Genomic DNA, 72,089 nt, shown 5'->3' on the forward strand with positions numbered 1-72,089 from the left:
ACGATTTATATGCAAGACTTGACAGAGTGTACTTTATAATTTCCCGATGACAGGTGGGAGGGCACATGAAAGGAGAATATTTGGATTCTGCAACATTGCATAGATACTTGCTGAGTGGGCAAAAACTTGGTGAACAGGGTTTAAAGTTGGAAGCTGCATAGAGCGAAATAACTCCTGAACCACACCCACACCCCACTTCCCCAATACCTTTCTACAAAGCACAATTCAGAAGTGCATTAGGAAAATATATGTAATACAAAGTACAGGGATGAAGCAAAGGTTTAGAACAGGGGCTCCCAACCATGTTTATGCCATGGACCCCTACCATTAACTGAGGGGTCTGTAGATACGAAGTTAGGAACTTCTGGTTTAGAGGGACATGGGCGTTGAGACTAACTAAGGTTGGTCAACATGGATGTGATAGACTGAATGGCCTAATTTCATGCTATATTATTCTATGGCCATGACTCTAATACTCAACGCTGCCTGAATGCATGCAGTTCCAACCTCTCTCAAGAAGCTGAACACCATTCTAGGACAATCCTGAAAGTCCTGTCCGACAGCACAATGGAGCACCTTCACCATAAGGCTGCAGCGGTTCAAGTTGATCTTATAGAAACATAAAATTCTGAAAGGAATGGATAAGATAGAGGCAGGCTCACAGGTAAGTGAAACTAAAACTTGGGAGCATTACCTTACGATTCCAGTGAATAGATTTAGGGTGGAGATGAGGTAACACTTTTTTTCCCAGGGAGTAGTGAATCTGTGGAATTCTCTGCCCAGCGGGTTACTTCAATAAATATATTTAAGACACAGTAAATATTTTTTGCATGGGTGGGGAATTAAAGTTATGGGGAAAAGGCAGATATGTGGAGCTGATTCTACAGAATCAGCCTTGATCTTATTGAACGGCCTGCTGCTCTTGTCCTTTGCTGTCTTCGTCAACAGTACCCAGGTCTGAAAAATGAACTTAAAATAACTTTAAACTTTGTTGTCAGGTTTACATTCACTCCTCGCCCACACACTCTCTTGTCGACGTTAAAAGGCGGTCTGCCTGTCACTGACAACGAGGGAGGGAAAATTAAAAGTGCCAGCCCTGGCAGGGATATAATCAGAAGATCGGGAACCTGGGCTGGAAAGTTCAGAAGGAACGCCGGGCGCACAGAGATACCGAGCCCTGAACCCAGCCAGGGGTGAGCAAAGATCGAGGCGAATCGGGGACGGAGCGACCCAAAGACCAGCCGGGGGCCAAGGGAAGTAGAGACCGAGGCCGATTCGGGGAAACGGGGACAGTGAGACTGGGGACCGGGACCAAATCGCAGTGCGACGGAGGTAGAGCCCGGGACCCGACCGGGGGACCGGGAGTAGAGCGACCCGGGGACACAGACACGCAGAGCCCGGGGCCCACGCGCCGGTCGGTGCCGCACATGTGCCGCTATTCGGAGAGCCTCTCTGAGCCGCTGCCCCAGAGCGAGGTCTGCAGCAGGAAGCGGGTGCAGCTGAAGCTGAAGCCCCGCTACCAGCCGGGCAGGAGCCGGCGGCCGCGCCGGGTGCTCTATCCGGCCACGTCCAGGCGGTATCTGCCCCCGCCGGAACGGGACTGCCCGCGGCTCTGGTTCTTCGCACTCTGCGTGGTGGTCGCGCTGCAAGTTTGCGCCGAGCAGCCGGATGACGGTGGCGAGGGATCGGGTGCGGATCTCCCGCGGGGCCCACTGGAGCCAGGGCCAGACGACAGCTGTAGCTGTGGGGCGCCCGGAGCGTGGGAGCGGTTCCCGAGCCCAGGACCGTGCCCGGCCGAAGTTTCACCAAGAGGCGGCTTCCTTGTGACAGGGGCCCCGGCGGAACAGGGCCCGCATCGTCTCGCAGCCCCGGGGACACAAGCTACGCAGGGGCCCGAGACTCCATGCGCTGCGGGGGCGTTGTCACGGTGCTGGCCACCGACGGAAGAAAGGAGCAGCATGTCGAGCAGCAGCTGAAGGAGGGAGACGGACCCTGTGAACTGTCAGTTCCATTATTTAATGTTTATTTATCGCTGAACGGATTGTGCGCGGGATTTACCGAATAAACAGTCAAAAAGGCGGCGTCCGTCATTGAGGACCCCGTGACACCGGCAGGACATGCCCCGTTCTCGTCAGGAGGGAGGTACAGAAGCCTGAAGGCACAGTCAGTGATTCAGGAGCAGCTTCATCCCCTCTGCCATCCGGTTTCTGAAGGGACTTGAACCCATGAACACTACCTCACTATTTTTTTATTTTCTATTTCTGCACTACTTATTTAATTTAATTATTTAATATATATTTACTGTATTTCACTTTTTACCCTCTATTATTATGTATTGCTGCCGCTAAGTCGATAAATGCCGGTGATATTAAATCTGATTCTCATTCAGTCGGGCGTGTGAGTGTTGGGAGGGTGGGGAGTGGAGAGGGAGCTGGGGACGAGGGTGGTGGGATCGGGAACTAGGGACGTTGGAGGGGTGGGATCTGCGGGAGCCGGAGCTACAGACGGGATGAGTGAAACAGACGCTGGAGTTGAGGACGGGGTGGGGGGCGTGATGGGGAAGCGAAAGCTGGAGACAGGGTGGCTGCGGGGCGGGGGGGGGACGGGGGCAGAAGATGGGGATTGCGGAGAGGGGGACAGAAATTGGAGATGGCTGCGGGAGCGGGGCAGAAAATGGAGATGGGGACGGGGATGGTTGCGGGAGGGGGAAGAGGGGACTGAGGGGGACAGGGTTGGCTGCGGAAGGGGACAGAAAATGGAGATGGGGACGGGGATGGCTGCGGGAGGGGGAAGCGGGGACTGAGGGGGACGGGGTTGGATGCGGGAGGAGGCCCAAAATGGAGATGGGGACGGGGATGGCTGCGGCAGGGGGAAGCGGGGACTGAGGGGGACGGGTTTGGCTGCGGGACGGGGAAGCGGAGACTGGGCGGGGAAGGTGTGGAGCCAACATGCGCTGGTATTCTATTCCACTGAACTCTGCCGCTCTGATTTGCCCCTGGCCGCTTGTCTCTATCCACCCGAAACAGATTATTAGGGAGGGTCCAGGGTTGCTTATCGAGAACCTCAACAAGCTGCGGTTCCTTCAGGGGCAGACGTCTCCAGCTTTCTGATAAAATGCCAGGTGTAAACACAAAAAAAATCAGCAGATGCTGGAAATTCAAGCAACACACACACACATGCTGAAGCAACCGGGCAGCAGCTACCGAAAAGGGTCAACAGTGGACGTTTCGGGCCGAGTCTCTTCGTTAGGACTGTTAAAAAAAGATGAGGTCAGAGCAAGAAGGTAGTTGCGGGGGTGGGTGGTGGGGTGTTTGCCTGGAACACCGGATGCAGTAGATGACCTCAAAGGTGAAGTGTCGCCTCACCTGGAAGGATCGTTTGGGGCCATAAACCTCCCAGCTCTTTACTTCATCCCTCCCCTGGCTTCACCCATCACCTACCACCTTGTAATTCTTCCTCCTCCCCTCCCCCCCACCTTCTTGCTCTGACCTCTCATCTTTCTTTCCCAGTCCTGATGAAGGGTCTCGCTCCGAAACGTCAAACGTTTACTCATTTCCGTAGCTGCTGCCCGACCTGCTGAGCTCCTCCAGCATTTTGTGTGCGTCGCTTTAATGTAAGTGTCGGTGCTGGGTTCGGAATCAGATTTACTTTCATTGTCTTATATGGCGTGATCGTTGTTGTTTTGCGCAGGGTAGTTGACAGGAAGTTGTGCAAAGTTATTAAAATCAATAAATAGTGCTGGATAAAGTAATGACGAGGGGGTTCAATTATGTTCAGAGCAGGGACTCCATAATAATTTACAGGATCAAAGAATCACGGCGTGAAGCAGCCCCTTCGGCCTGTCATCTCCATGCAGACCATCAAGTACCATATCTATACTAATCCTATTGACCAGCACTTGGACCATATGCTTATTCGAGTGCTCGTCTCAATGGTAAGCAGTCTTGTGTATTCACAGTGTGAGGTTTATCTTAAGCACAGGTACGGTTGCCAGGTGTGGTTTTCCGGCAAGATTTACAGATAATACGAAGATAGGCAGAGGGGTAGGTATTGCTGAGGAAGCAATACGATTGAAAATTGGAAGAATGGGCAAAATAGTGGCAGATTGAATACAGTGTTGGGAAATGTATGATAGTGCATTTTGGTAAAAGCAACAATAGTGCGGATTATTATCGAAATTGGGAGAAGTTTCAAACATCAGAGGTACAGAGGGACTTGTCCTCGTGCATGACTCCCAGAATGTTAATTTACAGGTTGAGTCTGTGGGAAAGAAAGCAAATGTAATGTTGGCATTTATTTCAAGGGGAATGGAATTTAATATTAAGGAGGTAACGCTGAGCCTTTATAAGACACTAGTCAGGTTGCAGTTGGAGTATTGTCAACAGATTTGGGCCCCATATCTCAGAAAGGATGTGTTGTCATTGGAGAGAGTCCAGAGGAGGTTCACAAGGGTGATTTCGGGATGAAGGGGTTAACATAGGAGGAGCATTTGGCAGATTTGGACCTGTACTCACTGGAATTTAGAAGAATGTGTGGGGTGGGGATCTCATTGAAACCTACCAAAAGTTGAAAGGACTAGATCGGGTATAGGGTGGGTGTGGAGAGGATGATTCCACTCGTGGGGATATCCAGAACTAAAGGGCATAGCCTCAAAATTGAGGGGCGACCTTCTAGAACAGAGGTAAGGAGGAATTCTTTTAGCCAAAGAGTAATACATCTGTGGAATGCTCTGTCACAGACTGCAGTGGAGGCGGAAGTTGATCGTTTCCTGATCGGTCAGGGCATCAAAGGGTATAGCGAGAAGGCAGGTGTATGGGGTTGAATGGGATCCGGGATCAGCCATGATGGAATGGCAGAGCAGATTCGATGGGCTGAATGGCCTAATTCTGCTCCTATGTTTTGTGGTCTTATGGTCTTATAAACAAATACTCACGGAATCCAGACTATTTCCATTACTCTGACCTATTTGGTAGTTTAGGATTTGAACCCATTTAAAAAAACGAATCTGCACTTTTTGAAAAATTCAAATGCTTTCTTTTTAAAGCACAGAATTGTTCAACCAATAGCTGAAATTTAAGGGGTAGTAACTGGTGCGTGGTGCCTTTTGCAGAACTCCGGTACGAGATGAATGATTCCAATTTCCTCCTCCCCGCTGCACTCTAGCCAAGCCTGCGCTAAGATGCCGCCATCTAGTGGGCTTCTTAGTTCTTGCGGGACAGCGGCTGTTCGTTACTTAGGATCAAAGCCCATCTCCGTTCTCCCCGTGCGAGACTTTGTGGATTATTTTCTACATTTTCAGTCATTCAGGCTGTACAGGTATTTTATAAGAGCAATTGCTGTCAATTGTTAAAACCAGGAACGGATTTAATGCTGAAGCTTTGTTAGACTCTAGTCAGACCGCACTTGGGGAAGCGTCAATAGTTTTGGGCCCCTTACCTTAGAAAGGATGTATTGTCATTGGAGAGAGGAGGTTCGTGAGGATGATTCCGGGAATAAAGGGGTTAACGTATATGGACCGTATGGTCCTGTACAGGAATTTAGGAGGGATCTCATTGAAACCTACCGAGTGTTGAAGGGAGTAGATAGGGTGGATCTGGAGAGCATGTTTCCTCCTGTGGTGATGTCCAGAACTAGAGGACACAGCCTCAAAATTGAGGGGTAACCTTTTAGACCAGAGGTAAGGAGGAATCCTTGTAGATTATGAGAACACTCAGTCCTCTTTTATTGCCATTTAGAAATGCATACATGCATTAAGAAATGATACAACGTTTCTCCAGAGTGATATCACAGAAAACAGGACAAACCAAAGACTAACACTGACAGAACCACATAATTATAACATATAGTTACAGCAGTGCAAAGCAATACCATAATTTGATGAAGAACAGACCATGGGCACGGTAAATAAAGTCTCAAAAGTCCCCAAGTGGATCGACTCGCGAGTCCCCAATAGCAGGCAGCAAGAGGGAGAAACTCCCTGCCATAAACCTCCAGGCACTGTGAACTTGCCAATGCCTTGGAAGCAGCCAACCACAGCTGACACTGAATCCATCCGTCCGAAAATTTCGAGCTTCCGACCAGCCTCTCCGATACAGCCTCCCGAGCGCCATCCTCTGGCAAGCGCCTTCGACCTCACCACAGCCACAGAAACACGCAAAGCCGAGGATTTCGGGGCCTTCTGCTCCGGAGATTCTGGTAACCACACAGTAGCAGCGGCAGCAAAGCGGGCATTTCAGAAGTTTTCCAGATATTCCTCCGTACTATCACGTCCATCTCCATCAAATCAGAATTGTGCATGGCCCCCTACTTGACAGATAACAAACATCACCACCGAAGTGGCCATGCACCAGTGAGTAGTAAATCTGTGGAATGCTCTGCCACAGACTGCGGTGGAGGTCAAGTCCATGCATGTATTTAAGGCGGAAGTTGATCTTTTCCTGATCGGTCAGGGCATCAAAGGATATGGCAAGAAGGCAGGTGTCTGGGGTTGAGTGGGATCTGGGATCAGCCATGATGGAATGGCAGAACAGACTCGATGGGCTGAATAGCCTACTTCTGCTCCTACGTTTTATGGTCTTAATGCAGATTCACTTTCCCCTGCTATCAGATTTCTGAACACTTGTTCATCTTTTGCACTATTTATTTTTTTAAAGGGTCAGCTTTATTTACCATATACTGTATATTTGTATGTATTAGAGATTTGCTGTGTTGTGTTGTGTTGGTGTTAAATGCACCAAAAGCAGCAGTCAATTACAGAGAATAAAGAATTCTGTAAAGTAAAAGTAGAAGCAGGGATATGGAATAAACTGTGAATAATTACACAGATACTAGCATGCTTTTGCAATGTAATCAGTGTTATAAAAAATGGTTTTAAGTGCTTGCAATGCTGTGACTGAGGTAATAAGTAGAATGGGAGGGTGTAACTAGAAAAGTTGATCAGATTAACCGTATGGGAAAAAACCTCTACGATGGCGTGAAGTTTTTCTTTTAATAACCCGATCGCACTTCTGACAAGGCATGTAATGATGATGATAGCACTTCCCAGAAGGGAGCTTTTGAAAAAGGCTAAGTGGGTAGTGTCTGCAATGACCTTTTCCTGCCTAATTCTTGGTCCCGGACACATACAAGTTCTGCAGTGATGGAAGACCGCAGTCAATGCTCTCCTGACAGTTCGCTATGGTTTTTTAAAAAATATATTATGAGAGGACGCTGCATCAAACCAGACAGTAATGGCTCATGTGAGGATGCTGTCTACAATGGCAGTGCAGAATTGCACCAGTACGGTCTGGGGAAGTTGTAATTTTACCAACTGCCACAAGAAGTACATCCTCTGCCGAGCCTTTAAGTTAAGGAAGGAGATATGGTTCTCCCTCGTGAGGTCCTGTGAGATGCTCAGGAAGCTGAATGATGAAACGGTGCTGACCGCAGAGTTACTGATGATGAGTGAGTGGAGAGGAAACCCATTTCTCCTGAAGTTGATATGCATCTCCACCGTTTCTGAGTGCGTTCAGCTCCAAACTGTTGTGATCACACTGAGGAAACCAGGATGCGGTTCTGAGGTACTTGGAGGTCTGTACGTGGTAAAGTAGGCTGAAGTCAGCATGGTTTCCTTAAGGGGAAATCTTGCCTGACAAATCGGCTGGAATTCTTTGAGGAAATAACAGAGAGGAGAGACAAAGGAGAGTTAGTGGATGTTGTTTATTTGGATTTTCAGAAGGCCTTTGCTTATGAGGAGGCTTAACGAGAGCCCACAGTATTATGGAAATATACGAGGCTGGATAGAAGATTGGTTGACTAGCAGGAGGTAAAGAGTGGGAATAAAGAGGCCTTTTCTGGTTTGCTGCCTGTGAAGAGTGGTGTTCTGCAAGGCTAGGTGTTGAGACTGATTTTTTTCACGTTATATCTCAATGATTTGGATGACAGACAATCTGAAGATAGGTGGAGGGACAGGTAGTGTTGAAGAGCAAGGAGTCTGCAGGAGGACTGAGACCAATATGGAGAATCACTTTCAGTTTATTGTCATTCAACCGTACACATGTATACCAGCAAACAAAGCAGCGTTTCTCCAGACCAAGGTGCACAACACAGTACATTTAAATCACAAACATAATGCATAAATTAATATTACTGCAAATAAGTTCACAAATGATAAGGTGCATTTACAACACAAGTTATAAAAGAAACATGATAACCCTGCTGGTGCTTCATGCATGATGAGACCTGGGTGGTGGCAGGGAGTTCAGTCGTCTTATGGCCTGGGGGGAGAAGCTGTTTCTCATTCCAACAGTTCTTGTCCTAATTGCTATGTTACCTCCTGCCTGATGGTGGTGGGGGGCGGGAGTTCAGAGAGATTGTTGGACGGATTGGTGCGAAGGGTCCTGCGTATCCAGTGCTCCTGATAAATATCTCTGATGGGTGGAAGAGGGTCTCTGATCAGCAGAACTTCACAATCCTTTGTAGGGACTTTCAGTCAGATGCCTTGTGATTCCTGTACCAGAGGGTGAGGCAGCTGGTCAGGACACTTTCGACAGTGCTGCTGTAAAAATTTGCTAAAATGTTGGGGGTGGGGTGTGCTTCACTCACCTCAATCTTCTCAGGAAGTGGAGACGCTGCTGTGCTTTCTTGACCAGAGAGGTGCTGTTGAGGGACCAGGGGTGAGATTATCTGTTATGTTCACTTCTGGAAACATGGTGCTCCTCAGTCTCTCCATGGAGTTGCTGTGCTAGTGCGGTGAGGAGTGGTCAGCCTACACCTTCCTAAAGTCCGCAATCACATACTTGGTCTTGTTCGTGCTGAGACTCAAGTTGTGCTCACACCATTATACCAACCGCTCTGCCTTCTGTCTATGCCATCTCACCGTCATTGTTGATGAGGCCAGCCAGCGTTGTGTCATCAGCGAACTTGACATCTGCATTCGAACTGGTATCTAGCGATGCAGTCATGTGTCAGCAGCGGGCTGACCACGCTGCCCAGGGGAGCGGCGGTACTCAGTGTGATGGAGCTAGAGATGTTTCTGCCAACACGAACTCTCTGTGGCTTCTCTGTCAAGAAGTCCGGGCTCCAGTTCGAGAGAGAGGTGTTGAGACCCAACGAGGACAGTTTACCCACCAGCTTCTGGGGGATGAGCATATTAAACCATGAGCTGATGTCAACGAACAACATCCTGGCGTATGAGGCACCATTTTACAGGTGGGACAGGACGGAGTGGAGCGCAGAGGCTATGACATCATCAGTGGACAGATTTGAGTGACAAGTGAACTGGAAAGGGTCCAATGTAGCAGGAAGATGGGACTTAATGCGATCCATAACCAGCCGCTCAAAGCATTTCACTATTGTTGAGATCAGTGCCACTGGGCGGTCGTCATTGAGGCACAAATGGGCAAAAATATGGCAGATAAAATAGTGCAGGGAAATATATGGTCATTCACTTTGATAGAAGGAATAAAGACACAGGCTGTTTTCTAAACAGCGAGAAAATTCAGAAAACAGAGATGCAAAGGGACTTAGGAGTTCTCGTGCAGGATTCCCTAAAGGTTAACTTGCAGTTTGAGTCTGTGGTAAGGAAGGCAAATGCAATGTTAGCATTCATTTCAAGAGGTCGAGAATATAAAAGCAAGGTTGTAATGCTGAGGCTTTATAAGGCACTGGTTGGACTGCACTTTTGAAGTATCGTGAGCAGCTTTGGGCCCCTTATCGAAGAAAGGATATGCTGGCATTGGAGAGAGTCCAGAGGAGGTTCACAAGAATGATATTGGGAATGAAAGGGTTAACGTATGTTGAGAGTTTGATGGCTCTAGGCTGGTTTAGAAGAATGAGGAGGGATCTCATTAAAACTGATCGAACATTGAAAAGCTTGGACAGAGTGAATGTGGAGAGGGTCCCTTCAGAACAGAGATGAGGAGGAATTCATTTAACCAAAGGAAGGTGAGTCTATGGAATTCATTGCCATATGTGGCTATGGAGGCCAAGCGCTGTGTATAGTTGATTGGTTCTTGATTAGGGAAGTGCATCAAAGGAGGGAGAGAGAAACCGGGGAATTATAGACCGGTTAGCCTAACGTCGGTGGTGGGGAAACTGCTGGAGTCAGTTATCAAAGATGTGATAACAGCACATTTGGAAAGCGGTGAAATCATCGGACAAAGTCAGCGTGGATTTGTGAAAGGAAAATCATGTCTGACGAATCTCATAGAATTTTTTGAGGATGTAACTAGTGGAGTGGATAGGGGAGAACCAGTGGATGTGGTATATTTGGATTTTCAAAAGGCTTTTGTCAAGGTCCCACACAGGAGATTAGTGTGCAAACTTAAAGCACACGGTATTGGGGGTAAGGTATTGATGTGGATAGAGAATTGGTTAGCAGACAGGAAGCAAAGAGTGGGAATAAATGGGACCTTTTCAGAATGGCAGGCAGTGACTAGTGGGGTACCGCAAGGCTCAGTGCTGGGACCCCAGTTGTTTACAATATACATTAATGACTTGGATGAGGGAATTAAATACAGCATCTCCAAGTTTGCGGATGACACGAAGCTGGGCGGCAGTGTCAGCTGTGAGGAGGATGCTAAGAGGATGCAGGGTGACTTGGATAGGTTGGGTGAGTGGGCAAATCCATGGCAGATGCAATTTAATGTGGATAAATGTGAAGTTATCCACTTTGGTGGCAAAAATAGGAAAACAGATTATTATCTGAATGGTGGCCGATTAGGAAAAGGGGAGGTGCAACGAGACCTGGGTGTCATTATACACCAGTCATTGAAAGTGGGCATGCAGGTACAGCAGGTGGTGAAAAAGGCGAATGGTATGCTGGCATTTATAACGAGAGGATTCGAGTACAGGAGCAGGGAGGTACTACTGCAGTTGTACAAGGCCTTGATGAGACCACACCTGGAGCATTGGGTGCAGTTTTGGTCCCCTAATCTGAGGAAAGACATCCTTGCCATAGAGGGAGTACAAAGAAGGTTCACCAGATTGATTCCTGGGATGGCAGGACTTTCATCTGAAGAAAGACTGGATGAACTGGGCCTGTACTTGTTGGAATTTAGAAGATTGAGGGGGGATCTGATTGAAACGTATAAAATCCTAAAGGGATTGGACAGGCTAGATGCAGGAAGATTGTTCCCGATGTTGGGGAAGTCCAGAACGAGGGGTCACAGTTTGAGGATAAAGGGGAAGCCTTTTAGGACCGAGATTAGGAAAAACTTCTTCACACAGAGAGTGGTGAATGTGTGGAATTCTCTGCCACAGGAAACAGTTGAGGCCAGTTCATTGGCTATATTTAAGAGGGAGTTAGATATGGCCCTTGTGGCTACGGGGGTCAGGGGGTATGGAAGGAAGGCTGGGGCAGGGTTCTGAGTTGGATGATCAGCCATGATCATAATAAATGGCGGTGCAGGCTCGAAGGGCCGAATGACCTACTCCTGCACCTATTTTCTATGTTTCTATGTTTCTATATTACAGAGAGAAGCATGAGAACGTGTGTGAAAGGGGTAATAAGTCAGCCATGATGGAATAGCAGAGTAGACTTGATGGGCCAAATGGCCTACTTCTGTTCCTGTGTCTTATGGTCTTATGACACTAGCTTGTTTACTTCGTGGTGGTGCTTGGATATGTGGCCTCCACTGATTATTGCAATGACTGTGGTGTCATCCGCAAACTTCCTCAGTTTAATTAATAGATCACTGGAGACATAGTCACTGGTGTATAGAGGAAATAAGAGAGCATCCCCGTGGTGCATCAGTGCTGACTGAGCAGGATGTGGAGGTGTGTTAGCCTAGTCTCACATACTGCCTCCTGACAGGGAGGAGAGTGGAGAGAACACAGCCCTGTGGTGTAACTGTGCTGAGTCTGGTAATATGTACTGTATGTCTTACACTGTACTGCTGCTGCAAAACAACAAAATTCCCGACATATATCAGTGGTAATAAACTGCACTCTGATTTGATATTAAATCACTGTATAACATATTAAGAAAAATGAATCAAAAGTGTGTTGGGCTATCAGAGAAGTCAGACCCAGCAGACAGGAAAACCTGCCATCCGGCAGCACCAAAGTCACAAATGTACGGATTAATGGAGTTTATTGTATTAGTTGTTTCAAAGTTAGTCATTTCTTGCTTATTGTCTAACCTTTTATTGTAGTTTCCCAATCTACAGTGACTCTCCTACATCTCTCATCTCTGTAGTTCGGAACATAATTTCTGTTATGTTTTGTAACTCCAAAACATAAAACTAATTGAAAGAAAAAGACTGAGCCAGGGATAGCTTGTATATGTTTTACTTTTAGTGAGGCGCGCCCATATGACGTGTTGGTGTGATAACGTATGCCATTCACATACTTTTACATATAATCCGTAATGAACCATACAAAAAAAGGGCCAATCAAACAAGATATTTACAATATTACTGAAATATTAAATATACAACACCACTCCCTGCTTAGTTATACACTCCCTCAATAGAGAATGCATCTCAACTCAAATATAGAAGGCATTGCTCTCTAGTCATCTTATATATACACATCTTTCTGCTAAGCCTTTTGTAATATGTCTTACTTCATTCACCTTCAGGAATGACTGAAACCGTTCTGCAACAAACTGTGCTCCATTGTTACTGACTAAGTGTTCTGAAACATCAGTCTTTGAGAAGAAGCTTCTCAACACACCCAACAGGTGTGAGGCTGCGGGGGGGGGGGGGGCGATTGGGAACACTTCTGGCCACTTTTCAGCTCCATTCGCTGCTACAAAGAAACTTGTGCCCACGAATGGTTTGGTAAAATCCTCATGAATCCTCTGCCAGGGCAATGCAGGGCATTCCCTGGGGGGTGGAGATCTTTTTGGCATATTGGCATCCTGTACAATGAGTGGCAAGCTGCTCAATCTGCTGAACTATCCCAGGCCACTGGACAACACTTCAAGCCAATGCTCTCATTTTCACCATGCTCACACAGATGACCAGATGTAGCTCCTCCAACACTTTAGCTCTCAGCTTGGAGAGTAAAACAACTCTCAAGCCCCATCAAGGGCAAGTTCATCCCGGCACAGGGAAAGATGAGGGAACTGGAGTTTCTGCTGCACGTTCCAGCCATTTTGGGTGGCCATGTAGACCAGAGACAGTGTGGGGTCTTTTCTGATTTCCTTTTGGATCATCTCTACCCTAAAAGGAACACTTTCAATTTGCATTAAGGAGTATATGATAAGAGAAATGTCCTCTTCTGTAAATTTTTCAGATATTTCCATTTCCAACTGTAAACGGGACAATCTATCAGCATTTCCGTGATCAGTCATCCTCTTGAATTCAATCTTGTAATTGCGTCCTTCAAGAAACACAGCCTGTTGTGGCCGTGCACAACTACAAATCGATTAAATAAAAGCATACATGTGGGTGATGGCTTTAACTGGTGTATTCCAGTTGCAGTGAGAGAGAGAGAGAGAACAATGCGCATGCATAGACAGCAGCGCATGTGCAGACAACAGATCAATACGTAGTGCTAAGGTGGGGGGGGCGGTTCATTGCTTTAAAAGAAATAGATCCATACATTACACTTCCTTCCCATTTAGATTAATACAACATAAAACTGTATGTACAAAACATTCAATTTCCCTTTCATAAATCCATATTCCAAATAACCATGCTTTCACAATAACTAACTTCACTATACTAAAGGTCCAGTCTTTTGGATGGCACTCTGTTTCTTTCAGGATATCGCCTCTGGACCTGTGGACTGGCATCAGGTTTGGCAGGTGTCTTGTCTAAGATAACGTTTGCGGTGTGAAATGAATTCTCAAAAGTGCAGGGCAGTGGAAGCATGATGGGTACGGGCTGAATCAAGGTGGCCGGGACAGGACCTGAGACAGAGAACGAGCCGATTTTTGACCATTGCTGGAGTGTACTTGGAGGTGATTCGATGCGGCAGAACTGGGGCAAAGCTGAGTTGAGGCGACAGGGCACAGCCTCGGGCCTGAGAGGGAGGAAAAACCTACTGTTTGGTTGACAAGTGCCGGGCCAGACTGGAAAGGTTGGGTACAGGCTGAATTGAGGTGGCGAGGTCCAGGCATAAGAGTATATTGAAGTTGAAGGCCCGGGTCTGAGAATGAGGAATTACCTGAGGTTTGACCAATTTAAGCGCCAGGCCAGATTGAAAAGGTCAGAGTGTCAGGGCTGGAGGGTAGGAATGGGCCAGTTTTCAGTTCACTCCTCCAGAATTGTTTATAGTTCTCTGCACTGAACTGAGGCCATGGCTTGCAACTAATGGGAACCTGGCTTTGTGGCCACTTGTTTTCTTTTCTGCATATTGGGTGTTTGACAGTCTTTTTTTAATGGGTTCTATTGTGTTTCTTTGTTTTGTGGCTGCCTGTAAGGAGATAAATCTCAAGGTTGTATACAGTATACGAACATTGATAATAAATGTACTTTGAACTTTTAAAACTTGTGTATCAGTGGTGTGACCACAGTAAGTGATGCTTGGTTGAAAGAATTCACACTTGTTGCGTCATGCTCCAAGTCCATAATATTCAAATCTTTTTAACACTGATCCGAGATTTTGGATATGTTCCTCATCTTCCTTATCAGTAACAATGATGTTATCCAGGTAACACTGAGTGCCTGGGCAGTCTTGCAGCGCCTGATCCATAGCTCTCTGCCAGAGTGCAGCTGCAGATGCTACTTCAAAAATAAGCCTATTATAATGATAAAGCCCTTTGTGAATGCTTATGGTGAGAAACACTTTGGACTCTTCTCCTATCTCCATTTGTAGGCAGGCCTCAGCTAAGTCCACTCTACTGAAGTATTTTCCTCCAGAGAGGTTTGCAAGGATATCCTCTATCCTAGACAGAAGGTATTGATCTACTGGATTGATGGCAAACTTAAAATCACCATTGATCCTGATAGACCATTCTTCTTGGCTACTGGGACCATTGGCATTGTCCATAAGCTCACTCAACCTTGGAAAGAATTCCTTCAGCCACCATACAATCTAGGTCTCTGGCTACTTTATAACTCTTGGTATAATGAATTGGATGGGCTTTGTAAAGCTTGGGTGTGGCATTTTTATTTTGCACTATTTACCCTTGATATGCTTGAGTTATCTGATGTCATTCTTGAACACCATTGTGTTCAACTTAACTTAATTAATTTTCAGTTAACTCTATTGCAGGGGATGTGGCAAGTAAATGGTGTATGGATCTCCAATTAAGTTGTAGTTGTCTCTGCTAATCATGGCCCAGAATGCTGGCCCTCCTCTTTTTACCATATACAAGCTCATATGGGTGTGGGTTGTTGTATTTCACTGTTTTGAATGTCATCTCCACAGGAATGGTATATTCTCCATTATAAATTCTTAGTTGGGTATCTGAAGGCTTCAGTTCAGTATCTTTGAAAAGCTGTTCAAACTCAGTTTGTGTAATGACTGAAACAGCCAAACCAGTTCCATTTCTATTTTAATTGATTTGCCCTTCACTTCTGGTGTAAGCTATATTGCTTGTCTCTTGTTAGTTTTCAGATTATAAATCTCTAGGCTATTCAGGTCTGTCTCACTCTCATCATTTTCAGATATTTCATCATTGGCTGGATATATATGTTCCCATGTTACAAGGGTAACACAATTTGTTTGGCCAGCTATAGTTCTGTTAAGACATTGCAATTTTGTTCACTCTCACTTTCACTCTTGACTGCAACTCAATTGTGTCTCTTGCTGCAGTTTCCATTGATGCAGCAGTTTCAACTGTTCTTTTAAATGTGAACTATGCTTCAGTTAGGAGCTGTTTTTGAAGGCTTTCTTGTAAAATTCCATGAGGTAAATGTTCTCTCAGTGTATTATTAGGCCCATTACTAAACTGACAATGCTTGGACAATATTGTCAATTCAGCCACATACGTTGAAATGGTCTCCTTCTTTTTGATTCTGCTTATGAAACCTAAAGTCTTCTGCAATCAACAATGGTGTTGGTTCTATATGATCCCGCATTACTTTCACTATATCAACAAAGCTCATTTTGGTTAGTTTGGTTGGAGCAATCAAACTTCTAAGCAAACTGCATGCTCTCCCCACCTATTACACTCAGCAAAACTGGCACTTGCTTCTCGTTGGCTATTTCTTTTTCTTCAAAATATTACTCGATTTGCTCAGTATATGTCAACCAGTAATCTGTTGTGTATTCGAATGCATCTATCTTTCTGTTTGTAGCCAGCCATTTCTAATTTATGTATTATTATTATTATTATTATCACCCAGTACTCACTGTTTATGAACCTGCGGATTTCAACCATTTTCTGTATTTTTTAAACTCTAACATCTCGCTGTTCCTCCAAAGGAAAAAATATGCTGCACTTTTTTAAAACTCGAATGTCTTTTTCTCACCTTACAAAGAAAGAATGTGTTGCATGCGTCATCTTGGGTTCATTTTAAAACTTCCTCATTGCTACTGTTATGTTTTGTAACTCTAAAACATAAAACTAATTGAAAGAAAAACATGGAGCCAGGGATAACTCATGTACCATTAGTTTGTTTTACTTTTAGTGAGGCATGCCCATATGGCATATGTCATTCACATATTTTTACATATAACCCATTATAAACTATGCGAACAACAAAGAATGCCCAATCAAATAATATATTTACAATGCTACTGAAATGTGGAATGCACGACAACCTCTTTCAGTCTTTAGGGAAGGTTTGGAAATATTATTACAATTCCCTGAAGAATCCTGAACTGTCTTTTCTCATTTATGTACTACTTAAGTTAACATTAACTCTTTCCCTATATTGGCCAATTAACACACTGAACTAGAAAACCGTTCTTATACAATCCATGGGCACTATGGCAGCAATTAGTGCTGCTGCTTCTCAGTTCCAGGAACATAGTATTAATCCATACGTCAGGCATTGTCTGTGTGGAGTTTGCACGATTCTCCAAATGGCTACCTTGGTTACCCATGAGTGCTCTGGTTTCCTCCTTCAAAAATCCTATAAGCAGGTTAATTGGTGGCTGTAAGTTATCCCTTATAATGGGAGAAGTATGGAGGGGAACTGAGAGAGAATCAGTTGCAATCCTCACCGGGAAATCAGGAGGGAGGAATGGGAGAGATGGGATTGCACTCTTGGGAGTTGGTATGAATCAGATGGATGGAATGGACTTCTGTGACACTGTAAGCCATTCGCCCTCCATCCATTGTGCTTCATGTCATTCACTAAGTCAATAAATTGATTGAAGCTTTACATTCAGCATGAATTCCCTGATTCATACTTCTCCCTGTATGGGTCCTGCACAAAACGAAGTTTGTCACTGTATCTTGGCATGCATGCTAATAATAAACCAATTGTATATCTAGGGCCCATATATTCCCTATATTGTATATCTGGACGCCTATATTCCAACCCTTGCTATTTATTATCTATCTGGTGCCCATGATCAACCCCCAGTAATCATTCCCTTGCTATTCATTATACATCTGGGGCCCATAATAAACCCTCAATATTCCAGCCCTTGCTATTTATCATTTCCTTCCTGAGCTCTGACCCTTTCTTCATGCTGTCCTCATCCCGACTTTCAATACCAGCACTCCTCCGCCTCCTGTTCCATTTCGCCAATCTCATGAGAATGCGAAGCCCCCTGTAACATTCAGTCCCCAGCCTCGGTCACTTTGTAACCTCCTCTCCACAGTGGCCATTAGATCAAATCCAGTTACTTCCAGTTGTGTCTTTAGATCACCGGCCTCATTCCCAATGTTGCTGCTTTCAGATAAAGAGGCTTTAGTGGGTCCTCAGTGGACAATGAGGCAGTGCCAAGGGTTTTATTTCATAGTGTCATAGAGTTGTACAGCATGAAAACAGGCCCTTCGGCCCAAATCATCCATGCTAACCAAATACCTATATCAGAATCAGGCCTCTGACATATGTTGTGAAATTTGTTGTTCTGTGGCCGCACTACAGTGCAAGACATTAAAAATTACTATAAGTCAGAAAAATAAATAAATAATGAGCTCTATTTAACCCTCTGCAGCATCTTGCAATCCTGTGTGTTGGAGGTACTGTACCAGCCAGTGACATAACCAGTCAGAATACTCCACAGTCTTTTTCCTGTGAATCAGGAGAATTTGAAGGGAATGTGTGTAAAGTAAAGAACCTTGGTGAGTGTTCTGACTTAACGTGAGCCACATAGAAGCCAGAACTGGTCTGTACTTGTTACAAGACGAGATACAGGGAAATCTGACAGATGGTTCACGGGAGAAGCTCTCTAAACTGACATATGTCACATTTTTGTATTCTAAAGTGTAAAGCTAACAGCAGAGGATTAAATGTAGTTTGAATAGCCAGATTTGCATCATTTAATTTGATATTTTGAGTATAAATAAATGTTGCCAAGAAGTATACTTACAATAGGAGTATGTACCATAAGACATTGGAGCATTTGGACTGTCGAGCACGCTCCACCATTCTGGCTGGCATTATCCTCTCAACCCCATCCTCCTGCCTTCTTCTGCCTGTAGCCTTTGACACCCTTACTACAAAAGAATCCATCAATCTTCGCTTTAAATATACCCAATGAATCGGTCTCCACAGCCATCTGTGGTAATAAATTCCACAGATTCACCACCATCTGGCTAAAGAACTTACTCCTCATCTCTGTTTTAAAGAGTTGTCCTTCTATTGTGAGGCTGTGCCCTTTTGTCCAAGACGCCCTACTGCAGGGAACATCCTCTCCACATCTATTCTATCTGGGCCTTTCAATCTTCAATAGGTTTCTGTCAGAGCCTCCTCATTTCTTCTAAATAGGCCAGAAAAATGCTCTTTGTACTGCTTTTTGACGTTGGTGGAATTGCTCTGCTATGGAGAGGGGAGACTGCCTTTTGATCGCTGGGGATTGCTCTGCTATTGGAGAGAAAGACTGCCTTTTGATCGTTGGAGATTGTTCTGCTGCCAGAGAGGGGAGACTGCCTTTTGATTGCTGGGGATTGCTCTGCTTTCAAAGAGTGGAGAGACCACCACTGTACCCGGAGAATGTCACCCAGGCTTTCAGCAGTTTGGATATGGATTTACACTACAGACCTTTCTTCAGGTTGAAAGCTTTTTTATACTCTGTGTTTTTTGCCCAATTGTTCATGTTTTTTGTGTGGGGGGAGGGAGATTTGAGGGTTGATGCGCCTGTTCCATTTTTGTTTGTATTTTTGTGCGGGGAGGAAGGATTTGGGGGTTGATGACTGTGCTGCCTTTCTTTTCTTTCTTGGTTTCATGGCTATCTGGAGAAGAAGAATTTCAGAGTTGTATACTTTGATAATAAACGAACCTTTGACCCTTCCATTCACTGTATCATTCTAGTGAACCTCCAGTGCCAGCACATCACAAAACTGCTCAAAATACTCCAAGCACTATGAATACTAAGCAACACTACAATAAAAGGTGGATTAGTCCTGACTGCAAGTAACAAACTAAAAGAGAAAAGTGTCTTTGAGTAATTTGTTAGCTTTCACTACATGAGCAAATAAAGTTCTTTTTACATACAGGTATATAATGTAGAGAAACATGGTAGCCAATTTGCAAAAAGCAAGTTTCGATAATCACAATTGTGAATCAGCTATTTCTTTTGTCATGTTGGTTGGACGACAAGTATTAGCCGGGGCAGTGTGGTAAGCTGCCTTGTTCTAACATGTGCTTTATATCCACAATAGGGTCAGGCAGGTTCTCAGACTCATAATTCCCCAAAGAGTCCTTCAGTACTGCACTGAAGTGCAGGTTGAAGTTTGAATTTGCTACAAATTCATTCAGCTAGAGACTCATTCCTCCGAGATGCAGCACAGAGTGTCATAGGAAGTCATTCCTGCCTGTGGCCATCAAACTTTACAACTCCTCCCTTGGAGGGTCAGACACCCTGAGCCAATAGGCTGGTCCTGGACTTATTTCATAATTTACGGGCATAATTTTACATATTACTATTTAACTATTTATGGTTCTATTACTTTTTATTATTTATGGTGCAACTGTAACGAAAACCAGTTTCCCCCGGGATCAATAAAGTATGACTATGACTATGACTATGACTATAAAGACATAATCTTCTGACTCAGGTGTGATTGCCAGACTCAAGTACAACAGCAGTAAATAAATCATCACAGAAAACTCTTATTTACTGTGAACAATTACCACATTATTTTTCCTTTTAGAATGCAATCCAGACTAACAGTTTAGAGACTCTGTGTTTGTACTGACCATTTGTCCAAAATAATTCAATTACTTGCTGGTACAGGTTTCATTTACCAAATACATTTAAACATGACTATTATACATGAGCAATATCCTCCTGGAGTACGATACTTTTCATTAAAGCCCAACACAGTTCGACTGTCATTCAGAGGCACATTAAATCCATAAAACGTAGGTGTTACTCAATTTATTTATTGCATTGCATTTTGCTAATTGCAAGGTTCAATGATAACAATTAGCTATGCTTTTCTTTATTTTTGGTTATTTGGGGTGAAGGACAAGCACTAGCCAAGACAGTGGGAAGTATTTTGAGGCCCCTCTGTTGGTCAAGGCCGACCATGGATGTGGAGAACAAACTGCTGCCCCTCTCCATGCAACTGTTGAATCTAAAGGGACAGCAGAGGACATTAGGGTATGACGCCAGCAGGGTCGCCGGAGATGCTGGTCAGCATTGAACTCAATGTAGGACTGCGTTAAGGACTCCAGCTCCAGATTTTACTCCCAAAGCCCTCCCCACAAGGCAGCAGAGGTTTGAAATCATTATTTCCCTTCTCCTGAATGAGCTGCCAACCACGGCTGATGAGCCCCATCTGCCCAAAGTGACTGGTTGTAAGGAGCCAGTAAACTGCCTTTGCCCCTTCTCCTGTCGGTAGGAATGGTTCCGCCGGGCTTGGTAGCTAAGCCACATGCGAAGGCCAGAAGCTAAGCTTGGTTGTCAGAGGCTATTTGAGAAGCATGCATTTGGGAGCATTTAATAGGTAGTGGGAGCTCATTCCCACCACCTGCCCCCAGCTATGACAACCTTGAGTAACCACAGTGGGAAGTGGCACACTGGTATTCTACCAAAGAACTTGAATTTCCAAATGGCCATAAATCAAAGTCCGCAATTTTCCCTTGGAAAGTGACTTGGAATGTGCGGCCTTCCTTGTTGCCAAAGATAAACATATCTAATTTCCATCCAACAGGTTAAAATTAACAGTTGGTCTCAATGGCTTTTCATTAATAAATGAATTGGAAAATATTGGGAGCCACATACAATTTTTGGGTACCCAAAGTGAAAAGTACTATATGGATTACAAGAAACAGTTTGTCATCTGAATATTAAAAAGATAAATTAAGACAGTAACAAAGTGGATCAACCTTTACCTGGGAGCCACTGCTTCTTAACAACATAGATCACTACCTCAGAGACCACTCCAAATCTTTTGAAGTCCTAACTCTCAAGACCAATTTTTAATATTTAAGCTGTTTTGTCAGGACCAGGCAGTTATTAATATTCTAAGCGTTTCTCAGTACGAAACGCAGACATCCAAACATTCCCCTTTTTACCACAGTATTGTGAGGAGTGGCTCTCTGGGTACACAAACACCTCAAGTATTAGTTGTTGAACAAATATGACAATGAGTAAGTTTGATACGTAAAGTTACAAAATCGCCATTCCAGAACCTTCCTTGATCTCTGCTACACTGGTGCAACAAAACTTAGCTCAAGGTATCTGTCAGCTGGTTCATGAGGGCCCAGTGTAAGTTTACCAATGTGTATGAGAGTGTTTCATAATCATATCACTTTCTTGACCAGATCTCCTACGTGGCTTCCCACTGTGAACTTACTCTTTTCACAGACTGTGGGGTTTGTTTGAGCAGCTCCTTTTTATGATTTCAAAGGTTATGCTTTAACATTTTTCAAGGGCTGGTACTTGTTTGTTGGTGACTACATCATAACTTCTGATTATATCCTCTTCTCCCCAGCACACCCTCCTGCTGCCTCTCATCCCCCCCCACTACTGCCCCTCATCATGCCTCCACACTCCCCTGGTCAGAAATCTGTCCCAGTGAGGTCAGAATCTTGAAGGGATTGGTTAACTTGGGCTGCAATAGTGTTTCATTGGCAACATGCCCCTGATATCGACCTACATCTGCTCTCCCGGTTACCTCTAATGGAAGGAAGTGCGGAAATAACACGAAACGTCGAGGGGAGAGAGAAACACCAGGTGATAGGTGAAACTTGCAGGGGGATGGATGAAGTAAAGAGCTGGGAAGTTTATTAGTGCAAGAGACAGAAGGCCATGCAAGAAAGAGAAAGTGGGGGAGGAGCACCAGAGGGAGGCGATGGGTGGGCAAGGAGATAAGGTGAGAGGGAAAAGGGGATGGGAAATGGTGAAGGGTGGGGTGGGGGGGCATTGCCAGAAGTTTGAGAAATCGATGTTTGTGCCATCAGGTTGGAGGCTACCCAAATGGAATATAAGGTGTTGCTCCTCCGTCCTAAGTGTGGCCTCATCATGACAGTGAAGGAGGCCATGGATAGGCATACTGGAACGTGAATGGGAAATGGAATTAAAATGAGTGGCCACTGGAAGATCCGTTTCTTCTGGCATAGGTGCCCGGCAAAGCAGTCTCCCAATCTATGTCGGGTCTCACTCATCCACACTGGGATGGCTGAGACAGTATCTCTGGAGGGAAGTGGGCAGTGGACTTTTCAGACTGAGAACATTCATTAATATAGACAGATCTCCATAGCCAACAAAAATATAATCATTGAGGTATAACTATGGAAATATAATCATTAAAATGTAATTATCAAAACATAACTACAGAAAATGAAACCACTACTCTGTGCCTGCCAAGACCCCCCACCTGAGTCTACCTACAATTAACCTTTCTCCCTCTCTTCTCATTAGTACCATCAGACAGGAGGTGTAGGAACCATGGGTCGCTGGCTGCCAGGTTCGGGAGTGGTTGTTGCCCTGCAGCCACCAGGCTTCACGTGACTCAGTGCTGAACTAACTCTGCAGTTCATGTTCTACGTATTATTTGTTTTCTGTTTTTTATTATTTGCATAATTTGTCCTCTTTTGCAGATTGAATCTTTGTCAGTCTTTGTTGTGTGTGTGTTTTTTTTGTAGATTTTATAGCGTTTTTTCGTGGTTTTTAATGCTTCTTCATTTTGTGGCTGCCTGCAAGGAGATGAATCTGAAGATTGTATAAGATATACATACTTTGATAATAAATATACTTTGAAAAATGAGTATTGAAATATAATTATTGAGGTACAACTATGGAAATACAATTGTCAAAATATAACTACAGAAATATGATTATAAAAATTAACTTTATTTGTGACAAGTACATCGAAACATCAAAACATACAGTGAAATGCATCATTTGCGTCAACAGCCAACACCGTCCGAGGTTGTGCTGGGGCAGCCCACAAGGTTTCCGTGCTTCCAGCATCAGATCAGGCTGCCCACAGCTCACTAACCCTAACCTCTACGTCTTTGGAATGTGGGAGGAAACCAAAGCACCCGGAGGAAACCCACGCAGTCGTGGGGAAATGTCCAAAACCCTTACCGACAACGCAGGGATGGAACCCAATCACTGATCACTGGCATTGCAAAGCATTTTGTAAATCGCTATGCTACCGTGCTGTTGAAATATAACCACAAAAGTATAATTATTGTGGTATAACTACAGAAATATACTGTAAGTATCAAAAGTGTGTTACATTTTAACACTTCCTTCATGGTCTGTAGAAACTCCCCCTTCACATCCTCACATTCCTGCTCCCCTGTGTCCACCAGGAGAGATGGGAAGAAGGAAGCAGAAGGTCATTATTTGATTTTCATGTAAAGAGAGTTTTAGGGTTTTGATTGGTTCCCTCAGTCTGCCCGCAGTGATGAGAGGGTGAAGTAGAATGATTAAAATCAATCCAGTGCTTTCACTGGCTGCTTCAGTAGGTCTCCACAGAGACACTGGCGTCAGTGACACCACCCTTCCACCTGGGAGTGAACACTACCCTTTATATCACCAATGCTCATAGAGGGATCAGAAGGGGAGAGTGTGAGCAATTTCAAGTTCCTGGGTGTCAAGATCCCTGAGGATCTAACCTGGTCCCAACATATTGATGCAGTTATAAAGAAGGCAAGATAGTGGCTATACTTCATTAGGAGTTTGAAGAGATTTGATATGTCAACAAAAACACTCAAAATCTTCTATAGATATACCATTTTGACAGACTGCATCACTGTCTGGTATGGGGGGGGGGGGTGGAGGCTACCGCACAAGACTGAAAGAAGCTGCAGAGTGGTGGAAATTTATTTGGCTCCATCTTGGATACTGGCCTACAAAGTACCCAGGACATCTTCAAGGAGCGGTGTCTCAGAAAGGCAACGTCCATTATTAAGGACCTCCAGCACCCAGGGCACGCCCTCTTCTTGTTGAAACCATCAGGAAGGAGGTACAGAGGCCTGAAGGCACACACTCAAGTGATTCAGGAACAGCTTCTTCCCCTCTGCCATCCAATTCCTAAATGGATATTGAACTCATAAACACTACCTCACTTTTTTACATTATTTTGGTTTTTGCATGATTTTTAATGTAACTACTAATAGACATATACAGTGCCTATAAAAAGTATTCATCCATCTTAGAAGTTTTCATGTTTTATTGTTTTACAATATTGAATCACAGTGGATTTAATTTGGCTTTTTTGACACTGATCAAAAGAAAGACTTTTTCGTGTCAAAGTGAAAACAGATCTTACAAAGTGATCTAAATAAATTACAAATATAAAACACAAAATAATTGATTGCATAGATATTCACCCCTCACCCTTTTAATATGACACATCAAATCATCACTGGTGCAGCCAATTGGTTTTAGAAGTCACATAATTAGTTAAATGGAGATCACTGTGTGTGCAGTCAAGGTGTTTCAATTGATTGTAGTAAATATACATCTGTATCTGGAAGGTCCAACTGCTGGTGAGTCAGTACCCTGGCTAAAACTACACCATGAAGACAAAAGAAAACTCCAAGCAACTCTGTGAAAAGTTATTGAAAAGATCAGGTCAGGAGATGGATACTAGAAAATTTCCAAGTCACTGAAAACCCCTTAGAGTACAGTTAAGTCAATCATCAAGAAATGGAAAGAATATGGTCCAGTTGTAAATCTGCCTAGATCAGGCCATCCTCAAAAGCTGAGTGACCATGCAAGAAGGGGACTAGTGAGGGAGGCCACCAAAAGACCTATGACAACTCTAGATGAGTTACAAGCTTCAGTGGCTGAGATGGGAGAGACTGTGCATATAGCAACTGTTGCCCGGGTGCTTCACCAGTTGCAGCTTTATGAGAAAGTGGCAACGAGAAAGCCACTGTTGGAAAAAAACTCACATGAAATCTCAGCTAGAGTTTGCCAGAAGGTATGTGGTGGACTCTGAAGTCAGCTGGAGGAAGGTCCTATGGTCTGATTAATCCAAAATTGAGCTTTTAGGCCATCAGACTAGATGCTATGTTTGGCATAAGCCAAAAACTGCACATCATCAAAAACACTCCATCCCTACCATGAAACATAGCTCTGGAAGGCTTGTGAAGGTAGAGGGTAAAATCAATGCAGCAAAGTACAAAGAAATCCTGGTGGAAAACCTGATGCAGTCTGCAAGAGAACTGCAACTTGAGACTGGCAGATTTGAAATCTGGCAAGACTGACCCCAAGCATAAAGCCAATGCTACACAGGAATGTCCTGGAGTGGCCAAGTCATAGTCCAGACCTCAAGACAGTTGAGAATTTGTGGCTGCAGTTGAAAAAGGCTGTTCACTCACGATTCCCATGCAACCTGACAGAGCTTGAGCAGTTTTGTAAAGAAGAATGGGGAAAAATTGCAGTGTCCAGATGTGCAAAGCTGATAGAGAGCTATCCACACAGACTCAAGGCTGTAATTGCCACCAAAGGCACATCTACTCAATACTGCCTTAAATACTTGTGCAATCAATTATTTTGTGTTTTATGAAGAAGACGAAGAAAGCCCTTAACTCTGAGTGGAGTCATCGGGACGCCGTCATGACAGCGTTTTTTTTAGCAGGCTTTCTTATTTTTACGAGGCAGAGATGGTAGCTCGACGCTCAACCCAGCACGGATGGAAAGCGTGCAAGGGAGCTGCTGGATTCGAACTCGGGAGCCTTCGCTCCAAAGTCCGGAGCTGATACCCCTTCGCCACCAGCCGGCTGATTTTGTGTTTTCTATTAGTTATTAACTTAGACCACTTTGTAGAGATCTGTTTACACTTTGACACAAAAGAGCCAAATTAAATCCACTGTGATACAATGTTCTAATACAATAAAACATGAAAACTTCCAAGGGTGTGAATACTTTTTATAGGCACTGTATATGCTTATTAAATAGTTAAATTAAAAATTGTGCAAAAACAGAAAATATATAAAAAAAGTGAGGTAGTGCTTATGAGTTCAATGGCCATGTAAAAGGGCCGAATACTTTTTATAGGCACTGTATAAACTTGGTGTCATTGAATGACTTATTTATTTTTTCTTTATTATCCTGTATTGCATTGTACTTCTGTTGCTAAGTTAACAAATATCATTAGACCTGATTCTGATTCTGAAATGTGCCCCTCCAAAGGACTCAGAAATGAGTACAAGTGTTCTCTCTACTGGCCGGAATGTTAACTGCACGTTACTCAGAAGCCACGTTACAGTAACATAGAGGCAGACCTTCAGATGTTTACCTGCACTGAATATTTGACTGTCCCACCCAACACTGACATTCTGAAGGGTGAGTAACCATGTCCTGCAGTCTGTCACGCCAGCACTGTCTGGTAGCAGGTCCCTACACAGGCACACACTGACACGAAACATCAACCTCTCCAGCTGTCTGCACTGTGCTCATTGACACATCACAAACCTGTGATTATTGGCCTGCACAGATCAAACTGTGTAACTAAATTATGAAAAATACCCTTCTCCTTAAACTGTTGGGGTCATTGGCTACTCAATCCTGCTGTCTGCACAGATCGTGAATGAGCCACAGGGACTGGAGTTGTGCACTTATCAGATCAGTACCATCAGCCACAGACAGAGAATATTTTGGGATAATCTCTATGAGATTAGAGTTCATAAAGTCTTAACATTAAAATAACAGCTGGTGATTCAATACGATTTGAATGGTTATATTTGCATAGGTTATTTCAATGCTTTGGGTGTTGATAAATGTTTCCACAGAATTATATACTATATTTATAATGAGACTACACTCAGTGGATCCGGTATTAGGTGTCTCCTGTACCTAGTAAAGTAGCCACTGGGTGTGTGTTCATGGTCTTCTACTGCTGTAGCCCATCCACTCCGAGGTTCGATGTGTTGTGCATTCAGATGCTATTCTGCACACCACTGTTGTAATGCCTGGTTATCTGAATTACTGTTACCTTTCTGTCAGCTTGAACCAGTCTGGCCATTCTCCTCTGACCTCTCTCGTGAAAAAGGCATTTTTGCCCACAGAACTGCCACTGAATGGATGTTTTTTTTCCCCTCTGCTTTTCACACCACACTCCGTAAACTCTAGAGACGGGTGTGCGTGAAAATCCCAAGTGATCAGCAGTTTCTGAGTCACTCAAACCACCCCGTCTGGCACCAACAATTATTCCACAGTCAAAGTCACTTAGATCACATTTCAATCCCATTCTGATGTTCGGTCTGAACAACAACTGACCCCTTTGACCATGTCTTCATGCTTCTATGCATTGAGTTGCTGCCACATGATTGGCTAATTAGATATTTGTGTTAACGAGCAGGTGTACCTAATAAAGTGGCCACTGAGTATATATTTTAACTCTTAAGTGCACCTTCGTTAGAGTAGGACAGCTCACATCAATATTCTAGAAGTTTCTCAGAACAAAACCCAGACAGCTGAACATCCTCCTTTTACCACTGTATTATGATGAGTAGCTCTCTGGATACACAAACACACAATTTATTGATTGATGGATGAAAACGATTGAAATTAGGAGCGTGATAGCTTTTCTGAAGCTTTCCTTGATCTCTGTCATACTGGTGTAAATTGTTTTACCTTAAGATGTCTGATGCCAGGTTCGCTAGAAGCCATTTAAGGTAACGCTATTGATTGTGGGTTTGGCCAATGTTTATGAGAATGGCTTATGGTCGAGACTCTCAAGTGGAACCAGCAGACTCCTCTCCGCACAGACAGTGCTATTTATTTACCCAGTTCTCTTCAGAATATCAAGACTCATCTTTAGATGACATTTTCTTAGATGACAGTCTCTTAGTACTCCCTCCAATAACTTACCTACTACCGATGTTAAACTTACCAGCCTATAATTTCCCGGATTACTTTTTGATCCTTTTTTAAACAACGGAACAACATGAGCCACTCTCCAATCCTCTGGCACCTTACCTGTAGACAACGACATTTTAAATATTTCAGCCAGGGCCCCTGCAATTTCAACACTAGTCTCCCTTAAGGTCTGAGGGAACACCCTGTCAGATCCCGGGGATTTATCCACTTTAATTTTCCTCAAGGCAGCAAGCACCTCCTCCTTTTCAATCTGTACAGTTTCCATGATCTCACTACTTGTTTCCCTCAATTCCATAGACTTCATGCCAGTTGCCTTAGTAAATACAGACGCAAAAAACCTATTTAAGATCTCCCCCATTTCCTTTGATTCCGCACATAGCCGACCACTCTGATCTTCAAGAGGACCAATTTTATCCCTTACAATCCTTTTTATCCCTTACAACCCTTACAATCCTTACAATACCTGTAAAAGCTCTTTGGATTATCCTTCACTTTGAGTTCAAGGCAACCTCATGTCTTCTTTTAGCCTTCCTGATTTCTTTCTTAAGTATTTTCTTGCACTTCTTATACTCCTCAAGCACCTTATTTACTCCCTGTTTCCTACATCTGTGGGTAGTGGAACCCACCTCAGATATAAAGGAACATGGGTATGCTCTCCAATGTATTCTCCAAGGGATGTGCAAATTAGGGTTTGGGTGAGTTGAAGGAAGGTGCTGGAAACAGAGCCATCGTGTGTATAAATTAATGTTGGGAAAGGGGCTCCGGCGAGTTTAAAAGCAGCCCAGGAACAGGATGTGGTGTTTAACAGGGTGAAGGAAGAGGCTTGAGTGAGCTTAACCTGAGGACAGGAAATGGAAGCCAGTGAGGCAGTTGGCATCCGTCAGTGTTTCCAAACATTCAGATTATGAGAATTACACCATGCACAGTTTACACATAATATATGTCCCTTTTGAAGCAAAATAAGTCCCAAAGGAAAAGCAGCCCTGAAGAATCACAGGTACTGAGAATTCACAGACAAGTTTAGGTCAAAGGAAAAGCTGGACCAAACACAGGACTGGAGCATTCCAGACTTCCGACAGTGATGGACAAGTTGCTGGAAGGTCCAGGCAGGTGAATAGGTAAATGATTGAGCAAGAAACATAGAAACAGATCAGAAAGGTTTCTATAAGTGTTTAGCAGGAATTCATATGGGTTCCTCACAAAAAAATATTTCTTACAGCAATGGAAGAAATGGAAAAGTCCCAGTGGGGCTTGAGAAATTCAAAACATATATTGCAGAGTTGATAAACTACAGGAACTGATGAACCTTGTGTTCTGTGCCCTTTGGGTGCACAGATTCTCACCTTCCAGAATTCCACAGATTGGAGAGGTTCCCATTCATTGTGGGGTAGCAAACAAAATGATGCAAGGAGAGAGAGAGACAGAAAGCACAGAACTGCAGACCAGGGAGTCTGACATCCTTAGGTGGGGAAATGCTGGGGAGGGAGGGAGGGGGTCTATTATTCAGGAAGGCACTTAGGAGAATAAACAGTCTCCTGGAGGAACTAGAGTGAGTGGATTGAATTGGATTTGTGTGTGGGGAAGGGGGAGGAGTTGTCGACATTTCATGTCACAATGTTGTATCAATACTGCTGAACTCGTTGAGTTTCTCTAGCTGACTGTTCGTTGCTCCAGATTCCAGTATCTGCAGTCTCGTGTGCCTCCACTTGGAGAAATAAACCAGTCTGGGCAGAGTCAACATGGACTTTTGAAAGGCAGGCAAAACATGTTTAACAAATCATTGGAAAGTGAAGCTGTAACATGCAGAGTAAGGAGGGTGAACCACGTGATGGGGTGCACTTGGACTTCAGGAAGGCCTTTAATGAGGTGCCCTTCTGCTCCTTGTTGACGCAGTGTACACAAATCAGAGCTTCCATTAAATCACCCTCAGTACCACCATGCCCCAATATCTCAGTGTGAGCGGACAGGTGTTAGCGAAGGGTGATGGATGTTGCAGACAAGGAAAGGAATAGACGGTGCTCGTTACACTGAATGACCAGGCCGACACTGATACAAGTTACAATGGCGCAGCTGTGTGAAGCGCAACACTGATTGGCCGCGCTACAGCGACGTCATAATGGGAGACAAAGGTAGCCACAAATTCTCAGGGAAAAATGAGGAACAACTGTTTCATGCAATCTGTCTTTGGATGTCAGACTCCCTGGTCTGCAGTTCTGTGCTTTCTCTCTCTCTTTCCTTGCATCATTTTGTTTGCTACCCCACAATGAATGGGAACCTCTCCAATCTGTGGAATTCTGGAAGGTGAGAATCCGTGCACCCATTCCTAAAACCCAAAGGGCACAGAGCACAAGGTTCATCAGTTCCTGGGGTTTATCTCCAATATACGTTCGCAATTTCTCAAGCTCCTCTGGGACTTTTCCACTTCTTCGATTACCACACAAAAAATATTTATTTAACCTCCCGGCCCTTTTGTTATTCCACTGCATAACTTCCCCCGTCTCAGCCTGTGAGGAACCCACATGAACTCCTGCTAATCACTTGTAGAAACCTTTCTGATCTGTTTCTATGTTTCTTGCTCAACCACTTACCTATTCCACCTGCCTGGACTTCCAGCAACATGGCCATCCCTGTCTGAAGTCTGGAATTTTCCAGTCCTGGGGATTACAGTGTTATGAGTCTTTTCCTGTGAACTAAACCTGTCTGTGGATTCTCAGTACCTGAGAATCATCAGGGCTGAATTTCCTTTGAGATTTATTTTGCTTTGATGTTTTGAGCCACACTGACTTGAACTGTAATTTAAAATATTGATCTTTATTCATTGGGAGTTGTATAATTTTCACATCTTACACACTAATGAAGATGAGGTAATTCGATGTCTCAGACTCACACTGAGTCATGAGCCGAGATTTTGAACTGACAACAGTAATTTCACTTGTTAAAGCATCATCGGTAAGTTCTTATTGACATCACATGTAGACGAACAGCCAGTGTGGTAGCTCAGAGTTTCAGCATTCATTAAACGGTCCTTCTCTCTGAGGTGAATCTGACCGATTAGACTGCACCAGAGTCAAAACAGATGAGTTAACCCTCCTATTGCATCTTGGTTCTTTATTACACCAGGTCTGTGTAACGAGTCCCAGAGTTCTGTATTACACCAGCTCTGTGTAATGAGTCCCACTGTTCTGTATTGCACCAGGTCTGTGTAATGAGTCCCATGGTTCTGTATTACACCTGATCGAAACAATGATTAGGTCATTAAGAACTGACACACCAACAATTTCTTCCCTCATGCAGATACTGCTCGAAACCCTGCGTTCCCCCAGCAAATTGTTTGTTGCTCTAGATTCCAGTATCTGCTGTCTCTTGTGTCTGTTTAGAATGAATTGATGAGTTCCCTATTCCATCCCTTTGTGCCAAAACCCTGCGCTGCGTATCACTTGCACTCTGTTATGGATCCCTCGTTAGGTATCACATAGAACAGTACACACTGAAACAAGCACTTCAGCCTACAATGATGTGCCAAACCAGCTAAAAAGTAAATCAAACCCCTCCACAAACCAATCCCTCCTAGCTACACAATGTTCATATCCCTCCATCTTCCTCACATCCATGTGCCTATACAAACGTCTCATAAAAACTTCTAATGTATTTGCCTTTACCACCAAACCAGGCAGTGCATTCCAGGCATCCACCACTCTGAGTAAAATAATACCCCTCACATCCCCTTTAAACCTATCCTCCCTCACCTCCAATGCATACCCTCTGGCATTAGACATTTCAACCCCAGGAAAAATATACTCTACCTATGCCTCTCATAATCTTATAAACTCTATCAGATCTCCCCTCAGCCTCCAGTGCTTCAGAGAAAACAACCCAAGTTTATCCAGCCTTTCGTGATAGCACGTTCCCTCTAAACCAGGCAGCATCCTGGTAAACCTCTTCTGCACCTTCTTCAAAGCCTCAACATCCTTTTGACCTTAACAGTGTACCGTCTCCTTGCATTTGCCCAACAAAGGTGCAACACCTCATATTTATCTGGATTAAGCTCCATCTGCCAATTCTCTGCCCATATCTGCAACTGATCTATATTGAGCTGTGCTCTTTGCCAGTCTTCAACACTATCCACCACTCCACTAATCTTGCTATCATCCGTGAACTTACTAACCCACCCGAACACATTTTCATCAAGGTCACTTATATACAACACAAACAGCAGGGGTCCCAGCACAGATCCCTACAAAACACCACTAATAACAGACTTCTGGCTTGAATAAGTCCCTTTGAAACAATTACATGAAGCAATAGAAACAAAGAAACATAGAAAATACGTGCAGGAGTAGGCCATTCGGCCATTTGAGCCTGTACCACCATACAGTACGATCATGGCTGATCATCCAACTCAGAACCCTGTACCAGCCTTCCCTCCATACCCCCTGATCCTTTTAGCCACAAGAGCCATACCTAACTCCCTCTTAAATATAGCCAATGAACTGGCCTCAACTGTTTCCTGTGGCAGAGAATTCCACAGATTCACCACTCTCTGTGTGAAATAGTTTTTCCTCATCTCAGTCCTAAAAGGCTTCCCCTTTATCCTCAAACTGTGACCCCTCATTCTGGACTTCCCCAACATCGGGAACAATCTTCCTGCATCTAGCCTGTCCAATCCCTTTAGAATTTTATACGTTTCAATCTTCTAAATTCCAGAGAGTATAAGCCTAGTTGATCCAGTCTTTCATCATATGAAAGTCCTGCCATCCCAGGAATCAATCTGGTGAACCTTCTTTGTACTCCCTCTATGGCAAGAATGTCTTTCCTCAGATTAGGGGACCAAACATACTCCAGGTGTGGTCTCACCAAGGCTTTGTATGACTGCAGTAGTGCCTCCCTGCTCCTGTACTCGAATCGTCCTGCTATGAATGCCAGCATTCCATTCACCTTTTTCACCGCCTGCTGTACCTGCATGCCCACTTTCAATGACTGGTGTACAATGACACCCAGGTCTTGTTGCACCTCCCCTTTTCCTAATCGGCCACCATTCAGATAATAATCTGTTTTCCTGTTCTTGCCACCAAAGTGGATAACCTCACATTTATCCGCAGTAAATTGCATCTGCCATGAATTTGCCCACTCACCTAACCTACCCAAGTCACCCTGCATCCTCTTAGCATCCGCCTCACAGCTAACACTGCCGCCCAGCTTCATGTCATCCGCAAACTTGGAGATGCTGCATTTTATTCCCTCGTCTAAGTCATTAATATATATTGTAAACAACTGGGGTCCCAGCACTGAGCCTTGCGGTACCCCACTAGTCACTGCCTGCCATTCTGAAAAGGTCCCGTTTATTCCACTCTTTACTTCCTGTCTGCCAACCAGTTCTCTATCCACATCAATACCATAGCGCCAATACCGTGTGCTTTAAGTTTGCACACTAATCTCCTGTGTGGGACCTTGTCAAAATCCTTTTGAAAGTCCAAATATACCACATCCACTGGTTCTCCCCTATCCACTCTACTAGTTACATCCTCAAACAATTCTATAAGATTCGTCAGACATGATTTTCCTTTCACAAATCCATGCTGACTTTGTCCGATGATTTCACCGCTTTCCAAATGTGCTGTTATCACATCTTTGATAACTGACTCTAGCATTTTCCCCACCACTGATGTCAGGCTTACCAGTCTATAATTCCCCAGTTTCTCTCTCCTTCCTTTTTTAAAAGTGGGGTTACATTAGCCACCCTCCAATCCTCAGGAAGTAGTCCGTAATCTAAAGAGTTTTGAAAAATTATCACTAATGCGTCCACTATTTCTTGAGCTACTTCCTTAAGCACTCTGGGATGCAGACCATCTGGCCCTGGGGATTTATCTGCCTTCAATCCCTTCAATTTACCTAACCCCACTTCCCTACTAACATGTATTTCCCTCAGTTCCTCCATCTCACTAGACCCATGGTCCCCTACTATTTCCTGAAGATTATTTATATCCTCCTTAGTGAAGACAGAACCAAAGTAGTTATTCAATTGGTCTGCCATGTCCTTGTCCCCATGATCAATTCACCTGTTTCTGATTGTAAGGGATCTACATTTGTCTTAACCAATCTTTTTCTTTTCACATATCTATAAAAGCTTTAATAGTCAGATTTTATATTCCAATGCAACAAATTTCCTCATATTAAGACTGTGAGGCAACAAAATCTTTCATTATCCACTGTTGATGCTCTATATAATGAACTCCATTGTGTTCTATTACATCACCTACAAAGGAAGGTCTCATTCTCCACTACATTTACTATATGTAAAGTTAGTGAGAAATGGGCTTCTGAATAGGTTTGTCCCATTAACGCAGGGAAACGATCGTAGGGTGAAGGAACCATGGTTGACAAGATATGTTGAACATCGTAAACACAAAATAATCTGCAGATTCTGCTGTCAAAAGAACACTCACAATGCGCTGGAGGAACTCAACAGGTCAGTCAGCATCAGTTGAAAAGATTAGTCGACGTTTCCGGACGAAACCCTTCGTCAGGACTGAAGGAAGAACTTTGGGGAGGGTTTGAAGAATGCTGGTAGTTGAAAAAAAACAGTAATATTAAAGACAAAGGGGTAGGGGAGGGGAAGCAGGGAGGTGATTGGCATGAGAACAATGCGAAGTAGTAGAAGGAGGCGGAACTATGAGGGAGGTGATGTAAAATAGGTACAGAGGAAGGGAAGGGGAGGGAATTACTGGATGTTGGAGAATTCTATGTTCATACCAAGGGGCTGGAGACTACCTAGACGATATATGAGGTGTTGCTCCTCCAACCTGAGATTAGTCTCATCATGGCAGTAGAGGAGGCCATGTATAGACATATCTGAATGGGAATGGGAAGCAGAGTTGAATTGGGTGGCTACCGGGAGATCCTGTCTGTTCTGGTGGACGGAGTGGAGGTGCTCGACGAAGCGGTCCCCCAATCTGCGTCGGATTTCGCCGATGTAGAGGAGGCCGCACAGGGAACACTGGATGCAATAGATGACCCCAACAGATTCGCAAGTGAAGTGTTGCCTCAACTGGAAGGACTGTTTGGGGCCCTGAATGGTGGCAAGAGAGGAGGTGTCGGGACAGTGTAGCACTTAACGCTTACAGGGATAAGTGCCGGGTGGTGATGATGCCCTCACCCGCATCTCCTCCATTTCCCGCACTCCGGGCCTCACCCTATCTTCCCGCCACCACAACAGGGTCAGAGTTCCCCTTGTCCTCACCTAACACCCCACCAGCCTCCGGATCCAGGACATTATCCTCTGCAACTTCTGCCACATTCAACAGGACCCCACCACGGAGCACATCTTTCCCTCTCCACCCCTCTCCGCTTTCCGCAGGGATCGATCCTTCCGCGACTCACTTATCCGCACGTCCATCCCCACGGATCTCCCACCAATGGAGAAATCCTGTAGGAGTTAGACATAGGTCTGATAATCTGAGGGAGAGGTGTATAGATCAGGAAGCCTACTGATCTGGCTGGACTATCCAAGGCACTGACAGTGCGAAGAAAATTCACCCTCTTTTAAGAGTGGGCAGATTAGTTGTAAATCAAACAATGAACTTTTAACCCCTTTCAAACACCTCCTACCTACACCTTCATTAAATTTGTCATCTCTGTCATTTCATTAACATGTCTTCATTCCACTGTTGTTACCTCTGGGCTCAATGTCCCCAATACTTCCCCTCCCAACTTCCATTCCCAGTTTCTAAATATCGACACCCCAAAGCTTCTGCCATTATCTAAACCACCATCTGAGCTGTCCGTGATAGTATGAGGAGCCAGAGAGCTTCGGCTGCGAGGTTTCCAGAGCACCTGAAATTGGTTACCAGATTTGTTAATCCCAGTGTTTTCCGTTTGATCCTGTTAGTTTTACATTGACTGGCACGTGTTTTCCACGTTCTGTGATTATTTCTGCAGACCCCCGACTAACAGTTTTGAGAATGTTACGTCTTGCAGTATTGCACTGCTGAACCGTCGATGGTTTGTTTGATCTCTTGCTCATAAACCCTGACCACCGTGTCCATTTGCGAGTCTGTGTTTCATCCACACTTGTCTTGCCTTCTACTATTTTACACCACAACCCATTCCTCTACAGACTGGACCCACCTCACCGCTCTCTTCTTAAAATCCAACTCTGATCAAATCAATCAAATCTCTCAATAGCGCCCTTGTCTCAGCGTCCGTCCGTATTTTCTATGAGAAACGCAGGAAGTTTTTGATGAAAAAAAATGTGATACTCTTCTAATTCCAATCACTTCGTCGAGAGTCTCACCAAACTCTCATTCTCGAGTCAGCTCCCTCCTGCCCCTTATTCCGTCGTTAAACATCAATCGGAGCGTTCACTAAATCGCTCTCAGCACCAACAAAAACGCCTCAACATCTCAGTGTGAGCGGACAGGTGCTGGCGAAAGCGGATGGATATTGTAGACAATAGGGATAAACAGACAGAGCTCATTAACAAGAGAAAATCTGCAGATGCGGGAAATCGGTGATCTCAGAGCGAGGGTGCTGAATCAGAGTGACACTAGGACCGAGTGTGTCTTTTGTTTCACGGTGTACTGGTTAACCCCTTCCGTCGCGGATGCTGCGATTCCGATCGACGGGTTTACTGTACACCGTCCGGACAGATCTATTGAGTCTCTCAAAAGCAGACTTGGAGGAGTATGCCTCATGATCAACACTTTTTGGTGCACAAATATGTATATCAGTGCTTTCCCCCCACCCCAATTCTGCTCACCAGGCCTGGAACATCTTGCAGTGAAGTGCCGCCCATTTTACCTACCACGGGAGTTCTCCGTGGTCATTTTGGTAGTGGTATACATTCCACCTCAGACCAATGTCAATCAGGCTTTAGATGGTCTAAGCATTGGGATCAACATGCACGAAACAGCAAATCCTAACGCCAGTCTTCAAAAAATCACGAAGCGATTACCATCAACAGATCCCTTACAATACCAGAGGAAACAACACACTGGACTATTGCTAAACCACCATCAAGAAGGCCACCCGTGCTATTCCACGCCCTCACTTCGGGAAGTCTGATCACCTGGCTGTGCTTCTACTCCCTGAGTATTGACAGAGACTGAAGACTGCAGCACCAGTAGTGAGGACCAAGAAGGTTTGGACAAGGGAAGCACAGGAGCGCTTACAGGACTGCTTTGAATTGCTGGACTGGCTGTATTCAGGGGTTCATCTACGAAACTCGATGAGCATGCTGCAGTTGTTACCAAATTCATTAAAACCTGTGTGGATGAGTGTGTGCCTACAAAGATTTACTGTACATTCCCAAACCAAAAGCCATGGATGAACCAGGAGGTACGTCATCTGCTGAACGCTAGATCTGTGGCATTCAGGGCTGGTAACCCAGGTCTGTACCAGAAAACCAGGAATGATTTGTGGAGGGCTATTTCAAGGGCGAAGAGACAATTTCGAACCAGGTTTGAAGGGACATCGGATGTACGACAACTCTGACTGGGTTTGGAAGACATTACTTCCTACAAAGTGAACCCCAGTAACGTGAATGGCAGCGATGCTTCACTACCACATGAACTCAACGCCTTCTATGTACGCTTTGAAAGGGAGAATATAACGACAGCTGTGAAGATCCTTACTGCACCAGGTGACCCTGTGATCTCTGTCTCAGAGGTCGATGTTAGGCTGTCTTTAAAGAGAGTGAACCCTCACAAGGCGGAATGGAGTACCTGGTGAGGCTCTGAAAACTTGTGCCAGCCAACTGGTGGGAGTATTCAAGGACATTTTCAGCCTCTCACTGCTACGGTTGGAAGTTCCCACTTGCTTCAAAAAGGGAACAATTATACCAGTGGCTAAGAAGAATAATGTGAACTGCTTTAATAACTATTGCCCAGTAGCACTCGCATCGACAGAGATGAAATGCTTTGAGAGGTTGGTCATGACTGGACTGAACTCCTGCCTCAGCAAGGACCTGGACCTACTGCAATTTGCCTATCGCTAAAATAGGTCAAAGGCAGATGCATTCTCAATGACTCTTCACACGGCCTGAGACCACCTGGAGAATACAAACACCTATGTCAGGATGCTGTTCATCGACTATAGCTCAGCATTTAACACCATCATTCCCAGAAGTTACAGGACCTGGGCCTCTGTACCTCCCTCTTCAACTGGATCCTCGACGTCCTAACTGGAAGACCACAATCTGTGAAGATTGGTGGTAACATATCCTCCTCGCTGACGATCAACACTGGTGTACTTCAGGGATGTGAGCTTAGCCCACTGCTCTACTCTTTATATAAACATGCCTGTGTGCTTAGGCATAGCTCAAATACCATCGATAAACTTGCTGATCATACAGCCATTGTTGGTAGAATCTTAGATGGAGACTAGAAGGTGTATATGCCAACTGGTGGAGTGGTGTCACAGCAACAACCTTGCACTCAACATCAGAAAGACAAAAGAGCTGATTGTGGACTTCAGGAAGGGCAAGATGAAGGGACACATACTAATCCTCATAGAGGGATCAGAAGAGGAGAGGGTGAGCATTTCAAGTTCCTGGGTGTCAAGATCTCTGAGGACCTAATCTGGTCCCAACACATTGATGCAGCTATAAAGAAGACAAAACATCAAATGTACTTCATTCGAAGTCTGAAGAGATTTGGTATGTAAACAAGAACAATCAAAACTTTCTATAGATGCACCGCAGAGAGCATTCTTACAGACTGCAGCACTGTCTGGTCCGGGGGGTGGGGGCACTACTGCACAGGGTTTAACAGGGTCATAAATCTAGTCTGCTCCATCTTGGGTACTGGCCTACAAAGCACCCAGGACATCTTCAGGGAGCCGTGTCTCAGGAAGGCAGCGTCCATTATTGAGGACCTTCAGCACCCAGAGCATGCCCTTTTCTCACTGTTACAATCAGGTAGGGGGTACAGAAGCCTGAAGGCACACACTCAGCGATTGAACAGATTCTTCCCCTCTGCCATCAGATTCCTAAATGGACGTTGAACACCACCTCACTTTGTTAATATACATTATTTCTGTTTTTGTACGATTTGTAATCTATTCAATATACGCATACTGTGATTGATTGATTTCTCCTTCTTCTATATTATGTACTGCATTGAACTGCTGCGACGAAGATAAATTCCACGACACATGCCGGTGATAATAAACCTGATTCTAATTCTGAAATCCACGCAACACACACTAAATGTTGAAGGAACTCACAGACGAGGCAGCATCTCTGGAAAAGAGTACAGTCGATGTTATAGGCAGGGACCATTTGGAAGGAACCTTCAAATGGCCTCGGCCTGAAAAGTCGACTGAACTCTTATCTCGAGATGCTGCCTGTCCTGCTGAGTTCCTCCAGCAGTTTGACGGCGCTCATTACAGTGAGAGAGCAAAGCTGCAGCAGGGCGGAACAGATACAAGTGACCCCGGTGCAGCTTCAACATCAATAGCAGCAGCCAAAAGTAACAACGAATTCTCAGGGAAAAAATGAGGAACAATTGTTTAATGCACTAATTTTTTTTATTATTTTTTGAATTGCTATAGTTAGATTATATAAGCACACAGGTACGGAAGAGAACTGAGGTGATTAGGAGTCTCAGACTCGCACTGAGACATGAGCAGAGATTTCGAACTGAGCAGCAGAAACTTCACACGTGAAAGCATCATCGGCAATTCCTCATTGTCAGCACACGTAAATGAACAGCCGGTGTTGTAGTTCAGAGTTTCAGCATTCTTTAAACGGTCCTTCACTCCGAAGTGAATGGGATCGATTAAACTGCATCAGAGACAAAACAGATAAGTTAACCCTCCTATTGCATTTTTTGTTCTGTATTACACCAGATCTGTGTAACGAGACCCACAGCTCTGTATTACACCGGGTCTGCGTAACGAGAAATCTGTGTATTAACAAAGGAACAGAAACTGAGTGAGACTTTTTAAATGCTGCTTCCTGAATGCACGGGCTTTGATTTGAAGACCTGCACAGAACAACCAGGAAGCCCACCGATGTTAAACAGTGGGTTGGTATCTGCCCTAGGGGCCCTCTGGAGTTGATCATCGCAAGAACATTGGATGGACACCACAATGGAAGGTGTTTGAAAGTTGCAATGAGAAGGGAAGTGTAAGCCTTGTGGCCACAGACCCATCAGTGTAATAATCAGCTGCAGACCAACAATGTTATTGTAGTGATCGATGCAGTCAATCGCCCACAGCTCCTCTCTAAATAATTCCTCTTTGATCCAAGGTCGATGACCTCAGACTTTGCCACATTGCCTTCCATCTGAATTAGTTTTGCCCACGAACGACCTGTATCAGTGATCTGTTCCTTTCTATTACACCCTCCAGTAACCGTTCCCTTTGCCCCATAACTTGCTGCATTCCCCACACATTTACCCTTCCGTAAATATTTAAATAAAATGTTCAGCTGCGGGTTTGAGGAACTGCGAATGCCCACGACTTACCGGAAGGTCAGTCGATCGCTCAGACGGAGCAGTAAGTTTGTTTAATTCTGATTTGATTGCATCTTCTGAAAGAAGAAATAATAGTATCTATTTGGCAAATACAATTTAGACATTTTTTCGAAGTTGCAGTTTCTTTAATCAATGAACCGGACACCTGTATTTCTGGAGGTACCTCCAGTTTGTCTGGACTACTTTATACACCGCGGTACCCTATGAGCAAATACTACAACTTCCACTCTTGATCTCGAATCGAAAAATGATCCGCTGATGATCTGAGTCATCACTTTTCCGACATTGCTACCGTCAGTCACAGACTGAGAGCTTCATGCCCGTGTGTGAAGGACAAAGGGGACTAGTGATGAACAGGACTTCAGTTCCTCCAACAGTGACGTGGAAAAAGCACTGGAAACTTTCAGAAGTGAAAATATCCCAGTTCCCATGATAACGTTACCAATGCCTCCTCTCCACGTTTCTGTGAAACTTCACTGGGCTCATTGCTCGGACAACATGCACACTGAACCCTATCACCCACCAGCCAACGAACGCCTCTCCTGAAACTCCAGGTACCATCCGTTAGATTGGATCCATTCCCCAGAGTCAAGTGCATTCCAGAAATCTCCAGTCCTGTCGTGATACTGATCTCCATTGCACCAAATGTCTATCCTTAATCCTCAGAACATTGTCGATTTTCATTCATTCAAATTTCAAAGGAAATACTTACTGAGTTTTGCCCGGACTTTCTTGAAAAGATTTAACATCTTTCCACGTCTCTGCAGCTGTTCATCTGTTGGCCGATGAAACGAGAGACAATGTCAGGCGACCCACGTTAGTGTTCAGAGTTCTGTACTTGCTACAGGGTCACTATTTGTCACTGAGCACTGGGGTTTGCACAGTAATGAAGCAAATTTAGAGCCACGCTGACATCAGAAAAAAGATAATCCCACATTTCATTCTTCCTTTGGCAGAGTCTTTAAATACGACACCACAATATGCCCAAGAACAGCAGTGTGTTCCACTCTTAACAAGCCCTCTTCCCCCAGAGCAGGGATCAGTTCAGGGGCATTTCAGGATGGAGACGAAATGCTGACATTGTTTTGTGTCACCTTGTATCAAGAAACAAAACTGACACAACTGAAGATTCCTTATTCTGCCCAGACCAAAGATCACAACTGCACCAGGAGGTGACAGCTCAGCCTCTCACCTATTCAGTGGAGTACAGGCAGCCCACGCATCTCCCTCCCCACAGACTGGACTAACAAGATGCAACTGATGTCACTCTCAGGATCGAACTGATCCTGCTTCCTTCCTTACAACATTCAACATCGAACATAGAACAGTGTCTGCTCTTTGGCCCACAGAATTGGGTGGCCATTTTATCCTACTCCAAGATCAGCCTAACCCTTCCCTCCCACATAGCCCCCCGGCCATTTTTCTCCAATGAATGTGATTATCGTAGAGTCTCTTAAATGTCCCTAATGCTGATGCCACCCACAGCACACCATGCAGAGCCTTTCCTCTGATCACCTGAGACTACGGATGGTCCCTCATATAAGCCTTTTTTGCCCTGGGACAATGTCTCTGTATATTCATCTGACGTTGCCTCTTATCATCTTAAATGTGTCTATCAATTCACTGCTCATCCATCTTCACTGCAAAGAGAAAAACCCTGGATTGCTAAACCTATCCACAAAACACATGCTTTCCAAACCAGAGTGCATCCTGGTAAGACTCCTCTGCACCCTCCCTAAAGCACTCGCATCATTTATATAAGGAGGCAACCTGAACTGAATATAATATTCCAATTCCAAAGTGATTGAATTCATCCATCACTTCTCAGTCCAGCTCAGTATCCGATCAATGGCCCGCTGTAACTGGCAACAACTTCCTATACTACTCCACCATACTTTATATCATCTAGGAATTGAGGAATCTACCCTTTCTACCTCCCTCTGCTTTTTGTAAACAACTCAATTCTGAATCCACACAGCCAAGTTTCACTGTCGTCCATGATTCCTGGTTTTCTAAATGAGTCTACATTGAGAAACCTGATACAAACACTAAAATCCATATATAACAATCCAGTCCACCGCTCCAGCTTCATCAATGTTTTTGTCACTCCCTCAAAGAATTCAGTCAGGCCTCTGATTTAAAACATGCGCACACAAACTCATGGTGTCTATGCCTAATCAGACTATGTTTCTTCAAATTCTCCAGCACGTCATCTTTCTTAACGTTGACATATTCTATCATATCAGCCTGTCCAGTTCTGTCCTCACATTCATCAAGGACCCTCTCACTAAAAATACTCATTAAGAATCGTCCCTCCCTCCTCAGACTCTTGCCACATGTTTCTTCTATCCTTGATCCTCTACACTCACTCTAGTTATCCACCTGTTTATTATGCCATGTCTGATCTTTTCTTCCTAAATCTGTATCTTTGTCCTGTTTCCTCCTGTATTTCTCTTTCATCCTCCTGATGTTCAACATAACTTGGCAACTATGGTTCCTTCACCCTATCATCCTTGCCCTGTGTTAATGGGACAAACCTATCCAGAAGTCCATTCTGTCAGTCACACACAGGTATATGGAGGAATTTAAGGTGGGGGCTTATATGGGAGGCAGGGTTTGAGGGTCGGTACAACATTGTGGGTCGAAGGGCCTGTACTGTGCTGTACTATTCTATGTTCTATGTTCACACAGTAGGAACAATTAACCTTTCAAGCTGGAAATACATGATACATTGCAGGAAACTGCAGTGCCAGGAGGAATTGCAGGCCAATGATGAAATGATACAAACTCCAAAGCGGAGGTCAGGATCAAACTCGGATCATGAAACCATGGGGCTTCAGCTCCCCTAGCTGTGCTAAACCACACTTTCAGAGTGAATGACCAACCTCTTCCTGAAGACATTGTCCCATTCCAGATTCTTACCCAAATTTCCATTCAGTGGTTCGCAAACCTCGTACTGGGAACCAACCAACACCCGCAGTGCCTCTTCTGTAATAGACAGACAGTGATGTGTTGCTGTTCAGTGGAGCTGATCATGGTGATTGTTTCCACATTCAATACAGACATCTGGGAATCTTTGCTGTTTCCTCATTGGATTACCCTGAACCTGCGGCACGGACTGAAGCCATTTGGACAACAGTTGAGTGTTCAACACAACTCCATCCCCTGCTCCATCCTGCATCATCACCCCCATCAGAACATTGTACTACTCCTTTATCTCTCCAGTATCAGGTTAAAAACATCAATATTACCAGATGTAGTAGAAGCTGCTCCCAGAGTAGAGCCGGGGAAGTGGTGGGAGGGGAACCTCACCCGTCACTGTCAGCACTGGGAGAGACAGAAGGACATGTGAACACTTACCCAGTTCTCGCATGTCGAGCTCCCTCAGAGCAGAGTCGGACTCATATTCCTCATGCAGGGCCTCCTCTGGAATAAATGCAACAGGCTGTAAGGTATCCTGATCTCTCAGTGTTGACTATTTCAGAAATGGATGCCTGGACCTCTGTATAATGTTCCCCACTGAGTTGAATCCAGAATGGACAATGGACACATGGTATAACGGAAAGGTGTGTAATGATTAGATGGGAAGGTGGTGAAAAGACACAGTGTCTCTAGGAGGCTGATGTCTTATTAGTGAAGCAGCACCAACCTACACGACAATATTAGTGAACATCACCAGTTTCCTGTGGACCCGCATCTGTGACTCTGATGTCATTTCACTATCCAGCACCTATTGTCAGAACTGCACAAGCTGGAACCACCTAGTCTCCACCCAGATAATGGGAGTCATCTGCCACTCATTTCCAACTCATTGCCTGCAGCCTATTTGAACCCAGCTCCTATCCACAATACTTGTCTTTTCATACGAACCAGCCAGCCTCAACCATTTGCTCCACATCATCTATAACCTTGTGCCATGTCAGTGTTGAGTGTCAGTTCTCTCTTGTTTTGTGGCCCCTCATAGATTGTAATTTTGCAGTTTATTATTAAAGTCATCAATCCCCACTAAATAGTCTCTGCTGCTCTGCATTTTGGTCAAGTCTGCTCTACAATTCCTGACACCTGCACACTTTCAGCAATGCACCAGGTCATCAGTTAAAGAATGAATTCTTGTTAATTCCGTTTTACACAAATTGTGTGTCCACTTCCTAAGGCCCAACCTCTGAATTGTTGGTCTTGGATCACCCAGAGCCCTTTGTCAAAGATGATTGTTCTGTTCACTTGTTTCTAAAACTTGGGCAGTGCAGAAAGTTCAATGTTTTTCTCAGGTGTGACAGAAGACAGAACCAATCTTTGAGGCCTGTGGTCTCTACCCAACTGTTGACCTTTGAACTCCCTCTCCCTCCATCCATTCGTCACATGTCCAGTAACTTTATCCCTTCTGCCAATTCCACCAGAAATGGACACATTATTGTGGACAGACTCCTCTTTTCCCCACCACATTGAAAGCAACAAGAAATTTGTCTGATTGCTACCTTGTGCTGTCCGGGTGTTATTCAGAATTTCAGATTGTTCAGTGATTCCATCCATCTCAATGATAAATGAGGTTGGGATGTGTTGGAAGGATTAAGCTGCTGTTTCACCTAAACAAGTTCAGCACTGCTGAAAATACTGAGGTTGGAGCAGAGGTGTCGTCCTCCTTCACTGCCCTTGGAGAACAGCTGCAGAGACCCAGACTGTGACTTGGGAGGTGCAGCTACATTCTCTCATCACCTCTGCCTGCCATGCTAATCCCTGAGGATTCAATACTGTTCTGGGGCTTGTCTGAGACTAGACTGCACAGGAAGAGAGAATCGGTGTTGGAGTCACTCTCCTGCCCCAGCAGAATAGAGAGCGACCATAGACACCACGACCAAAAGCCCGAGAAGGGAGAATGCCTTCATTATTGCAGCTGTGATGTCAAGTGGTGAGCTGCGTTCCTCCCGTCCTTTAAATACCCTCTTATCATCACATCTCAGAGCTGCTCCTCCCCACCTCAGCTTCCAGGAATATCTTTATCATTTATCACTCTAGTTATCACCAAGTTTGTTCTTTAGATTCTAGGTAATAATCAATCGAGATAATGTCACACCTCAACTCTCTCCCCACATAATGTAAAACTTTTTATTGTTCTTCCTTTTCTTATGTCTATTCCTGTTATTCAAATGAAGAAAGCGGCTTATCGGAGAGAGTCAGGGGAATAAGAACAGACCCAAGAGTATAGTGCTGCTGAGCGAAGAGGGGAAAATGGGGTTTCAAATAATCCAAGGTTCACCATGGCTTCAGACACACACGAGGTGAAATCATAGAAGTTTCTCTCACACTGAGAGTACCTCTTGATTAGTTCCAGCACGTCTCACTTTCCTCTCTCAGTGATTCTCACTTTTCCCCAGACTCATTCTCAGGTTCCCACTTCACCACAGGTTCTCTCCATCCACCCCCGTGCCCACCTCTGGAATGCACTGAACTCTCAGTCAATATGTGTTTGCTGCCCTGACCTTGATCCTGACATTACTAACAGCTCGTCATACTTAATGAAAGCAGTTTCTCAGTTCAGAACCAACATCGTCACGCCACATTTGTGGTTCGGTCTGTGTACCCACTCTGATGTATCCATTCTTGCCCCAGTCTGTGATCCAATGGGACCTACCTTCACCAGCTCTGCTTCTTCCCCTATCCCCTGTTGACCCACATTCACACTGCAGCAAGCCACAGAGAACATTGGGACCAGTGTGACCCAGGACCAAACCTCAAATCCCAATGATCAGAACCTCATATACTGTCAATATTGAACAGTTTAGGCAATATCTGAGGTGGGAGAGAGATGTAATGATTCTGATTTACCAGATCTTCAAAAGCTCTTACCAGATCTTCAAAAATCAGATCCTTTCAGCTCCTGAACCAAACAACATCAGGAACTCCAACCACTTCTTCATCATCTCAGAAGAAATTATTCTTGATTGAACCCTGTGCTTTTCTCTGGAGAGCCACTTCCTCCACTTGAGGAAATTCTGTTTTCCCAACTCCTGTCCCATATATTCTCTTGTATTTTTGTACAATACTGGAAGACTATTGGACCCAAAGTGTAACTGCTGTCCGTCTCAGTAATTCCATTACACCCATTTCACTGCAACGTAATCAGTCTCTCTCAATATCCAGTAATTCACCTCAAATTATACTTCTTACCACTTTCACCAGGGCTGATTTACAACAACCAATGAATCACCCAGCATGCACTTCTCTGGGACGTGGGAGGAAACCAGATCACCAGGAGTAAACCACAGAGTTACTGGGAGATGGTAGAAACCCACACATTCAGCACCACGGGTCAGGATCGAACCCGTCCCTCTGGAGTTGTGAGATTATAGAACTAACATCAATCACTGAAACCATCACTGCTTCCTGGTGCATTACAGTCATTTGTATGAGATTTTGGTCTCCATGTTGGTTTTCAACTCCCTGTGGGCTTCATCCACTCTGCTCCCACAGCCTCTGAAAGAATTTATTTCCAATACATTCCTCAGCCGGCAACTCAGACCTCTCACCAGAATGAATCCTCTCCCACCCCTCTCCGTCCACCCCGTTGGCTCTGGTGACAGACCCGGAAGAGCCTATCTCACCAAACCTGCTTCTCTATTTTCCTTCCACCTTTAAACCCCTCTCATCTGTGAACATTTCCCATCCTCCCTCTGCTCACTCCTCCTACTCTGTCCCTCAGTGCCTCTGTGATTCTCTCCCTGATACCCTGCAACATGTGACACTAGTGGTTCTGTGTCAATGCCCACTGTTCACACCTATGTTCTGATAGTCGCTATTGCATTAGGTTGAAGCTTTTCCAGTGATTTTTCATGCTTACTTTGTGACGACTCATCCTGTCTACCAAACTTGCTTTACTGTAACTCAGTTGTCCCTGCTCTCTGAGTAGACTTGGCTTCACCTTCAATTATCTTGGAGTCTGCTTTCCTTTCGCTATCTAATATCACCTCTGGTTGTCCAGTGCATTCCCACTATACCCAGGTGTAGTCTGAGTGGTTCTCACATCTCTTAATCAATTCCTCTTGGGAGTCATGCCACATTCTAATTTTCTTATCTTCTACATTTATACAGTATTGAATGGATTCATCTGGTTCCCCTTTTATAATTTCCTCTTCATGTCTTCCACTGAACCCATACTAATGTTTGACTTTTCTTCAGCTTGATTTTTTCTTTTTTTCCATCTCCTTTGCAGAGATCTTTTACTAGGTGTAGGTTCTAGATAGAGATCAGACTCTGGGTCAATATGTACTCCCTACCCTAGAGGTAAATGATGGTTCTGATGGAGAATTTTTACTAGAACATTTCTGTCTTCTGGTTTCAAGCAAAAAAAACTGCCATCTGACTCTTCTCTGCATAAGATATAGAAACCCAGCAGCCCGCCAGTTTATGTTTCCCTTGTAGTACTAATTTTTTTTTACCGGAGCTGTATCTTCAGGATCAGCTGAGAAAATTCAATCTTTTTATTGGATCCTATCTTGTTTTCTTGGTTTTGTTTTCAAGCTGAAACAGCTGCTACATTTTTCAAAAGCTTTTTGCAGTTCTTTCATCATATTGGACACATACCTGAGATAATTTTCTACGACCATGTCCTCAGTAGATGTTCCAGAACAAAGTTCCACGTAATTTGGCTTTGTATCCGAACATTAAATAATATGGTGAGTAGCCAGTGTCTTCATTCTGAGTGTGGTTGTAGCAGTGTACCCAATGTCCAAAATAGTGCTCCTTTTCTTGGCATCAATAGTTCCTAGAACATCTAACAATGTCCTGTTAAATCTCTCCGGGTGAGGATTGCCTTGAGGATGATATGACATTCTCCATGAATTCTCAGCTCCATGCTTGCTCAGTAACTCATGTATGAGGGGGCTTTCAAAATCCCTTCCCTGATCACTGCGCTTTCTTCCCGGGAGGCCAAAAATGAATAAAGTATTTCTCCAACAACACTACTGCAAGTGTGGATGCTTTCTGAACCTTCGAGGGAAAGGCTTGAGTGTATCTGGTGTCATGATCAGTAATGACTAAGGCTCCTGCAGTGTGACTTGAATCGGGCTCTTTGGAAGGAAAATCCATAGACACTAGATCAAGTGTTCCAGGGCTTTGTAGATTACAGAAAGGAGCAAATTGTTTAGGAGGTGTTTTTCTCTGAATACAATGAATGACACTTACAGTAACCATCAAATTCAAGCTTCATTCATGGTCAATAGAAATTATCTCCAACTGATCTGTAAGTGTTTTTAAATCCCTGATGACCTGAGTCATCATTGAATGACTGTAGCATGATCTTCCTGTACTCATCAGGCAAAATGAACTGGGAATGTTGAGTTCTGCTTGGATGTGAAGAAATCCTCTTTAAGACTTTGTTCCTCAACTCCAGATTTCACCATTCTCTCATAAGGTAGCTATAGTAGGATGTCTTGTCTTCAAAACGTTTGAAATATCTCCCTTGAAATGCCTGACCGAATTGCACCTATACAGGTCACCTTGCTGGGTGACGGACTATTGAGCAAAGCTCAAGGCAGGTAACAGTTTTACATTCAGCACAGTGAGGGTGTAATCTGCTTGAGGAATTGCATGGTAGAAGTGCCCAGATGATCAACAGGTCCATCAGCCCATAGTCTTTGCTCTGATTGGCCAGCTGTCGAAAACTGGCATATTGCTTTATCACCTGAGGGAGGAATGTCTTCCCACTCTTGGTCAGTTACTGCCATCTGATCAGAGCTCCACGATAACACATCCGCATCAATGTTCTGTAGTTCAGGCTAAGATCATAGACAGACAACACTGCCTGCCACCGATGACCTGTGGGATCCAGTTTTGCAGATTTCAAAGTATAGGTTAGTGTGTTGTTGCCAGTTGTCCCCTCGAACTTAGCACCATATACATGTTCGATGTGTTTGACTACAATCGACCATTTCAATGCCAGAAACTACAATATGTGAACGGGGTGGTTTCATCTGCACAGTGACAAACTTTTGTTAATGAAAGCAACAGGAGTCAGGCCTTCACCTTGGTTTTGATGTAAAACGCCTCCTAACTTCACCTGTTCTCTATAATTGCCTCTCCTTTAAAGCAGATGGTTGGAAATGTTTTCTGTTTTCTGGTTGGATGAACCAGAACCTGCTGCACAGACAGAAACCATTTGGACTATTGTGTATTCAACACATCTCTCTTCCCAGCCCCACCCAGCTTCATCTTCCTGACCGAAACATCATTCTAATCCTTCGTCTTGACCCTTATAAATGTCAGTGTTACCCCTGGTAGAAGACGTTGCTCTCAGAGTAGAGACAGGATAGCGGTGGGAGGGGATCCTCACCCATCACTGTCAGCATGAAGAGAGACAGGAGGTGTGAATACCTACCCAGGTCAGGCATATTGAGTCCCATGAGAGCTGAGTTAGTCCTGTGATCCTCATGTAAGGCCTCTTTTTGAATAAAGACAACAGGCTGCAATGGCTGAATGGCAAGTGGCAAATGGTGGCAAAGAAGGGAGCCTTTTCTGGTTGGATGCCAATGTCTGGTAGTGTTCCACAGGGGCCTGAGTTGGGACAGTTGCTTTTTACATTATACTGTATGTCAATGATTTGAACGAAGAAATTGATGGCTTTGTGGCAAATTTTGTGGTGATATGATGATAGTTGGAAAGGCAGGTAGTTTTGAGGAAGCAGAGAGGCTACAGAAGGACCTAGGAGAATGGCAAAGAGGTGGCAGATGGAATAGAGTGTCCATAATTGTATTGCTGTCCACTTTGGCAGAAGAAATAAAAGCACAGACAATTTTCAAAATGGGGAGACATTTCTAAAAGCTGGGGTGCAAAGGGACTTGAGAATCCTCATGCAGAATTTCTTAAAGGTTAATTTGCAGACTGAGTTGGTGGTGAGAAACACAAATGCAATGTTAGCATTCATTTTGAGAGGACAAAAATATAAAGTAAGGATGTCATGTTGAGGCTTTATAAGGCACTGGTGAGGCCTTTCTTGGAGTATTATGAGCAGTTTTGGGACCCTTATCTCAGAAAGCATGTGCTGATATTGGAAAGGATTCAGAGGAGGTTCATGAGATTGATTGAGGAAGTCAAAGGCATATCTTATGAGGAGCATTTGATAGCTCTCTGGACCAATTACTCAGTGGAATTTAGAACAATGAGGGGTGATCTCATTGAAGTCTATCGAATTTTAAAAGGCCTCGATAGTGTTGATGTGGAGAGGGTGTTTCCTATGTTGGAGAGTCAAAGACCAGAGGGCACAACCTCAGAATAGAGGGACATCCGTTCAGAATAGAGATAAGGAAGAATTTCTTTAGCCAGAGAGTGGTGAATCTGTGGAATTTGTTGCCGAAGGAGGATGGGAAGACGAAGTCATTGGGTATATTTAAGACAGGAGTTGATGGATCTTGATTAGTCAGGGCATGAAGGGATATGGGGGGAAGGCAGGAGACTGGGGCTGAGAGGGAAGTCGATTGGCCATGATGAAACGCTGGAGCAGACCCCTTTGACGAAATGGCTGAATTCTGCCTCCCCCATATCTTATGGTTGTCTAGTCCATTCACATTATCTACGCCATTAGTGTTCATATATGGTCTTATAACAACATTCTTTTTCACCCTACAGAAGCACTCCAGAACACGTGTTATCCATACAGATACACAGCTGTGTTCTCATTGGTCCATTGATGTACAACAGCAGATACACACAGTAATTAATACTGAATAAATTCAATATAGATTGTACATATCTCTGCTTTCCTGACAAATTTATGCAAATATAACAGTTTTATTTCCTCAGTTCAGGTGAAGTGAACTCAGAATGAACAGCTCATTATGAACACCAACTGATAAAGTTTGTGGAGACATTTTACTAATGGACAATTTGCTTTCTGCTATCGTCAAACACACGAACCACCTGGCACAGGGTTAAAGTGAGTTGAGACCCCTCACTGCAGTGAAAAATAAGAACATCCCAGGAATACTCGTCCTTAGCAACTGTGGAACCAATTATGTTGACATGTCTTCAACATGAAACTTTAACCCACTCTGCTGTTGCTGCAGATTTTGCCTGGCCTTCCGAGTGTTTCCTGCTTCACATTGTAAATTTCATAATCAACATTGCAGTTCATTTACAACTAGGACCAAAATTAAAGTGCCCAGCAGCAAATGAACACCCTGCCATATCATTTGGCGTCTTTGCCTGTGTACCGTCCAGTGCTGTCTTGGGTCCTCCATCATTCAGGGTCACACACGGAAATTTGCTCTTCACACAGTGAAACTGCAGAGTAGCAGGTGTGAGCAGAGGGAGGGTGGTAAATGTTCACAAATGAGAGGGTTTGAAAGGTGGAGGGGAAATAGAGAAGCAGGATTGGGGAGACAGGCTCTTCCGGGTCTGTCACCAAAGCCAATGGGGTGGACGGAGAGGGGTGGGAGAGGATTCATTCTGATCAGCGATCCGAGTTGCCGGCTGAGGAATGTATTGGAAATGAAATCTGCCAAAGGCTGTGGGAGCAGTGTGGCTGAAGCCAACAGGGAGCTGAGGACCAACACAGGGACTAAAATCTTATTGAAATGAATATCACACAATAAGAAGCTGTGATGCTTTCAGTGACTGATGATAGATCTTCTGTCTCACAATTCCAGCAGAGGGACGGGTTCGATCCTGACCCATGGTGCTGTCTGTGTGAGTTTGTACCATCTCCTAATGACGCTGTGGAAGCTTTTGACAGATTTCATTTCCAATACATTCCTCAGCCGGCAACTCAGACCTCTGATCAGAATGAATCCTCTCCCACCCCTCTCCATCCACCCCGTTGGCTTTGGTGACAGACCTGGAATAGCCTGTCTCACCAACCGTGCTTCTCTATTTTCCCTCCACCTTTCAAACCCTCTCATTTGTGAACATTTACCATCCTCCTTCTGCTCACAGCTCCTACTCGGCAGTTTCACTGTGTGAAGAGCAAATTTCCGTGTGTGACCCTGAATGATGGAGGGCTCATGACAGCACTGGACGGTTCACAGGCAAAGACTCCAAATGATGTGGCAGGGTGTTCATTTGCTGCTAGGCATTTTAATTTTGGTCCTGCTTGTAAATGAACTGGAATGTTGATTGTAAAATTTACAAGGAGGTGAAGCAGGAAACACTCGGCAGGCCAGGCAGAATCTGTAGCAACAGCAGAGTTGGTTAAAGTTTCATGTTGAAGACACGTCAACATAATTGGTTCCACAGATGCTAAGGACGAGTATTCCTGGGATGTTCTTATTTTTCACTGCAGTGAGGGGCCTCAACTCACTTTAACCCTGTCTTGGGAGGCTGGTTTGTTTGACAATAGCTGAATGCAAATTGTCCTTTAATAAAATGTCTCCATAAAGTTTATCAGTTAATGTTCATAATGAGCTGTTCATTCTGAGTTCACTTCACCTGAACTGAGGAAATAAAACTCTATTAATTTTGCATAAATTTGTCAGGAAAGCAGAGATATGTACAATCTATATTGAACTTATTCAGTATTAATTACTGTGTGTATCTGCTGTTGTACATCAATGGACCAATGAGAACACAGCTGTGTATCTGTATGGATAACACGTGTTCTGGAGTGCTTCTGTAGGGTGAAAAAGAATGTTGTTATAAGACCATATATTAACACTAATGGCACAGATAATAGGAATGGACTAGACGACCATCAGATATGGGGGGAGGCAGAATTCAGCCATTTTGCCGAAAGGGTCCGCTCCAGCATTTCATCATGGCCAATCTATTTCCTCATCAGCCCCAATCTCCTACCTTCTCCCCCGTACCCCTTCATGCCCTGACTAATCAATATCCATCAACCCCTGTCTTAAATATACCCAATGACTTGGTCTCCCCATCCTCCTTCGGCAACAAATTCCACAGATTCACCACTCTCTGGCTAAAGAAATTCTTCCTCATCTCTGTTCTGAATGGATGTCCCTCTATTCTGAGGTTGTGTCCTCTGGTCTTTGACTCTCCAGCATGGGAAACATCCACTCCACATCAACACTATCAAGAGCTTTCAGAATTCAATAGACTTCAATGAGATCCCTCTTCGTTCTTCTGAATTCCACTGAGTAAATGGCCCAGAGTTATCAAATGCTCCTCATAAGATATGCCTTTGACTTCGTCAATCATTCTCATGAACCTCCTCTGAACCCTTTCCAATATCAGAACATCCTTTCTGAAATAAGGGTCCCAAAACTGCTCACAATACTCCAAGAAAGGCCTCACCAGTGCCTCAACATGACATCCTTACTTTATATTCTTGTCCTCTCAAAATGAATGCTAAAATGCATTTGCCTTCCTCACCACCAACTCAATCTGCAAATTGACATTAAAGAAATTCTGCATGAGGATTCTCAAGTCTCTTTGCACACCAGGCTTTAGAAATTTCTCTCCATTTTAGAAATAGTCTGTGCTTTTACTTCTTCTACCGAAGTGCACGGCAATAAAATAATGGACACTCTATTCCATCTGCGACCTCTTTACCATTCTCCTAAGTCCTTCCGTAGCCTCTCTGCTTCCTCAAAACTACCTGCCCTTCCAACTATCATCATATCACCACAAAATTTGCCACAAAACCATCAATTTCTTCTTTCAAATAATTGACATACAGTATAATGTAAAAAGTAATGGTCCCAACTCAGGCCCCTGTGGAACACGAATAGACATTAGCATCCAACCAGAAGAGGCTCCCTTCATTGCCACCATTTGCTACCTGCCAATCAGCCATTACAGTCGTTTGTCTTTATTCGAAAAGAGGCCCTACATGAGGATCGCAGGACTAACTCAGCTCTCATGGGACTCAATGTGCCAGAGTTGGGTAAGTATTCACATCTCCTGTATCTCTCCATGCTGACAGTGATGGGTGAGGATCCCCTCCCACCACTACCCTGGCTCTACTCTGCGAGCAGCGTCTTCAACAGGGGGCAACATAGACATTTATAAGGGTCAAGACAAAGGATTAGAATGATGATTCGGTCGGGAAGATGAAGCAGGGTGGGGCTGGGAAGAGAGATGTGTCGAACACACAATAGTCCAAATGGCTTCTGTCTGCGCAGCAGGTTCTGGCCCACCCAACCAGAAAAGAGAAAACATTTCCAACTGTCTGCTTTAAATGAAGAGACAATTACAGAGAACAGGTGAAGTTAGGAGGCATTTTACATCAAGACCAAGGTGAAGGCCTGAGTCCTGTTGCTTTCACTAACCAAAGTTTGTCACCGTGCAAATGGAACTACCCTGTTCACAGATTGTAGTTTCTGGCATTGAAATGGTCAATTGTAGTCAAACACAATGAACATCTATATGGTGCCAAGGTCGAGGGGACAACTGTCAACAGCACACTAACCAAAATTTTGAACTCTGCAAAACTGGATCCCACAGATCATCGCTGGCAGACAGTGTTGTCTGTCTATGATCTTAGCCTGAACTACAGAACATTGATGCGGATGTGTTATCATGGAGCTCTGATCAGATGGCAGTAACTGACCAAGAGTGGGAGGACATTCCTCTCTCAGGTGATAAAGCAATATGCCAGTTTTCCACAGCTGGCCAATCAGAGCAAAGACTATGGGCCGATGGACCTGTTGATCATCTGGGCACTTCTACCATGCAATTCCTCAAGCAGATTACACCCTCACTATGCTGAATGCAAAACTGTTACCTGCCTTGAGCTTTGCTCAATAGTCCATCGCCCAGCAAGGTGACCTGTATAGGTGCAATTCGGTCAGGCATTTTCAAGGGAGATATTTCAAACATTGAGAAGACAAGACATCCTACTATAGCTACCTTATGAGAGAATGGTGAAATCTGGAGTTGAGGAACAAAGTCTTATAGAGGATTTCTTCACATCCAAGCAGAACTCAACATTCCCAGTTCATTTTGCCTGATAAGTACAGGAAGATCATGTTACAGTCATTCAATGATGACTCGGGTCATCAGGGATTTAAAAACACTTACAGATCAGTTGGAGATAATTTCTATTGACCATGAATTAAGCTTGAATTTGATGGTTACTGTAAGTGTCATTCATTGTATTCAGAGAAAAACACCAACTAAACAATTTGCTCCTTTGTGTAAGCTACAAAGCCCTGGAACACTTGATCTGGTGCCTATGGATTTTCCTTCCAAAGAGCCCGATTCAAGTCACACTGCAGGAGCCTTAGTCATTACTGATCATGACACCAGATACACTCAAGCCTTTCCCTCAAAGGTTCAGAAAGCATCCACACTTGCAATAGTGTTGTTGGAGAAATACTTTATTCATTATGGCTCCCTAGAAGAAAGCGCAGTGATCAGGGAAGGGATTTTGAAAGCCCCCTCATACATGAGTTACTGAGCAAGCATGGAGCTGAGAATTCATGGAGAACGTCATATCATCCTCAAGGCAATCCTCATCCAGAGAGATTTAACAGGACATTGTTAGATGTTCTAGGAACTATTGATGCCAAGAAAAGGAGCACTATTTTGGACATTGGGTACACTGCTACAACCATACTCAGAATGAAGACACTGGCTACTCACCATATTATTTAATGTTCAGATACAAAGCCTAATTACGTGGAACTTTGTTCTGGAACATCTACTGAGGATTTGGTCGTAGAAAATTATCTCAGGTATGTGTCCAATATAATGAAAGAACTGCAAAAACTTTTGAAATATGTAGCAGCTGTTTCAGCTTGAAAACAAAACCAAGGAAACAAGAAGAGATGCAATAAAAAGATTGACTTTTCTCAACTAATCCTGGAGATACAGCTCCAGTAAGAAAATTGGTCCTACAAGGGAAACATAACCTGGTGGACTGCTTGGCTTTTATATCTTATGCAGAGGAAAGTCAGAAGGCAAACTTGCCAGTTTTTTTGGTTGAAACCAGAAGATGGAAATGTTCTAGTAATAATTCTCCATAAGAACCATCAATTACCTCTAGGGCAGGGAGTACATATTGACCCAGAGTCCGATCTCTATCTACAACCTACCCCTAGTAAAAGATCTCTGCAAACGGGAAGGACAAAAGGAAAGATTCAAGCTGAAGAGAAATCAAACATTAGTATGGGTTCGGTGGAAGACATGAAGAGGAAATTATAGTAGGGGAACCAGATGAATCCATTCAATACTGTATAAACGTAGAAGATAAGGAATTTAGAATGTGGCATGACTTACCTTATAGGAACCTCCCAAGAGCAGTTGATTAAGAGATGTCGGAACCACTCAGACGACACCTGGGTATAGTGGTAATGCACTGCCCAACCAGAGGTGATATTAGATAGTGAAAGGAAAACAGACTCCAATATAATTGAAGGTGAAGCCAAGTCTACTCAGAGAGCAGGGGCAACTGAGTTACAGAAAAAACAATTGGTAGACAGGATGAGTCATCACAAAGTAAGAATGAAAACTCACTAGAAAAGCTTCAACCTAATGCAATAGCGACTATCAGAACATAGGTGTGAACAGTGGGCATTGACACAGAACCACTAGTGTCACATGTTGCAGGGTATCAGAGAGAGAATCACAGAGGCACTGAGGGGCAGAGTAGGAGGAATGAGCAGAGAGAGGATGGGAAATGTTCACAAATGAGAGGGTTTGAAAGGTGGAGGGAAGATAGAGAAGTACAGTTGGTGAGACAGGTTCTTCCAGGTCTGTCACCAAAACCAACGTGGTGGACTGAGAGGGGTGGTAGAGGATTCATTCTGATCAGATGTCAGCTTTGCCAGTTGAGGAAGGTATTGGAAATAAAATCTGTCAGAGGCTGTGGGAGCAGTGTGGATGAAGCCCACAGGGAGCTGAAGACCAACACGGAGACTAAAATCTCATACAAATGAATGTCACACAACAGGAAGCAGTGATGGTTTCAGTGACTGACGTTAGTTCTTTAATTTCACAGCTCCAGAGAGACGGGTTCGATCCTGACCCATGGTACTGTCTGTGTGGGATTGTGCCATCTCCCAGTGACTCTGTGCTTTACCCCTGGTGATCTTGAATCCTCCCACGTCCCAGAGAAGTGCATGCTGGGAGATTAATTGGTTGCTGTAAATCAGCCCTGGTGTAAGTGGTAAGAAGTATAATTTGGGTGAATTGCTGGACATTGAGAGAGACTGATTACGTTGCAGCAAAATAGGTGTAATGCGATTACTGAGACAGCCAGCAGTTACACTTTGAGTCCAATAGTCTTCCAGTACGGTACAAAAATACTAGAGAATATATGGGACAGGAGTTGGGAAAACAGGATTTCCTCAAGTGGTGGAAGTGACCCTCAAGAGAAAAGCACAGGGTACAATCAGGAATAATTTCATCTGAGATGATGAAGAAGTGGTTGGAATTCCTGATTTTATTTGGGTTGAAATACTTGGTCCTGGAGCTGAAAGGATCTGGTTCTTGAAGATCTGGTAAGAGTTTTGAAGATCTGGTAAATCAGAATCATTACATCTCTCTCCCACCTCAGATATTGCCTAAACTGTTCAATATTTGCAGTATATGAAGTTCTGATCAGTCGGGTTTGAAGTTTGATCCTGGGTCACACTGGTCCCAATGTTCTCTGTGGCCTGGTGCAGTGTTAATGTGGGTCCACCATGGATGGGGGAGGAAGCAGAGCTGGTGAAGGTGGGTCCCATTGGATCACAGACTTGGGCAAGAAGAGGTACATCACCGTGGGTAAACAGGCCGATCTAGAAATGTGGTGTGAAGAGGTTGGTTCTGAACTGAGAAACTGCTTTCATTAAGTATGACGAGCTGTCAGTGATGTCAGGATCAAAGTCAGGGCAGCAAACACATATTGACTGAGAATTCAATTCATTCCAGAGGTGGGCATGAGGGTGGATGGAGAGAACCTGTGGTGAAGTGGGAACCTGAGAATGAGTCTGGAGAAAAGTGAGAATCACTGAGAGAGGGAAGTGAGTTGTGCTGGAACTAATCCAGAGGTGGTCTCAGTGTGAGACAAACTTCTATGATTTCACCTCATGTGTATCTGAAGCCGTGGTGAACCTGGGATTATTTGAATCACCATTTCCCCCTCTTCCCTCAGCAGCACCACACTCTTGGGTCTGTTCATATCCCCCTGACTCTCTCCGATAAGCCGCTTTCTTCATTTGAATAACAGGAATTGACATAAGAAAAGGAAGAACAATAAAAGGTTTATATTACGTGGGGAGAGAGTTGAGATGTGACATTATCTCGATTGATTATTACCTGGAATCCAAAGAACAAACTTGGTGATAACCAGAGTGATATGTGATAAAGATATTCCTGGAAGCTGAGGTGGGGAGGAGCAGCTCTGAGATGTGATGATAAGAGGGTATTTAAAGGACGGGAGGAACGCAGCTCACCACTGGACATCACAGCTGCAATAATGAAGGCATTCTCCCTTCTCGGGCTTTTGGTCGTGTTGTCTGTGGTCGCCCTCCATTCTGCTGGGGCAGGTGAGTGACTCCGACACCGATTCTCTCTTCCTGTGCAGTCTAGTCTCAGACAAGCCCCAGAACACTATTGAATCCTCAGGGATTAGCATGGCAGGCAGAGGTGATGAGAGAATGTAGCTGCACCTCCCAAGTCACAGTCTGGGTCTCTGCAGCTGTTCTCCAAGGGCAGTGAAGGAGGACGACACCTCTGCTCCAACCTCAGTGTGTTCGGCAGTGCTGAACGAGTTTAGGCAAAACACCAGCTCAATCCTTCCAACAAATCCCAACTTCATTGAGATGGATAAAATCACTGAACAATCTGGAATTCTGAATAACACCTGGACAGCGCAAGGCAGCAATCAGACAAATTATTTGTTGCTTTCAGTGTGGTGGGAAAAAGGAGTGTCTGTCCACAGTAATGTCCACATAGGTTGGTGGTGGCTCACTAATAAGACACCTGTCTGGCAGAGACACTATGTCTTTTCACCACCTTCCCATCTATTCATTACACACCTTTCCATTATGCCACGTGCACATTGTCCATTATGGATTCAACTCAGTGGGGAACATTATACAGAGGGACAGGCATCCATTTCCGAAATAGTCAATGCTGAGAGGTCAGGATACCTTACAGCCTGTTGTATTTATTCCAGAGGAGGCCCTGCATGAGGAGTATGAGTCTGACTCTGCCCTGAGGGAGCTCGATATGCGGGAACTGGGTAAGTGTTCACATCTCCTTCTGCCTCTCCCTCTGCTGACAGTGACGGGTGAGGTTCCCCTCCCACCACTTCCCCGGCTCTACTCTGGGAGCAGCGTCTACAACAGCCAGCAATATTGATGTTTTGAACCTGATACTGGAGAGATAAAGGAGTAGAACAGTGTTCTGATGGGGGTGATGATGATGCAGGGTGGGGCGGGGGATGGAGCTGTGTTGAACACTCAACTGTTGTCCAAATGGCTTCAGTCCGTGCAACAGGTTCAGGGTAATCCAATGAGGAAACAGCAAAGATTCCCCGATGTCTGTATTGAATGTAGAAACAATCCCAGTGATCAGCTCAACTGAACAGCAACCCATCACTGTCTGTCTATTACAGAAGAGGCACTGCGAGAGTTGGTTGGTTCCCAGTACGAGGTTCGCGAACCACTGGATGGAAATCTGGGTAAGAGTCTGGAATAGGACAATATCTTCAGGAAGAGGTTGGTCACTCTGAAACTGTGGCTTAGCACAGCTGGTGGAGCTGAAGCCCCATTCATGATGCGAGTTCGATCCTGACACTGGTTTAGAGACTGTATCATTTTATCATTGGCCTGCAATTCCTCCTGGCACCGCAGTTTCCTACAAAGTCTCATGCATTTCCAGCTTGAAAGGATAATTGTTCCTTGTGTGTGAACATAGAACATAGAAAAATACAGCACAATACAGGCCCTTTGGCCCACAGTATTGTGCCGACCTGCAAACCCTGCCTCCCATACAAGCCCCGACCTTAAATTCGTCCATATACCCGTATGTGACTGACGGAATGGACTTCTGGATAGGTTTGTCCCATTAACACAGGGCAAGGATGATAGGGTCAAGGAACCATAGTTGCCAAGTTATGCTGAACATCAAGAGGATGAAAGAGAAATACAGGAGGAAACAGGACAAAGATACAGATTTAGGAAGGAAAGATCAGACATGGCACAACAAACAGGAGGATAACTAGAGTGAGTGTAGAGGATCAAGGATAGAAGAAACATGTGGCAAGAGTCTCAGTAGGGAGGGGCGATTCTTAATGTGTATTTTTAGTGAGAGGGTCCTTGATGAATGTGAGGACAGAATTGGACAGTCTGATATGCTAGAATATGTCAATGTTAAGAAAGATGAGGTGCTGGAGAATTGGGAGAAACATAGTCTGATTAGGGATAGACAACATGAGTTTGTGTGAGCATGTTGTAAATCAGAGGCCTGACTGAATTCTTTGAGGAAATGACAAAACACATTGATGAAAGTGGAGCAGTGGACTGGATTGTTATATATGGATTTTAGTGATATGTTTGTAACAGATTTCTCATTGTAGACTCATTTAGAAAATCAGGGATCATGGACTACAGTGAACCTTGGCTGTGTGGATTCAGAATTGTGTTGTCTACAAAAAGCAGAGGGAGGTAGAAAGAGTAGATTCCTCAATTCCTAGATGATACAAAGTTTGGTGGAGTAGTATAGAAGGTTGTGCCAGTTACAGCAGGACATTGATCGGATACTGAGCTGGACTGAGAAGTGATGGATGAATTCAATCACTTTGGAATTGGAATATTATATTCAGTTCAGGTTGCCTCCTTATATAAATGATGCGAGTGCTTTAGGGAGGGTACAGAGGAGTTTTACCAGTATGCACCATGGTTTGGAGAGCATGTGTTTTGTGGATAGGTATAGCAATCCAGTGTTTTTCTCTTTGCAGTGAAGAAGGATGAGCGGTGAATTGATAGACACATTTAGGATGATAAGAGGCAACATCAGGTGGATATACGGAGACATTGTCCCAGGGCAAAAAAGGCTAATGTGAGGGACCATCCGTGGTCTCAGGTGATCGGAGGAAATGCTTTGCAAGGTGTGATGGGAGGGGTATCAGAATTAGGGACATTTAAGAGACTCTTCGATAAGCACATACATTGGAGAAAAATGGGAGGAGGGGTACTATGTGGGAGGGAAGGTTTAGGTTGATCTTGGAGTAGGATAAAATGGCCACCCAACTCTGTGGGCCAAAGAGCAGAGACTGTTCTATGTTCGATGTTGAACGTTGCAAGGAAGGAAGCTGGATCAGTTCGATCCTGAGAGTGACGTCAGTTGCATCTTGTTAGTTCAGTCTGTGGAGAGGGAGATGCACGGGCTGCCTGGACCCCACTGAATGGGTGAGAGGCTGAGCTGTCACCTCCTGGTGCAGTTGTGATCTTTGGTCTGGGCAGAATACGGAATCTTCAGGCTGCGTCAGTTTTGTTTCTTGATACCAGGTGACACAGAGCAATGTCAGCATTTCGTCTCCATCCCGAAATGCCCCTGAACTGATCCCTGCACTGGGGGAAGAGGGCTTGTTAAGAGTGGAACACACTGCTGTTCTTGGTCAGATTGTGGTGCTGGATTTAAAGACGCTGCCAAAGGAAGAATGAAATTTGGGATTATCTATTTTCTGATGTCATTGTGGCTCTAAAATTGCTTCGTTACTGTGCAAAGCCTAGTGCTCAGTGACAAATAGTGACCCTGCAGCCAGTACAGAACTTTGAACACTAACGTGGGTCGCCTAACATTGTCTCTCGTTTCATCGGCCAACAGACGAACAGCTGAAGAGACGAGGCTTTCTGAGTGCTTTAAAAAGAATCGGAAAGAGTATCCGTAAGTATTTCCTTTGAAATTTGAATGAATGAAAATCGACAGTGTTGTGAGGATTAAGGATAGACATTTGGTGCAATGGAGATCAGCATCACGACAGGACTGGAGATTTCTCGAATGCCCTTGACACTGGCGAATGGATCCAATCTAATGGATGGTACCTGGAGTTTTGGGAGTGGCATGCTTTGGTTGGTGGGTGATAGGGTTCAGTGTGTATGTTGTCTGAGCAATGAGCCCAGTGAAGTTTCACAGAAACGTGGAGAGGAGGCATTGGTAACGTTATCATGGGAACTGGGATATTTTCACTTCTGAATGTTTCCAGCGCTTTTTCCACGTCACTGGTAGAGGAACTGAGTTCCTGTTCAACACAAATCCCCTTTGTCCTTTACACACGGGCATGAAGCTCTCAGTCTGTGACTGAAGGTAGCAATGTTGGAAACGTGATGACTCAGATCACCAGCGGGTCATTTTTCGATTCGAGATCAAGACAGGAAGTTGTAGTATTTGCTCATAGGCTACCGCGGTGTATAAAGTAGTCCAGACAAACTGGATGTATTTCCAGAAATGCAGGTGTCCGGTTCAGCGATTAAAGAAACTGCAACTTCGAAAAAAAAATCTAATTTGTATTTGTCAAATAAATACTATTATTTCTTCTTTCAGTAACTAAAATCAAAAACAAAGTACACAAACTTACTGGTCCATCTGAGTGATCGACTGACCTTCCGGTAAGTCGTGGGCATTCACTGTTCCACAAACCCCGAGCTGAACATTTCATTCAATATTTACCGAGGGATAAATGTGTGGGGGACGCAGCAAGTTATGGGGTAAAGGAAACGGTTATTGGAGGGTGTAATAGGCAGGAACAGAACACTGATAGAGGTCGGTCGTGGGCAAAGCTCATTCAGATGGAAGGCAATGTGGCAAAGTCTGAGGTCATCCTCCTTGGATCAAAGAGGAATAATTCAGAGAGGAGCTGTGGGCAATTGACTAGATTGATCACTGCAATAGCATTGTTGGTCTGCAGCGGATTATTACACTGGTTGGTCTGTGGCCACACTTCCATTCTCATTGCAACTTTTCAAACACCTGTCATTGTGGTGTCTATCCAATGTTTTTGCGATGATCCACTCCAGAGCGCCCCTAGGGCAGATACCAACCCACTGTTTAATATCAGTGGACTTCCTGGTTGTTCTGTGGAGGTCTTCAAACCAATAACCGTGCAGTCAGGAAGCAGCATTTAGAAAGTCTCATTCAGTTTCTGTTCCTTTGTTAATACAGAGATTTCTCGTTACACAGACCTGGTGTAATACAGAACTCTGTGACTCGTTACACAGACCCGGTGTAATACACGACTGTGTGACTCATTACACAGACCTGGTGTTATACAGAACTGTGGGACTCATTACAGAGACCTAGTGTAATACAGGACAGTGGGTCTCGTTACGGAGACCTAGTGTAATACAGGGCTGTAGGTCTCGTTACGGAGACCTAGTGTAATACGGGACTGTGGACTGTGAGTCTCGTTACACAGATCTGGTGTAATACAGAACAAAAATGCAATAGGAGGGTTAACTTATCTGTTTTGTCTCTGATGCAGTTTAGTCGATCCCATTCACCTCGGACTGAAGGACCGTTTAAATGAATGCTGAAACTCTGAACTACAACACCGGCTGTTCATCTACGTGTGCTGACAATGAGGAATTGCCGATGATGCTTTCACGTGTGAAATTTCTGCTGCTCAGTTCGAAATCTCTGCTCATGTCTCAGTGCGAGTCTGAGACTCCTAATCACCTCAGTTCTCTTCCGTACCTGTGTGCTTATATAATCTAACTATAGCAATTCAAAAAATAATAAAAAAAAATTAGTGCATTAAACAATTGTTCCTCATTTTTTTCCCTTGAGAATTCGTTGTTACTTTTGGCTGCTGTTATTGATGTTGACAGCTGCACCGGGGTAACTTGTATCTGTTCCGACCTGCTGCAGCTTTGGTCTCTCACTGTAATGAGCACCGTCAAAGTGCTGGAGGAACTCAGCAGGACAGGCAGCATCTCGGGATAAGAGTTCAGTCGACTTTTCAGGCCGAGGCCATTTGAAGGTTCCTTCCAAATGACCCCTGCCTATAACATCGACTGTACTCTTTTCCGGAGATGCTGCCTTGTCTGTGAGTTCCTTCAACATTTAGTGTGTGTTGCGTGGATTTCAGAATCAGAATCAGGTTTATTATCACCGGCATGGTCGTGGAATTTGTTATCTTAATAGCAGCAGTTCAATGCAGAATATAGAATATAGAAGAAGGAGAAATCAATCAATTACAGTATGCGTATATTGAATAGATTACAAATTATACAAAAACAGAAATAATGTATGTTAACAAAGTGCGGTGGTGTTCAATGTCCATTTAGGAATCTGATAGACCAGGGGAAGAATCTTTTCAATCGCTGAGTGTGTGCCTTCAGGCTTCTGTACCCCCTACCTGATTGTAACAGCGAGAAAAGGGCATGCTCTGGGTGTTGAAGGTCATCAATAATGGACGCTGCCTTCCTGAGACACGCTCCCTGAAGATGTCCTGGGTACTTTGTAGGCTAGTACCCAAGATGGAGCAGACTAAATTTATGACCCTCTGCAGCTTCTTTCGGTCCTGAGCAGTAGTGCCCCCACCCCCCGGACCAGACAGTGATGCAGTCTGTAAGAATGCTCTCTGCGGTGCATCCACAGAAAGTTTTGATTGTTCTTGTTTACATACCAAATCTCTTCAGACTTCTAATGAAGTACATTTGATGTCTTGTCTTCTTTGTAGCTGCATCAATGTGTTGGGACCAGATTAGGTTCTCGGAGATCTTGACACCCAGGAAGTTGAAGCTGCTCACTCTCTCCACTTCTGATCCCTCTGTGAGGATTAGTATGTGTCCCTTCATCTTGCCCTTCCTGAAGTCCACAATCAGCTCTTTTGTCTTACCGATGTTGAGTGCAAGGTTGTTGCTGTGACACCATTCCACCAGTTGGCATATACACCCTCTTGTCTCCATCTAAGATTCTACCAACAATGGTTGTATGATCAGCAAGTCTATAGATGGTATTTGAGCTATGCCTAAGAACACAGTCATGTTTATATAAAGAGTAGAGCAGTGGGTTAAGCTCACATCCCTGAAGTACACCAGTGTTGATTGTCAGCGAGGAGGATATGTTACCACCAATCTTCACAGATTGTGGTCTTCCAGTTAGGAAGTCGAGGATCCAGTTGCAGAGGGAGGTGCAGAGGCCCAGGTTCTGTAACTTCTGGGAATGATGGTGTTAAATGCTGAGCTATAGTCGATGAACAGCATCCTGACATAGGTGTTTGTATTCTCCAGGTGATCTCAGGCCGTGTGAAGAGCCATTGAGATTGCATCTGCTATTGATCTATTTTGACGATAGGAAAATTGCAGTGGTTCCAGGTCCTTGCTGAGGCAGGAGTTCAGTCTAGTCATGACCAACCTCTCAAAGCATTTCATCTCTGTCGATGCGAGTGCTACTGGGCAATAGTTATTAAAGCAGTCCACATTATTTTTCTTAGCCACTGGTATAATTGTTCCCTTTTTGAAGCAAGTGGGAACTTCCAACCGTAGCAGTGAGAGGTTGAAAATATCCTTGAATACTCCCTCCAGTTGGCTGGCACAAGTTTTCAGAGCATCACCAGGTACTCCATTCCGCCTTGTGAGGGTTCACTCTCTTTAAAGACAGCCTAACATCGACCTCTGAGACAGAGATCACAGGGTCACATGGTGCAGTAGGGATCTTCACAGCTGTCTTTATATTCTCCCTTTCAAAGCGTACACAGAAGGGATTGAGTTCATGTGGTAGTGAAGCATCGCTGCCGTTCACGTTACTAGAGTTCACTTTGTCGGAAATCATGTCTTCCAAACCCAGTCAGAGTTGTCGTACATCCGATGTCCCCTCCAACCTGGTTCGAAATTTTCTCTTTGCCCTTGAAATAACCCTCCACAAATCCTTTCTGGTTTTCTGGTACAGACCTGGGTTACCAGCCCTGAATACCACAGATCTAGCCTTCAGCAGATGACGTACCTCCTGGTTCATCCATGGTTTTGGTTTGGGAATGTACAGTAAATCTTTGTAGGCACACACTCATCCACACAGGTTTTAATGAAGTTGGTAACAACTGCAGCATGTTCATCGAGTTTCGTAGATGAACCCCTGAATACAGCCAGTCCAGCAATTCAAAGCAGTCCTGTAAGCGCTCCTGTGCTTCCCTTCTCCGAACCTTCTTGGTCCTCACTACTGGTGCTGCAGTCTTCAGTCTCTGTCAATACTCAGGGAGTGGAAGCACAACCAGGTGATCAAACTTCCCGAAGTGAGGGCGTGGAATAGCACGGGTGGCCTTCTTGATGGTAGTTTAGCAATAGTCCAGTCTGTTGTTTCCTCTGGTATTGCAAGGGATCTGTTGATGGTAATTGTTTCGTGATTTTTTGAAGACTGGCGTTCGGGTTCGCTGTTTCGTGCATGTTGATCCCAATGCTTCGACCATCTAAAGCCTGATTGACATTGGCCTGAGGTGGAATGTATACCACTACCAAAATGACCACGGAGAACTCCCGTGGTAGGTAAAGTGGGCGGCACTTCACTGCGAGATATTCCATGCCTGGTGAGCAGAATTGGGAAAGCCCTGATATACATATTTGTGCACCAAAAAGAGTTGATCATGAAGCACACTCCTCCACGTCTGCTTTTGAGAGACTCAATAGATCTGTCCGGACGGTGTACAGTGAACCCGTCGATCGGAATCGCAGCAACCGCTACGGAAGCGGTTAACCAGCACACCGTGAAATAAAAGACACACTCGGTCCTCGTTTCACTCTGATTCAACACCCTCTCTCTGAGATCACCGACTTCCCGCATCTGCAGATTTTCTCTTGTTAATGAGCACCGTCTGTTTATCCCTATTGTCAACAATATCCATCCGCTTTCGCCAGCACCTGTCCGCTCACACTGAGATGTTGAGGCGTTTTTGTTGGTGCTGAGAGCAATTTGATGGAAGATCTGATTGATGTTTAACGACGGAGTAAGGGGCAGGAGGGAACTGACTCGAGAATGAGAGTTTGGTGAAACTCTCGATGAAGTGATTGAAATCGTAAGAGCAACACTTTTTTTTCATCGAAGAACTTCCTGCGTTTCTCACAGAAAATAAGGACAACGGCGCCATTAATAGATTTGATTGAATTTTGATCATTCTAGGATTTTAAGAGAGGGTGAGGTGGGTCCAGTCTGTGGGGGTGGGGGGTGTAAAATAGTAGAAGGCAAGACAAGTGTGGAGGAAACACAGACCCGCAAATGGACACGGTGACCAGGGTTTATGAACAAGAGTTCGAACAGAACATCGATGGTTTGGCAGTGCAATACTGCAAGACGGAACTTTCTCAAAACTGTCAGTCGGGGATCTGCAGAAATAATCTCAGAACGTAGAAAACACGTGCCAGTCAATATAACTAACAGGATCAAACAGAAAACACTGGGATTAACAAATCTGGTAACCAATTTCAGGTGCTCTGGAAACCTCGCAGCCCAAGCTCTCTGGCTCCCCACACTGTCACGGACAGCTCAGATGGTGGTTTTGATAATGGCAGAAGCTTTGGTGTGTCGATATTTAGAAGCTGGGAACTGGAAGTTGGGAGGGGAAGTATTGGGGACATTGAGCCTGGAGGTAACAACAGTGAAAATGAAGGTATGTTGATGAAATGACAGAGATGACAAATCTAATGAAGGTGTGGGTAGGAGGTGTTTGAAAGAGGTTAAAAACTCATTGTTTCATTTACAACTAATCTACCCACTCTTGAAAGAGGGTGAAGTTTCTTTGCATTGTCAGTGCCTTGGATAGTCCAGCCAGATCAGTAGGCTTCCTGATCTATACACCTCTCCCTCAGATTATCAGACCTATGTCTAACTCCTACAGGATCTCTCCATGAGAGGGTACGTATTTACCCAGCACGGTTTGACTTTTTGAGAATGCCTTCTTTATAATTGGGATGGGGTGTCTGTTGAAGAGGACTTGCTGGCCCAGTTTATCTTGTAATAATTTGAATGATATTTGTCATTTGATAGTGGTATGAAATTTGAGACATTTTCTGATTTCATGTGCATCATGAAAGGAAGCTGTCAATCTTTAGTGAAGATTACTGTTAAGTTTCCACTTGCCGTTGAATAGATTAGGCAGTCATTATAGTGTACCCCTCTCACTGTCGGATCACAATGAGTTAGCTGTTACTGTGAATACAAACTAACAGTGACATAACTCTACAATGCATAGGATTAAAGATGAAAAGGGTATTACCAGTAAATAAATGAGTAGAGGGTGGATATGATTCGGGTATCCGCAATAAACGTTTTAATATTCCTTCTAAGGGAAGCTAAGGCAATGAGCTCTATGAATACCGACAGACACCCATGCAAATTTAATGTTTGCTAGAATGTAATAATTTAGCTCACAACAGGCTCAATTTAGATTGAAATTGTATTGATAAAATGTTTTAAGCTGTACCAACAAATTCAAGAAATTTGGTTCTGTGAGTGTTCATTGTCTGTTTCTTCTCTCCATCTTTCTTGAAACTTTTTTGGTCCTGCGCTCTCTGTAGAAAATGACTACCGTACTTTTCACAGGCATCTTATTGGCCAAAATGTTAACAACAGAAATCCTGTTGGTTAATTCAACAAGCCTAACTTATTAATCAACTGAATTTTTATATTAAACAGCAAAATGAAACACCCAATTGAAAATGTATTTATTTACTGGTAATGGCCTTTTCGTCATTAATCCCATGCACTGTAGAGTTATGTTGCTGTTAGTTTGTATTCGCAGTAACAGCTAACTCATTATGAACCTGCAGTCAGAGATAACTAGACGAAAGCCTTAACCACTTGGCCACGTGCCCAACACAAATACCTAGGTTTTACCCACAGCCCTCTATTTTTCTAAGCTCCATGTAGCTATCCTGGAGTCTCTTAAAACTCCCTATCATTTCTGCCTCCACCACCACCGCCGGCAGCCCATTCCATGCACTCACTACTCTATGCATAAAAGCTTACCTCTGACATTTCCTTTGTACATACTGCCAAGCACCTTAAACCTGTGCCCTCTCGTGCAAGCTATTTCAGCCCTTGGGAAAGAGCCTCTGACAAGCCACACGATCAATGCCTCTCATCATCTGATACACCTCCATCAGGTCACCTCGCATCCTCCATGGCTCCAAGGAGAAAAGGCCGAGTTCACTCAACCTATTCTCATAAGGCATGCTCCCCAATACAGGCAACATTCTTGTAAATCTCCTCTGCACCCTTTCTATGATCTCCACATCCTTCCTGTAGGGAGCGGACCAGAACTGAGCACAGTACTCCAAGTGGGGTCTGACCAGGGTGCTATATAGCTGCAACATTACCTCTCAGCTCTTAAAATCAATCCCATGATTGATGAAGCGCAATGTACTGTATGCCTTCTTAACCACAGAGTCAACCTGCGCAGCAGCTTTGAGTGTGCTATGGACTTGCACTCCGAGGTTCCTCTGATCCTCCACACTTCCAAGAGTCTTACCATTAATGCTACATTCTGCCATCATATTTGACCTACCAAAATGAACCACCTCACACTTATCTTGGTTGAACTCCATCTGCCACTTCTCAGCCCAGTTCTGCATCCTTAAATGTCCCGTGGTAACCTCTGACAGCCCTCCACACTATCCACAACACCCCCATCAGCAAATTTACTAACCCATCCCTCCACTTCCTCATCCAGGTCATTTATAAAAATCACAAAGAATAGGGGTCCTAGAACAGATCCCTGAGGCACACCACTGGTCACCGGCCTCCATGCAGAATATGACCCGTCTACAATCAGTCGTTGCCTTCTGTGGGCAAGCCAGCTCTGGATCCACAAAGCAATGTCCCCTTGGATCCCATGCCTCCTTACTTTCTCAATAAGCCTTGCATGGGGTACCTTATCAAATGTCTTGCTAAAATCCATATACACTACGTCTATGGCTCTACCTTCATCAATGTGTTTAGTCACATCCTCAAGTATTTTGTTCGAACGCTTATTAATAAACATTGATCACCGTGTCCATTTGCGAGTCTGTCTTTCCTCCACACTTGCCTTGCCTTCCATTATTTTACACCACAACCCCCTCCCCTACAGCCTGGACCCACCTCACCCTCTCATCTTAAGATCTATCTGTGATCAAACATTCAATCAACTCTCTTAATGAGGTCCTTGTCTCTGCATCCGTCCGTATTTTCTGTGAGAACTGCAGGAAGTTTTCTCATGGAAAAAAAAGGGGTTGATGTTCTGATTTAAAACGTTTCGTCGAGAGATTCACCTAACACTCGTTCTCGAGTCAGACTCCCTCCTGCCCCTTATTCCGTCGTTAAACATCAATCAGAGCTTCCATTAAATCGTTCTCAGCACCAAGAAAAACGCCTCAACATCTCAGTGTGAGCGGACAGGTGTTGGCGCAAGGTGATGGGTATTGTAGACAAAGAAAGGAATAGACGGTGCTTGTTACACTGAGTGACCAGGGCGACACTGATACAAGTTACGACGGCGCTGCTGTGTGAAGCGCAACAAACACTGACTGGCCTCGTTCCAGCAACGTCATAATGGGAGCCAGAAGTAGCCACAAATTCTCAGGGAAAAAAATGAGGAACAACTGTTTCATGCACAAATTTGTATTATTATTTTAAATTGCTTTGATCAGGTTATATAAGCACACAGGCAAGGAAGAAGGTTAAGGTAATTCAGTGTCTCGCGCTGAGTCATGAGCAGAAATTTCACTTATTAAAGCATCATCGGTAACTATTTCGTGCCAACGCATGTAGATGAAAGCCGGCGTTGTAGTTCAGAGTTTCAGTATTCATTAAACGGTCCTTCTCTCCGAGGTGAATCAGCTCGATTAAACTGCATCAGACACAAAACAAATGAGTTAACCCTCCTACTGCATTTTTGTTCTGTATTACACCAGGTCTGTGTAACGAGAAATCCGTGTAGAAACAAATGAACAGAAACTGAATGAGACTTTCTAAATGCTGCTTCCTGACTGCACGGGTATTGATTTGAAGACCTCCACAGAACAACCAGGAAGTCCACCGATGTTAAACAGTGGGTTGGTATCTGCCCTAGGGGCCCTCTGGAGTTGAGCATCACAGGAGGATTGGATGGACACCACAATGGAACGTGTTTGAAAGTTGCAATGAGAAGGGAAGTGTAAACTGTGTGGCCACAGACCCATCTGTTTAATAATCCGCTGCAGACCAACAATGCTATTGTAGTGATTGATCTAGTCAATTGCCCACAGCTCCTCTCTGAATTATTCCTCTTTGATCCAAGGAGGATGACCTCAGACTTTGCCACATTGACTTCCATCTGAATGAGCTTTGCCCACGAACGACCTCTGTCAGTGTTCTGTTCCTGCCTATCACACCCTCCAGTAACTGTTTCCTTTGCCCCATGACTTGCTGCATTTCCCACACATTTACTTTTCAGTAAATATTGAACGAAATGTTCAGCTCCGGGTTGGGGGAGCTGCAAAT

The sequence above is a fragment of the Mobula birostris genome, chromosome 22, assembly GCF_030028105.1.
Source record: "Mobula birostris isolate sMobBir1 chromosome 22, sMobBir1.hap1, whole genome shotgun sequence".
NCBI lineage: Eukaryota > Metazoa > Chordata > Chondrichthyes > Myliobatiformes > Myliobatidae > Mobula > Mobula birostris.